The sequence below is a fragment of the Alnus glutinosa genome, chromosome 7 (assembly GCF_958979055.1).
Source record: "Alnus glutinosa chromosome 7, dhAlnGlut1.1, whole genome shotgun sequence".
Classification (NCBI taxonomy): domain Eukaryota; kingdom Viridiplantae; phylum Streptophyta; class Magnoliopsida; order Fagales; family Betulaceae; genus Alnus; species Alnus glutinosa.
Genome location: NC_084892.1, coordinates 4331003 through 4403091, shown reverse-complemented (window position 1 = coordinate 4403091; position 72089 = coordinate 4331003). Strand labels below are relative to the sequence as shown.

General features: G+C 35.0%; 4 protein-coding genes, 2 long non-coding RNA genes and 2 pseudogenes across 7 annotated transcripts; 2 read left to right on the top strand and 6 right to left on the bottom strand.

The window, feature by feature from the left end:
- Window positions 1–21564: 21564 nt before the first annotated feature.
- LOC133872678 (uncharacterized) lies at window positions 21565–30206 on the bottom strand (annotated as a pseudogene).
- A 2678-nt stretch (window positions 30207–32884) lies between these two features.
- Window positions 32885–34719, bottom strand: LOC133874268 (UPF0481 protein At3g47200-like). Its single transcript, XM_062312149.1, has one exon. The coding sequence runs from the start codon at window positions 34523–34525 to the stop codon at window positions 33131–33133; it is 1395 nt and encodes a 464-aa protein (XP_062168133.1). The 5' UTR covers window positions 34526–34719; the 3' UTR covers window positions 32885–33130.
- Window positions 34720–36638: 1919 nt separating this feature from the next.
- LOC133873823 (uncharacterized) lies at window positions 36639–39149 on the bottom strand. Of its 2 annotated transcripts, XR_009901162.1 has the most exons (4): window positions 38969–39149; window positions 38827–38892; window positions 38192–38248; window positions 36639–36914 (listed from the first exon to the last, which is right to left on the bottom strand). It is a non-coding gene; the product is annotated as an uncharacterized LOC133873823 (long non-coding RNA). The 2 variants fall into 2 exon arrangements; XR_009901163.1 differs by lacking the exon at window positions 38827–38892.
- Window positions 39150–42379: 3230 nt separating this feature from the next.
- LOC133873006 (pyrroline-5-carboxylate reductase) lies at window positions 42380–46520 on the bottom strand. Its single transcript, XM_062310709.1, has 7 exons — window positions 46136–46520; window positions 45995–46043; window positions 45770–45861; window positions 45583–45655; window positions 44046–44166; window positions 43734–43839; window positions 42380–42678 (listed from the first exon to the last, which is right to left on the bottom strand). Exons 1-7 carry the CDS (start codon window positions 46331–46333, stop codon window positions 42490–42492), a joined length of 828 nt encoding a protein of 275 aa, XP_062166693.1. The 5' UTR covers window positions 46334–46520; the 3' UTR covers window positions 42380–42489.
- Window positions 46521–51526: 5006 nt separating this feature from the next.
- Window positions 51527–53885, top strand: LOC133873473 (uncharacterized). Its single transcript, XR_009901127.1, has 2 exons — window positions 51527–51982; window positions 53437–53885. It is a non-coding gene; the product is annotated as an uncharacterized LOC133873473 (long non-coding RNA).
- A 272-nt stretch (window positions 53886–54157) lies between these two features.
- On the bottom strand, window positions 54158–56834 carry LOC133872677 (protein MICRORCHIDIA 4-like; annotated as a pseudogene).
- A 589-nt stretch (window positions 56835–57423) lies between these two features.
- On the top strand, window positions 57424–60957 carry LOC133873010 (uncharacterized). Its single transcript, XM_062310714.1, has 2 exons — window positions 57424–57635; window positions 60136–60957. Exons 1-2 carry the CDS (start codon window positions 57486–57488, stop codon window positions 60778–60780), a joined length of 795 nt encoding a protein of 264 aa, XP_062166698.1. The 5' UTR covers window positions 57424–57485; the 3' UTR covers window positions 60781–60957.
- A 766-nt stretch (window positions 60958–61723) lies between these two features.
- On the bottom strand, window positions 61724–63023 carry LOC133872676 (uncharacterized). Its single transcript, XM_062310253.1, has 2 exons — window positions 62586–63023; window positions 61724–62335 (listed from the first exon to the last, which is right to left on the bottom strand). The coding sequence occupies exons 1-2, from the start codon at window positions 63021–63023 to the stop codon at window positions 61724–61726; spliced, it is 1050 nt and encodes a 349-aa protein (XP_062166237.1).
- Between the last annotated feature and the right edge of the window lie 9066 nt (window positions 63024–72089).

Genomic DNA, 72089 nt, shown 5'->3' with positions numbered 1-72089 from the left:
AAGAGGACGTGATTTAGCAACTGCATGATTTCAGCGTGATACAGTAGTGAAATATATACTGGTCAAGCACGGAACATTGAGCATGTAGTATAGAGCATACATATCAGAGTAACAGTATCAGCACATTGAGGCAGTATCGACAGCACATTGAGGCGTCCATATCATGTATAGCATTGTTTAATGAGTGATGTTTTTATGTTATGAGTAGTTTTACTAGACGTATTGGTATGCATAAGAGTCTTTATGAAAAAGATCTTATGTATATTTCTATCGGATAGTCATGTGTTAAGGTCATACATTGAACTTGAAAGTACATGGATACATGACTACCCAGGCGCGAGTAATGGCATGTCTATGAGTAAGAAGGTTGACTGTTCTTGTTCTTCAGGAAAGACGTATTAGCATGATTGAGTTCAACTCTAGTGCTCTCATGATCTACTGGCGTCAAGGCACGAAGCTGGAATACGATTAGAGATGGTGTTGCGAGTGTTTTGTTGAAGGATGTTATCCTAGTATGGAAAAGTAAGATACCATGTTCTTTGCTTAAGATCTATGTGTATACGTGATATCTGTGATGGAGTGATCATGTGCACATATGTCTGAGCGACCGGTGAAAAGTATTATTATAGAGTGGTCTATATGTAGAATATTCCAAGCGGTAGATTGGAACTTCTACATATGTTCACAGCTATATAATATGTTTTAAATGTTTTCTAAATAGTCGGTGTTTGCTGCATTAGCTATTGGTAAATTGTGGCTAATATAGTGCTCGCACAACTAAAAATAAAATAAGAGTTGGTTCTTTGTGAAAACTCAGTCAGTCTTATACCACTGAGGTCTTAGTATGTTTCATGCTAAGGCGGTGAACTCATTCTTTCACCTATGTGGATGTGGATACCACCACAACCGTGTAGATGATATTCTTGTGGTTGCAGGTACTCTTGAGGTGGATGATGATCCGGTAGCTCACTACTTGGGATACTACGATTGAAGCCCGTAGCGACAGTCGTAGTGGGATAGGACTGAGGTGTCCTCATTTTGGGTACTTTTGTATATGGCTTGTGACGTGTGTGTCACACATTATTTTGTATAAACCATTCTTTTGTATTAGTAATATGTAATTAAACTTTAAACAGATAGATTTGTGTTATGGCTCACTTATGTATAGATAACAGGTTCATTTATAGTTATGCTTTTTCCACTATATGTATTGGTATCATGATTTATTCCGCTGTAGATGTAACTCTGTATATCAGGTACATGTTATGGGACATGTGTCTATGTTGGCTGAGCGACGCTTAGTCGTGCCACTGCGATGACTCGTTTATGTTTGTATAATAAAAAAAAAAAAAAAAAAAAAAAAAAAAAAAAAAAACGGGTCGTCACAGTACGATGTACAAGCGGTTATAACCGGCGGTTATTGGCTAAAACCGCAACCGCTAACCGCCTAGCGGTTATTTTCATTTTACCAACCGCAACCGCTAACCGCCTTGGCGGAGGCGGTTATTTTTATAACCGCCGATTAACGGTTATAACCGGCGGTTTGAAACCGCTTTCGAATTCCGGTTTTGGGCCGGGTTTAGACCGGTTTTGGGTCGGGTTAAAATCAGTTTTGGGCTATTTTTACACCTGTTTTGGGCCATTTTTTGTACAGATTTTTTGGGCCTTTTTTTGTGCCTATTTTTTGGGCCATTTTTTGTACAGATTTTTTAAGAAAAAAATTTAATACTTTTTGGGCCTTTTGTCCTTTGTTACAAAATTACTAATCCAAACATATTCTAAATTCCAAAACCAAACAAATCCAAATAATCAAATACTCAAAGACATTACAAATCCAAAATAACCAAATTCAAAAGCAAAAAATTACAAATCCAAATAACCACATAGGCACATACTCTAAATTCTAAAACCAAACAAATCCAAATAAACAAAACAAATACTCCAAGACATTACAAATCCAAAATAACCACATAGGCACATACTCCAAATTCTAAAACCAAACAAATCCAAATAAACAAATACTCCAAGACATTACAAATCCAAAATAACCACATAGGCACATACTCCAAATTCCAAACCAAACAAATCCAAATAACCAAATAGTCCAAGACATTACAAATCCAAAATTCAAAAATTACAAATCCACATAGTCACCGTCCAAGGATGCTTCGTTCCTTGATTGAGCGCCATCTACAAAAGAAGAAGCTTTAGTTAATTGAAAAGTAACTAAGTAAGTTTCAAAAATAATAATTGTACAAATGAAAAGTTACAACTAATTTACAAACATTTACCTTCTTCATCAAAGCTTTCCACAAATTCCTCCAACTCCCGAATGTCAATTGGAGTATTCCTTATCCAATTGGAGTATTCCTTTTTGGTTCTCAATCATAAATAACAGATAATACCATAAATCTAAACAACCATCCAGAACTTTAATCCATTCGCAATCGTTTACAAAATTCATTATTTACATATAACACCAGCAGTGGCAGATGTGAAATTAATTGTGTATTATTATTATCTCTACTATTACTGCATAATTAAGTCCATCTTTCCCATGTAAATGTAATGGGAGGTGAAAGTAGTTGGTTGGAAGGGCAAATAAGCTCAAGCCCACACGCTACCTCCCATTCCAACATTCAAATCCCAGCAACTCTAACAGTCAAAAGTAAAACAACCATTAATTTTTCTCTTCTTCTAATTTTTGTGAACCACCCTTGATCACTAGAGATCGAATCAAACATGTTAAATGTGAAAGATGGACTTACATCTGCTTAGATTCGATTTCTTAGGTTTACAAATTTTAGTTCACTTACATATTTGTGTGGACTACTCAAACAAATACTAAAATCCACCAAAATTAATTCACAGGTAGATAATGGCCTGTGATTGTTTGTGCAAGAGACAGGCTATCAAATACTGAAACAGTGATGGGCTGGCTATAAGAAACAGAAACAGAAAAAACTAAATAGACAAAAATAGATGCTCGTAACCCAATTGAAAGAAACAGAAAAAACTAAATAGACAAAAATGATAATAATAAAGAGATGAACATCTAGTATAATATGGAAGTCCTGAGACTCTGACCATCCAAAAACTACTCAACAAACCAGATCTATACGACAGTGATGACACTACCAGAGGAGAGGAAATCCAAAAAGAAAAATAATAATAATAATAAAAAAACACAGAATAAAGATATTTGTGCATGAGTCTACAAGGATTTCATTTCACTAGTTCTATATCCATATGCTCAATGGAAAAGAGAAACTCCCAAGCTGATAGACAACAGAGTTAAACAACTAATTATAGCACTGACATTGAAAAATTCAGGCATTCTGATGTCACATTTTGACCATTCAAGATTTAGACTACATAATTTCCTCTATCTTGTCAGATTCCAGTAGAGTTGCTATATACAGTTTTTTTTTTTTATCATTAAATTAAATCTACAAATATATTTATTCACAACAAAAGGAAAAAGGACTATCTAGTATCTACCAAAACTGAGAGAAACTTACAGTGTAGTGGCGGCGGAGACGACCGGAAGCGGAGACGAGCGGCGGCTGAGACGAGAGCGCAGAGACGAGAGGGCAGAGGGCAGAGACGAGAGAGACGAGAGGGCAGAGACGAGAGAGACGAGAGGGCAGAGGGCAGAGACGAGAGAGACGAGAGGGCAGAGACGAGAGAGACGAGAGGGCAGACTGCAGAGAGCCAGAGACGGCGTCGGCGAGAGGAAAATGAAATGGAAAGTTGGAAACCTAAACCTAAACCTCAGAAAATATGGTTTATATATATTACCAAAACGGCGTCGTTTTGGGCATTCAGCAATGCCCAAAACGACGCCTCTCAGGTCAGTTTTTTTTTTTTTTTTTTTTTTTAAATATATATATATATAAGCGGTTATCGGTTATTTATAACCGCTTTTAAAACCCTATAACCGCTAACCGCCTCCGCTAGGCGGTTAGCGGTTATTTATAACCGCTTTTAAAAGCGGTTAGCGGTTATAAGCGGTTAACGGTTAGCGGTTTTAAGCGGTTAGCGGTTTTAAAGCGGTTATAACCGCCCCGTTTGAACACCCCTACTATATATAGCTATAAACCATAACCTAAAAGTATATATATATATATAACCCTAAGTGTATGTACTATATATAGCCATAAACCATAATACTAAGTGTATGTACTATATATAGTCATAAACCCTAATTCTAAGTGTATGTTCTATATATAGCCATAAACTCTAACCTTAAGTGTATGTACTATATATAGACATAAACCCTAACCCTAAGTGTATGTACTATATATAATCATAAACCCTAACCCTAAGTGTATATACTATATATAGCCATAAACTCTAACCTTAAGTGTATGTACTATGTAAGGGACTAAACCATAAGTATACTATTTATATATAGAAGGGAACCTTAAAAATAAGTACAGTTACTATATAAAGCCATAAACCTTAAGGTAAATTAAGGTACACACAAGTCATTATAAATATATATAGTTTCTAAACTGTTTACATGCATGCATATATTATGCATACATGTATATAGTCTTAATTATAAGTTCTTAACTTATATATATATATATATATTATTGTGTGTGTGTATATATATGTATATAGTACAACATGCAAATTAGTACTAAATTGCTAAAGTATAAAATAAGACAAAACTCATTTGTAATACGTCTATAAATGTAAATGCTAATCTTAATTAGGGTTAGAGTTTACTTATAAGTATATCATATATAAGGAACTAAACACGTACACCCTAAATATGTACGTGTCATTATGCATCTATATAGTTAAAAAACTAAAGTTTTTTTTCTCCTTTTTTTTTCCAAAAAAAAACCTAAATACAATGATTTATATGCATATTGTATAAAATGAGTCATTATGCATGTATATAGAAATATTATTATGCATAGTGTACAAAACCTTAATTACGTTTTTTTTTAATATATATTTGATTTAAAACAGTTGGCCACATGTATTTATTACACGTGTCCAAGTGGACACGTGTAATAATTACACGTGGCCAAATGGACGCGTGTATGAAATACATGCATCCATTACAAAACCTTAATTACATTTTTTTAATTAATATATATTTGATAAAAACAGTTGGACACGTGTATTTAATATACATGCCAAAACTGACGCGTGTATTAAATACACGTGTCTATATGTGACCGATCCACAAATAGCCACGTCCTCATGTATACACGTGGCTATTTTGACGCATGGCTACAGTGACCCCTACTGTACACACGCAGCAAATTGTCATAATTTTTGTAGTGAAATTCTGGTCTCAAATTTAAGAGACACCATATATTTTATGACATTCTTCAACATTCTTTTCTCTATGTTATGATTTTGCAATTTTCTTAAGATCTTCAAATGCATTATTTGTGCATATAATGTATTTTGCATGACACCAACTTGTATTGCCCAATGAAAACTGCAGTTCGGTCCAACAACTAGCTTGCGCCATACATTTGACACGATCCTACATAATACACGAACAACCTTGTCCTCAATATTAATTTGACAACAAACATCTGTAAATTTAACGATTAAATCTTGATGAGTTTGGCTTTTCTGCTGCCAATGATACAAGTTTTATTTCTGGCAGACTGACGATAGTGTTTGCTCTAAGGAAATCAGAAATCCATACTTCATTTCCAACTAAGAGCTGTCAAAGTAGCTACATTTAATGGTCTATTGTTAATATCTAATTATTTATATATTTTGGTGATTTGGAGTGAGCTTAAAAGTATCTTGCCAAGAGATCAATCAACTCCTAGTTCCTGTAAAAGCATCAGCAAACTATGTGACTAATTGAATAAGAACATAATGCCGGTATAAATGTACTTGCAGTTTGAGAAGCTAGACCCAGTACAAGTTCTCGTGGTAGACCTGCAGCCACTCCTCCATCAGCCAAAGCTTCTATGGCTAAGTATATATATGTTGGGCCACTGCCACTGAACATTTTCAGGAAAAAGAATCTACGTTAAAATAAATTGCAGCTAGCTAATCTCTGTCTCTGCAAATACATATACATAATTTGTGCTCGCTTGATGAACCCAAGAACCTGTTTAAATAAAAATGGCTAAAACCATCGAATATAAGTTTTGTGCGGCAAGGTATTAAACAATATGGTTCTTATGCATTCACAGATGCCATATACCTCAGACCAGTGATTGCATCAAACAATTTCTCATCGGCTCTCCACATCTTGCCAACTGATCCAAATAATTTAGCAATTAGGTCTCCATATTCTTTTGTTGCAGATCCTCCCAAGCTCATAACTACCAAATGCAAGCAGATTAGAGACCCTTCCATTTTGATGTTTTTCACAAAAGTAGATGCAAAAGAAAGTAATGCAAACAAGAACGATAAGATTTGAAGAGTAGAAAGATTTGTGTGACAGAGGAAATGGTGTTGTTATGAACCATGTTCAACCTCTTGATAAAATGTTCAAGTTAGAAAAGAGTTACGAAGTAAATTTTACATGTTATTATATATTTTAGTAACGCGTCAAATAATTATTACGTTACTGTAATCACTCACGGATAAAATTTTACAGGTTAGTATTTCCTTCTTTTTTTGTTGTGTCAACTAAATTATATGTACATGCATTAAACTTTTAAATATAAAATGTATTTCATAATTATTTGAAATACCTAAAATATGTAATTTTATTTATATAATATAAATCTAACGATCTCCCAATATTTCAAATAATTTTGAAAATTTGTAAAAGAAAATGATCTTTTGTACATTTTTTTTTTTTTTTTGTGAAAATAAGTTGCTTCAACAAATTTGTCTTTTAAACTTGAACCTTCACTTAGTGTAAATATATCAAAAAACTATGTCGCAAGGTGATCAATGAACAAATCTTGAATGGACAAATCTAGCAATTAGACTAATCAAATATATCACAAGTGTTTATTTTATGATTCTCCAAGTGTGTCACCTAGCCTGCATTTTTATGGCCCTCTGCAATGTCCCAGTTTTATGAAAACTCTAGGTATGGGTCACGTCAATACCATAGAAAGCGGCCACGCTTTTACTCTCACATAAATAAGTTCATCTAAGGTTATTCTGTTTCATCTCGACCATTTTATCTATGAACTTTATTCTCTTCAAAGATGAATCCTCTTCTTTCTCTAATTATAAGCAAGCATGTAGGCGGCTAAGGTAGCGAGTAAATGTGATCGAAGGCATCATGGCAACCAAAACCTTCAATTAAGAACTTTACTTCTTTTTTTATTCCTAAAAACTTTAGAAGATCTTGATCCCAAGAACTTAAGATCTCTATGCTCATACAAGCTTGCAATCAAATGCAGCCTTTCATACGTACATATTGTAGTTCAAAGATGCCTGTGGCTGTTTTGATAATGACCTCTCCTCTAACCTCTTCACCATTTTGTTTTGCTTTTGCTTTTGCTTTTGCTTTTGCTTTGCTTACATAAGAATTAATGGGGCTTCTTTTTGTTGGAATCCATTTTTCACTTTGCAGCACTTTTATTGGTTGTAACTTCATCCGCTAGAAATAGAAGTACTGATCACTAACTATTTTGAATCTATTAGTTAACCATTTTAGATATGTTCAAGATAAGTAAACAACTTGGTTTATATTTAATTACCATTTTAGATATGCTTCAGGTATGACATCCCACATCGCCTGAAAATGGGGATGTGCTTATATATATAAACGCACCCTTCATGACACAATGTGTTTTAAAGCCGTGATGACCATGAACCTATCAGAACTCCGCAGTTAAGCGTGCTTCTGCGAGAGTAGTTGTGACGTTCCACATCGCCTTGGATTGAGGATGTGCTTATATGTATAAATGCACCCTTTATGACACAATGCGTTTTAAAGCCATGATTGTCATAAACCTATCAGAACTCCGCAGTTAAGCTTGCTTCTGCGAGAGCAATCTCAAGATCCTGAGAAGTTTGGTTTTGGGAGCCAAAGGCGGACAATATTGTGTCATTAGGGGTGGGTCGTTACACATGGTATCAGAGCCATTGCCCAGCCTGAAATGGTGAGAGTGTGTACAAGTCCATGAGGGTCACCAGCGGGGACGCTAAGCCCCAAGAGGGGGTGATTGTGACGTCCCACATCGCTTGGGAATGAGGATGTGCTTATATGTATAAATGCACTCTTTATGACACAACACGTTTTAAAGCTATGATGGTCATAAACCTATTAGAACTCCGCAGTTAAGCGTGCTTCTGCGAGAGCAATCCCAGAATGGGTGACCTCCTGGGAAGTCTGGTTCAGAGGAGCCGAAAGCGGACAATATTGTGTCATTGGGGGTGAGTTGTTACAAATGGTATCAGAGTCATTGCCCAGCCTGAGATTGTGGGAGCATGCACAAGCCCATGAGGGTTAACAGCAGACACTCGCTGGGACGCCAAGAATTTGGTGATCCCATGAGGGTCGCCAGCGGAGACACTGGGTCCCAAGAGGGGGTGATTTTGACGTCCCACATCGCCTGGGAATGGGGATATGCTTATATGTTTAAACACACCATTCATGACACAACACGTTTTAAAGCCGTGATGGCCATGAACATATCATAACTCCACAGTTAAGCATGCTTCTGCAAGAGTAGTACCAGGATGGGTAACCTCCTAGGAAGTCTGGTTCGAAGGAGCCAAATGTGATGTCCCGAGTATTATTTGCTATTTTAGGAATAAAACTTAATGTGATAAACAACTAAAATTAATTAGACGACTGGAAAATATAATAAGACACGCAAAAAGTATTTTATGAATCAAAGAAATAAATTGTATAAGAGGAAAATGTGAGAGAATGAATGGGAAATGGAATAAATGTGAAAAATGAATTAAATAAGTGAAATTAATGTGGCGCATCTGGACGGTTCATAAGGCTCGTCCGGACGGTACCTTATCATCACGTGGCAGATGCCTCAGAATGCCATTTTCTTCTCGGCAGCTCAAATTTCTTCCGTATTTTCTACAGTTTTTCACCTAGAAACCGTGATATCTTGAAATCCGGCCGTCCAACCTAGAAACCGTGATATCTTGACCAAACGTTTTGAGATATTTTCGTTAAATTTGTGTTTTGGAGATTTTGGTTAAATCTTGCAAATATGAGTTTAATTTAGTGTTTTCTTTAGGTAATGGGTTACTTGGAACTTGCTGAGGCTACTCAAACCACGGGTTTTGGTTTGGTGAATTTGGTGAGTTTCCTTAAACCCTAACTTTTAAGTATTTAGTTTTAATTGAGTTTTTACGTGATTAACCCTTAACAAATGTTATTAGGTTAAAGGTATTGTGTTTGGAGTGGTGTTTAAAAGAAGATTGTTAAATCGTGTTAATTAGTTAGTAATTATTGTAAAAGATTAGTGAACATAATTTTAAGGTTGAAGTTATTTTGAATATGGTAGTAAATTATGAGACTAGGTTAATGAAAATAATTTATGGGTTAGTAGAAGTTAATAATTTGGAATTAGTATTATTTAAGTTTAAGTTAATATCAAAGATTTATGGGTAGACGTTTGGAAACCCTTAAAAATATTATGAGTTTTCTAACTGTTAGCATTGAGCAATTCAATTGCTAGTGTCAAATTAATTAGAGTGCTAAATGATGAAATGTGTTATTCCACAGTGACGCATTGCATGGTGATATCTAGGAAACCTAGTGCATAATATCCGCACAACCAGGTGAGTATTCTATTCACTGAGAATATATATATATATATATATATTGTTTATGAAACCGAACTGACCATATGATGAATTATATGTTTTGAGATAATTTGACTAGTTTCAATTACGTTTAAACTATATCAATGATGTTTAAGAAATGATGCAAGAGTGAAATGTGTTGAATTGATTTAAACTGTTTGAGTATGTGCTGCGATTTTGATTTAAATTATGCAAAGTTTTTTAAGAACATGTCATGTTGAAACTGTTTATGTTTTATGAAGAAACTATGTTTTGAATAATTTAAAGTATTTGATAAAATGTTAGAGTTGTTTAGTTTTAAAGGAACATGATTTAGTAACAGCATGATTTTATTGAAGCATATCAGTATCAGCAACATAACAGTATCAGCAGCATATCAGAATTAGCAGCATATTAGTATCAGTAGCATATCAGAATCAGCAGCATAACAATATCAGCAGCATATCAGAATTAGCAGCATATCAGTATCAGTAGCCCCAGTTCATGCATATCATGTATAACATTGTTTTATGAGGGATGTTTTTATGTTATGAGTAGCTTTTACTAAACGTGTTGGTATGCATAAGTATCTTAAATGGAAAGCGCTTATGTATATTTATCTCAGATGGTTGCACGATTTAAATGCTATAACTTGAAAGTATATGGATTCATGATTGCCCAGGTGCGAGTAATGACATGTCTATGAGTAAGAAGGTCGATTGTTATTGTTCTTCAGGAAAGACGTGTTAGCATAATTGAGTTCAACTCTAGTGCTCATATGATCTACTGACGTTCAAGGCATGAAACTGAAATGCGATTAGAGATGGTGTTGCGAGTATTTTGTTGAAGGATGATATCGTAGTATGGAAGAGTAAGAGGCCATACATTGAACTTGAAAGTACATAGACTCAGGATTGCCCAGGTGCGAGTGATGTCATATCTAAAAGTAAGAAGGTTGACTGTTATTGTTCTTCAGGAAAGACGTGTTAGCATAATTGAGTTTAGTACTAGTGCTCATATGATCTAATGATGTTCAAGGCACGAAGCTGAAATACGATTAGGGATGGTGTTGCAAGCATTTTGTTGAAGGATGATATCCTAGTATGGAAGAGTAAGATGTAATGTTTTATTGCTTAAGACGTACGTGCTGACAGGATATCTGTGATGGAGTGATCGTGTGCACATATGTCTAAGCCACCATTGAAAAGTATTATTATAGAGGGGTCTATATGTCGAAACTTCCAAGCAGTAGATTGGAACTTCTACATATATTCACAGCCATATAGTATGTTTTAAATTTTTTCTGGATAGTCGGTGTTTGCTGCATTAGCTATTGGTAAATTGTGGCTAATATAGTGCTTGCATGACTAAAAAAATAAAAGAAATGTTGGTTCTTTGTGAAAACTCAGTTAGTTTTATATCACTGAGGTCTTAGTATGAGGTATACTGAGGCGGTGAGCTCATTCCTTCACCTATGCGGATGTGGATACCACCACAACCATGTAGATGAGGTTTATTGGTTGCAGGTATAGCGGATGTAGATGATGACCAGTTTGCTTAGTGTGTGGGTTGCTATTATTGGAGCATATAGGATCAAATGTCCATTGGAATAACATGCGGTCATGTCGATGAGCTTAATAGGATCAAGTGTCCATGTCGCAAGTGTGAGAATCATTATTATAAGCTTATAGACATGGTGGAAGATGATTTGTTCATTAATGGAAATGATATGAATTACACCCAATGGGTATTTCATGGGGAAGAAGACCCGTTTCGTATAAATGAGTATGTCAATCATAATGATGATAATGCAAGTTCGGAGGATATTGATGAGGTTGAACAAATGTTAAATGACATCGGTATGGGGGGCATTTTCAGGTGCTAATGCAAGTGAATCCTCTACTACTCCAGGTCCAACAACCAATGATTACGAACCGAGAACTTTTGACCAAGTGTTGGAAGATGCCTGACGTGAACTTTATCCAGGCTGTAAGAAGTTTTCAAAGCTCTCTTTCACTGTGAATCTACTTCATATAAAGACACTTTGTAATATGAGTAACAAGGCGTTTGATATGGTGATTGACTTGATAAAGAGGGCTCTCCTAGATAGAGAGACATTACCAAGATCATATTATGAAGCAAACCGGTTGAGGCAAGACTTGGGTTTTAGTTATGAGAGGATACATGCATGTAAGAATGATTGCGTACTTTTTTGGAAGAATCACGCTGATAAAGAAGAATGCCCAACATGCAAAACTTCAAGATGGGCAACGATCAAAGGTAAATGTAAGAAAATTTCACATAAGGTCTTACGGTATTTCCAAATTAAACCGAGATTGCAACGGTTGTTTATGTCGATAGATATTGCCAAAGATATGAGGTGGCACAAAGATGGGTGTCAAAATGATGGAAATCTAAGACATCCAGCTGATTCAATTTTGTGGAAAGAGTTTGATAAAGAACATGTTCAGTTTGCTCAGGACTCCCGCAACGTGCAACTTGGTTTAGCAAGTGGTTTCAACCCATTTGGTAATATGAGTACATCATATAGCATATGGCCAGTAGTACTTGTGTCGTATAATTTACCTCCGTGGAGGTGTATGAAAGATCCATATATGATAATGTCCTTACTTATCCCTGGACCTAAGGCACCTAGAAATGATATTGATGTGTATTTGCAACCGTTAGTGAACGATTTGCAAGAATTATGGACTGAAGGCGTTCCTACGTATGATGCGTCGACACATGAGAATTTTAAGTTGCATGCAACATTATTATGGACTATAAACAATTTTCCTGCATATGGAAACTTGTCTGGGTGGTCTACTAAGGGAAAACTTGCGTGTCCAGTATGTAACAAGGATACAATGTTTAAAAGGTTGAAGTTTGGATTTAAGACGTGCTACATGGGTCATCGTCGGTTCTTACCTCAAGGGCATATATGGCGCAAAAAATATCTCTCTTTGACGGTACTGAAGAGCATAGAATGAAGCCTAATGAATTATTTGGAGATCAATTGTTACACCAACTAAATAACTTAACAAATGTGATATTTGGAAAAGATGAGAATGGAAAATCAAGAAAGAAAAAGCACAAAGAAAATGAGTTGAATTGGACGAAGAAGAGTATTTTTTTTTTTTAATTTGCCTTATTGGTCAACATTGAAACTGAGACACATAGGCATGTATACGAGCCGAGCTCGGGCGAGTAGTGGTTGCTCAAGCTCGGCTCGTTCAGAATTTTCATGAGCTCGAGCTCGGCTCGAGCTCGTGACGAGTATTGAAAACTGAGCTCGGCTCGGCTCGCCAAGAGTAAATTCTTGTCCGAGCTCGAGCTCGAGCTCGATTTTTTGACGAGCCGAGTACCTTATTGGGCACTCGGCTCGCCCGGCTTGTAAGAAAAAATTTCTTTGTAACCTAAACCAAGCTAAGCGAACAAAAGCCTCAAAATCTCAACATAAATCAAGCCTGAGAAAATCCTACAGAATTAAGATTCTTGAGAAATGGGTTTGTTTATTTTCCCAAATGGAAATTTACAGAACCAAAAACAAAAACAAAAAGAAAATCCAAAACCAGCAACGTCTTGGCCATCATAGATGCCACAGTGAACGGTGCAAAAAGTGCCACAGGCTATGATGCCCTTGATGATGAGCTTGGAGGGGTCAATCTCCCACTCGTGCCCGGTGACAGTGGGCGTTGCTTCTTCTTCTTGTTCTCTGTTCTTGTTCTTCTCCATAGTCCATGCCCTGCTCAAATGCCTCTGAAGCTGCTCGTCCCCTCTTCAGATCTATCTGATCCGGGCAGCGGGCAAAAGAGGAATGAAAATGAGCAAGAAGAAAAGAAATGGGAGAGAAGAGAGAGTGAGAGAAATAAGAGCACAGGATTTCAAAAAATAAAAAGAAAAAGAAGGAAAGAAAGAAATAAGAGCAAAGGTGCGTACTGCTGCGTTCAAGTTTCAACTTGGAAAAAAGGAAAAGCTGAAAACTGAAAGGCCATGATGCTGTGACTCTGCCAGAGTGCCAGTGATGCACGTCACGCACGCAATTCCCCAAACAGGAAATAATCTTGTACACGCAACTTCTGTTTGATCAGTTACAGCAGCGCAAATCAGACAAATCCTGGGTGTTTATGTAAAATAGCTATTGGATGATTCAATAACAGTCGTTGAATTTGATGAATAAACGTGCGTGCAAAACATTGAATAAATTTCATTATTAGTTGTGCTCAACAGCTAGAATGCATTAACCATATCCAACGGCTGAAATTGATTAACCAATAAATCTAATGGTCATTTTTAATTAATTGATATAATAACTCAAAGTTTCAAAAACAATTAAAAAAATGGGAAATAGTATAAATATCCCTCAAATTACTACCTAATGGTCAATGTACCTCTAAATTACTAATTGTGTTAATATTTTTTCCTCAAATTATCAAAAAAAAAAAATGTCAATGTGTCTCCTGATACCAACAAAAAGATAAAAATAACCCTAAATTTTTTTAAATAAGACAAAAATGTCTTCATAAATTAAAAAAAATAAAAAATAAAAAAATAAAAACTCTTTTTTTAAAAAAAAAATAAATAAAAAAGAAAACTAAAAAATAAATGAAAATTATAAAAACATTTAAAAAAAACGAAAAAAGAAAAAAGAAACCAGTTTTTTAATAAATTGAAAAGGGAAAAATGCACCGCTGGTCCCTGTGGTATGCCATAATTATTTTTTACTCTCTATGGTTGAAAAAGTTCCTGGGAGGTCCTTGTGGTATGTCATAATTACATTTTACTCCTTGGCATCAAATTCTGTTAAAATTTTTAACAGATTCCGTCAAATGCCACGTCAGCGACACGTGTCGCCATCTTATTGGTAACACGTGTCCATCTTAATAAATAAATAAAAATTTATTAAAAAATAAATAAAAATACTTATTTTTTTAAAAAAAATTAAAATTCAAAAAAACAAAAAACAAAAAATGGAAAGGGGGTGGCCCAGCCACGCCCAAAGGGGTGGCCAGGCCACCCCCAGCCAATGGGGGTGGCGGCGAATCTTCTAGGGGTGGCCCGATGGCCACCCCCAATGGCCTGGGGGTGGCCACGCGCCACCCCTGGCCACTGGGGGTGGCCGCGCGCCACCCCCATTGGCTGGGGGTGGCCTGGCCACTCCTTTGGGGGTGGCTGGGCCACCCCCTTTCCATTTTTTGTTTTTTCTTTTTTTTTTTTTGAATTTTTTTTTTTTGAATTTTTTTTTTTTTTTTTTAAATAAGTATTTTTATTTATTTTTTAATAAATTTTTATTTTTTTATTAAGATGGACACGTGTCACCAATAAAGATGGCGACACGTGTCACTGACGTGGCATTTGACGGAATCTGTTAAAAATTTTAACAGAATTTGACGCCAGGGAGTAAAATGTAATTATGACATACCACAAGGACCTCTCAGGAACGTTTTCAACCATAGGGAGTAAACAATAATTATGGCATACCACAGGGACCAGCGGTACATTTTTCCCAATTGAAAAAACAAAAAAATAACATTGTTTAAAAAAAAAAACAAACGAAAAATTAACTGAAAATTTGTTTTTTTAAAAAAAAATAAGCAAAAGAAAAAAGAAAAAAGAAGAAGAAGAAGAGGAGGAAAACAGTTTTTAATTTTTTTATTATAAATTTTTGTTATTTTATTTTATTTTTTAATTTTTTTTTAGGTTCTTATTTTATTTTAATAATTTTATGAATGATATTTTTGTCATTAGGGGGCATTAACATTTTTTGGTAGTTTAGGAGAGAATATTGACACAATTAGTAGTTTGGGGGGTACATTGACAATGAGATGGTAGTTTGAGAGGGTTATGTGTACTTTTTTCAAAAAAATATTCTACATTTCTACTGACTCTCTCGCGCACGTTTTCTCATTCATGCAGTAATGTCAATAACTTATAACTTTATAAATTATAAGCCTATATTTATAAGCTAATTAAAAATTTAAGAAATTATTATTTATACTTTAAATAATTAATTCTAACTTATAAGTTACATATTGATATAATTATACATTTATACTTAATTAGTTAATTTGTTAAATGTTAATCATAAATACATAATTAGTAATTACACATTTACACAAATTACACTTAATCATAATTCATTAATTTATAAGCTAAGAGTAAAAGCCTACAAATTATTAATTATATTTAGACTAGTGCATTAATAATAATAATAATAATCATACTTAATCATTATTTTATACTTAAGCTAAAAGTATCAAGTATGTATCAAAATTATCTAAGTAATTACCTAAATAACTAAATACTTAATCCGTTAATCATTAATCATTATAATGTATATTAATTACTTTGTGTGAATTGTATACTCAAGGGCGGAGCCACACTTTGGCCAGGCCCAAAAATAAAATAAAATAAAATAAAAAATACAATTTTTACCCCTATTTTTTTAAAAAAAAATATTGTAGTTTTGGCCCCCCCAAATTATTTTTTTTCAATTTGGCCCCCCCAAAGCCAAAGAGCTGGCTCCGCCCCTATGTATACTTATGAGTTATGACTTATGTAGTTATGTGACTATGTCATGATATGAAAATTATGAATCATACTTAATTAATTACTTATCATAACTTCCTTAGTATCTAATAATAACATTTATAGGATATAATATAACTAGATAAGCATTATCATTATAATTAAGATACATAGGAGATAGGACCATAGGATTATTAGATTCTATAATAAGTATACATCGTGCCATATGACATGAGATTTAATATCATATAAATTGTTAGATTATACTTAAATTAAATCAAATGAATTGTTAGATCATATCACATAACTATTGTTGTTAGATCATAGTACATTGTTATAACTTGGATCACACTTAATTATACAATGATACAAAAAGTATTGTTGATATGATTATTATATTATACATTGTGCCATATGACATGAGAATTAATATCATATAAATTGTTAGATCATACTTAAATTAAATTAAATGAATTGTTAGATCATATCACTTAACTACTGTTGTTAGATCATAGTAAATTGTTAAAACTTGGATCACACTTAATTATACAATGATACAAAATAAGTATTGTTGATACGATTATTACATTATACATTCTGTCATATGACATGAGATTTAATATCATATAAATTGTTAGATCATACTTAAATTAAATCAAATGAATTGTTAGATCATATCACTTAACTACTGTTGTTAGATCATAGTACATTGTTAAAACTTGGATCACACTTAATTATACAATGATGCAAAATAAGTATTGTTGATACGATTATTACATTATACATTGTGCCATATGACATGAGATTTAATATCATATAAATTGTTAGATCATACTTAAATTTAATCAAATAATTTGTTAAATCGCATCACCTATTGTTATTAGATCATAGTACATTGTTAGAACTTAGATCACATTTAATTATACAATAATACAAAATAATTATTGTTGTTATGATTATTACATAGTATAATAAAGATATAATGCGTCATATCACATACTGGTCCGTTTGAGTGTTAAATCTGAATATTATTCGAATTCACTACGCAAATTACGAGGTTTGACTTTGTGAGATAAAATTTTCAAAATTTAAAAATTATTGAAAAAATTGAATAAAATATGATTTATTTTTGAAAAAAAAAAAGAATATTATTCGAAACAAACACACCATTTTAAACTGTTAGATCACATGCATTTCATGTAAATTATAGTGATAATACATATGATCGTATAATCTAATAATATGAATTATAATGATTATACTTAATTTGTAATTATAAGAAACACGTTGATTTTAATGTTAATCACTTGAGTTGCGATTATACCAATTACATTGTTATTGTATATTAATTATTTGAATAATGTGATTAAGTATCAAGATTTTCATTAAATTATATCATTAACAATTTATTGTTAATTCAACAATCATTAGATACTTAATTATTAGACTTAGAGTCTTAGTCTCTTAGATGATGTAAGATATAAACATCTTAATTATCTTTTATCATTAAATTATATATTATATAGATACTTATAGATATAATTAATAATTATATATTGTATAGCTTAATTAATATGTTTACTTATATAAAAAAAAAGGTGATATACTAAATAAGTTATTTTTATCAATATATATATATATGCATATATTTATTAATAAATATGTATATCAATAAATATATACGAGTCGAGCTAATAAGCGAGCCGAGCCTTTTTACGAGTATGTTCGCGAACTTTAAATGAGCGAGCCGGGTTTTATACGGGTATGTATCGTTTAATAATCGAGTATAGTTTCGTGTCCACGAGTAGCTCATTTAATAACCGAGTCGCGCACGAGCCGAGCCTTATCGAGCCGAGCTCAAGCGAGCTCACGGGTAGCTTTGCTTCGTTTACATCCCTAGAGACACAATTTAGATGTCATGCATATTGAAAAGAACATATGTGATAGTGTCTTAGGTACACTACTGAATACTAATGGAAAAACGAAGGACACTTTCAAGGCACGACAGGATTTGTGTGCGATGGGCATACGTAAAGATTTGCACTTACAACCAAACGGCACATCCACATCAATGCCACATGCAAATTTTACCTTGTCAAAGGCTGAGAAGACAAGTTTCTTAGATTAGTTGAAAGGTGTGAAGTTCCCTGATGGGCATGCATCTAACATTAGTCGGTGTGTGAACGTCAAAGAAAGTAAGATTTCGGGAATGAAAAGCCATGATTGTCACATCTTCTTTCAACGATTAGTTCCTGTTGCAATTCGTCCATATTTATCAAATGAAATACGTACAACATTGATTGAGTTGAGTTTCTTTTTTAAGGAATTATGTTCATGAACATTGAGATTAGATGTCTTGAAGCGAATGAAGGATGATATCCTTGTAATTTTATGCAAGCTGGAAAAGATATTTCCACCTGCTTTTTTTTAATATAATGATACATGTAGCTATTCATTTACCCCGAGAGGCTGAGCTTACAGGACCAGTACAATTCCGTTGGATGTATCCAATTGAAAGATGTCTTGGTAAATATAAGCAATTTGTGCGGAATAGAGCACATCCAGAAGGGTTAATTGCCGAGGGATATTTATCAGTTGAATGTTTGACATTCTGCTCCATGTATCTTCGTGGGATTGAGACAAAATGGACTCTTGAAGAACGGAATAGTGAGGGGTGGCAGGTGAGAAAGAGTAAAGGCTCTAGATCTTTTATTAGTCATCGCCATAGTAAGGTAATAATTTTATACTATTACATTATTTTAATAATTATATTTAGAGCATATGTTAATCATGTGTCTATTATGTGCAGAAGAGACAAACTGGAGTAGAACCTAAGGTAATTGACTTTTATAAGACCTCTCACACAAAGAAAGATGGGTCATTTGTGACTCCGCTATGTGAAGAACGATACGTAAGTAATTGAAATATAATTTTTCCATTATATAATTGAATTGCGTAAAATATTTAATTTAAGTTTATGTTGCTTGTGCAGAATTTGATGCAAGACATGTTGGTTGACGGAGAAGTTGTCTTAAATGAAGATGAAATATTTACACAAGTTCTTGGTGGGAAACGTTCTAGCCATGTTAGAGGGATGGGAAAATATGTCATACCTACCCCATCTTCTTCACATTCCCGATATGGCACCCAAGTCAGCCTTGAGTTAAAGGAAACAAAGCTCGAAGTGGCCAAGTTGTCAGATCAATTATTGGAAAAAGAAAGAAAAAGAGATCAACAAATAGAAGAAATACAAAATGAGTCAAATTGACGTATCAATGAGATTCAAAAAGAAGCAAACCGACATGTTGAGGAGATTCAGAAAGAATCAAAGCGCCAATATGATCTTCTAGTGTCACGTATTTTAAGTAAAATGGTTGTGTGTCAAATATGTTTTATTATGCTTTAATTAAACAACAACAGCTAATTTCTGACAGTTGACACCTTTGTTTGTTTTTCTATATGTTATAGGAGCACAAGGTCATAATTTTGCCCAATTTGATGGGGAAGGTTAAAGAGATTCGATTCGAAAACTTCAAATCTTTTATGCTATAGAGTATGATATGTTTCATTCGAACTTTATATTTGGAATTAAGTGTCATAGCTTGTATATTTAGATGTTTTATTTGAATGAGAAGATAAAAGGTATTAAAAAATGAGCAGCTTGTGTTTTCACTTCAGATGCATTATTTCTTGAAATCTACTTTATGGTCAGTTATGCTCTTCATAAAATAGTTTCGTATCCATGTCCTTGCTTGATCTACTTTGAGAGATTAAGGGCCTAGTTGATTTTAGCACATGGTCTATTAATTGTATTGTTTCTTGGTACAATTTGGTATGTGTTTATTATTTGACTTAGGTGCGTATCCTTTTACACTTCGAATTTCTATTGGTTTCATAAGTTTAGAAAATGACTCTTTAAGTAGTTTAATTCTGTAGCATTCAACTGTTGGATTTGGTGCGTTGAACATGCTTTAGTGTTCCAATATATTTTTGAATGAGGATCTCAATGTTTGCTTACTGAAATATAGTTTTTATTTTTATTTACAGTGTAGTGTTATATTTCTGTTTGAGCTTCAGTTTGCTGATAGCGATTATTTATTTGTTCTTTTGTCAGGGGAATCTACCATCGCTGACACTCTTGTGACTTATGTTAAATTATAGTTGCATTAGTTAAATTTTGGATACACTTAATGCTTTATCAGATTTTTGGATGCACCAAATGTTCTAGATGTAATTTGATGAGGAAGACTTAGTTTTTCAATACTTAATGTTTTATCATATTTCGTTTTGAGGATGATTGTTATGCTTAAACAATTTGATAGTCGGGATTGCATTTTAGTAATTTCTTGTTTATTTTATTTTTTATTTTTAACAAATATAGATGTTTTTCTTAAAGATGTGAGCCAAAGGCAAACCAAAATTCTATTTTTGGTTTGTTATCTTTTATGCATAGAAATAAATGCAATTTAGATCATTCATACAAAACATTAAAATATTAATTGGCCAAAAATAAATGTAATTGGCACAATTTTTTATTAAAAAAATTATTTATCATTAGTGATGACTTACGCAATCATTAATTAATATGCAAAATATCATTAGCAACGACACAATGTCGTCGCTGTTGTGTGCACATTAGTGACGACACAATGTCATCGCTATTGTGTGCACATTAGCGACGACACAATGTCGTCTCTGTTGTGTGCACCATTAGCGACGACACAATATCATCACTAATGTGTACATCATTAGCGACGACATTGTATCTTGGGAGGCATTTTTAGCAACCATTATTTGTAATAATAGCAACGATAACAGTTGCCACTAATAGTCATTATCAGCGACGAAATAAAAAGTCGTAGCTATTAAGTCTTTAAAGAAGATGTTTTAACGACCATTTTTGCGACGACCAAAGTCATTGCTAATAGTCAATAGCAACCACTTTAAGGGTTGTAGCGACGACTTAAGGTTGTCGCTAAAGACCATTTTTCTTGTAGTGATAATTATTTTCATTTTAAACGCATTACACGAAATTGATTAGAATGTACAATCACCCAAACTTGAATAAATAAAAAAAAAAATAAAAAAAAAAAAAAAAAAAAAAAAAAAACCCAAATACAATTCAAACAAATAAATAAAATACAATGATGTGATCTTGGGATGACCTATATATATATATATATGTAGAACACTTTGGAAACAACCGACCTAATTAGGCACACAAACCATGTGAGTTTAGCTAAGTAGATATATGGTAGATGCAATTGGAATTAAAGAACAGAAAAAAATTAATTCTTGTAAGTACGTGTGTGTGTGTATATATATATACACGTATCTTTTCTTTCGCGTTGAGTTTCATGGTGATTTCTTGCAGAAGTCATCGCAGGGGCCAGGGGGAGAGTCGACTGCTTACCAAGTCTGAGTGGCGGTTAGACCAAGTCCCAATAACACACCAAGGAAAGCAATTACAGTCCAGGGGTTGCTGAAATTATCATGAATGACTTGAGCCATCCATGTCATTCAACTGTTTTCGTAGTAGCCCTGAATCTAGGACTTGACATCCTTATATGTTTCGGAGTTAGGCACCAAGTTGGTGCCTATCTCATTGAAGAGGTCAACCACTTCTTGATCGCTGCCGAGAAAGTTGTGGAGTACGCGTGCCTTCCGCATATCTTTGTCGTCGTTGGGTTCATCGATGAGTGAATCTAGGAAGGATATATAAGAGGTGATGCTGCAGTTGTTTTTGAAATCCAGACACATTCCGTAAGCTATCAAGTTCATGAACTTGGGGCTCGTTGAATCATCCATTGTAATTGGAAGAAGCCAAAGGTATCGGGGTAGAAACCGAATCGTCTACTGAAACTTATGTTTCTCAAGTAACTATTTTTGCTACATTTCAGCTGGATTCATGCTGCTTTAAGCTCCTGCACGTTGCGATACAATTGCCAATCTGGGTCCTCTTGTTTCTTTCTACACATCTTTCTACAGAATTTGTGGCAAACACCCAAGAGTCTTGTCCATGGACATCTACGTGTCTTTCCAGAGGATGGGTTGGGTATGGAGGATTGCGGAGGATCCAAGAGTTTTGTTCGCAAAAGGTCAAGAAGATGGGTGGGCTCTATTTGTATTGGTTTCGGCTGCGAATCATGAGAGCTTTTTCCTTTGTTAACGTTTTGTTGTGGCTCTGTTTTCTGATAAGTAAAGTTTCGAATGAAACTTTCAATCGATTTTCTCAACTCGTCTTCCTTCCCGCTCAAGCTCATCAATAACTTGAGGAAACGATAGGGAACTTGATTCTCTAGCAAGAACAAATCTTGTTGAGCAAAGGCTACGCTGTCGTTTTTTACATTCAACTTTTTAAACTTGTCATTTGCAGTAAGAGCTAGCAGGAAGAGCAGCACATAATATATACTGTAGTATTGCCCAGCCGTCCACGAACAACATCCAGGTGAGGGACTCATCATCATACTTCGTCATCTCCTTCTCCTCAAAGCATTCCCTGAGTTCCTTAATTTCCTTCTTAATCTTCTCGTATAAACAATTTATATTCTCATCTAATTTATTTTCATTGTTACCGTTGCAACCTTGGAAGAACTCATATGCCAATATAAGCTTGTACTTCTCTCCTAGTTGTTACTTTGGCTTGCCATGATGGATAGGACCGAGTGATGCCACTCTTGGTTCAAAGTACTTAATGAAATGCTTGTGATCTTGCAGCTATAATTTAACCTTTTGCATTTTTGCCTCTTTCACCGCTTTCATTTGGGCTCTTACCCCCCTTAATGTTTTAACTCTTTCCTCCCTAGTTGTGGCATGATAAAAATCATTTGAGATAACTGTTGTGTTATTCTCAATCGGTAATAGATTGGAAGAACTTTGTATGTCAAGGAGTGAAAAAAAAAAGGGGGTTGTTTGTATTGTGATGAAAAAAAATAAAAATAAAGGTTGTTTGTATTGTGATGTAAGGCATGAAAAGAAAGGTCCTCAAGGTGTAGTTCAATTGGCTGGAGATCACGCCTCATGAAGCGGAGGTCACTAATTCGAATCCCCCCTCCTCCTCTTGGATGGACCTGTCAAAAAAAAGGCATGAAAAGAAAGAAAATATATATATATATATATATATATATATATAAAATAAAGGTTCGTGTTTCAAGGTGGAAAAAAAAAAAAAAAAAAAAAACCCAAGATGCATTGGTGTGGCCCATGTAGACCATTTTAGGCCCATAGTTGGCCCGGTTCCGACCAAAGTCGCCGATGCCAAAATTTCGGTCAAAGTAATCGATGCCGACCAAAGTTGTCGAAGTCAAAGTTCGTCATAACAACTGATGTTCTAATTCAAGCCATAGTAACCATTCTTCAGCTATTTGATGTTCAAAATCAACGATTGCTAATATACCGTTCATCTTGCGGGAGCATGTTAAATGATAGAAATCATTTGAGATAACTGTTGATTTGTATTCCATAAATCAATGGATTATTCAAACCACATGTAAAGCTCTATAAATAGAGCCTTGTACTCAAATCAAATATGAAGAAAATATGTAGCCTGTAAGATTTTAATGTATGGATGAATGCATGCCATAAACCAAACAACCTTAATCTCCGTATCTTTTATCTCTTTCTTTCATTTCTTTATTTAATTATCAGTTTCTATATACCTGGTAGTGGCAGGCTGGTCGGCTTCTAATTTGACGATCTTCCTCGAGTGAAGCTCGATCTCCTCAATGGAAACAATATGCTAAGGCTCCATTTCGGTTGTAGCAAGTTTGCTCGCAACAAGCTAGGCAATTAAATATGGTGATATGGCTGTCGTCCTAGCATTTAATTCATATATATATATATACTTGATAGCAGAGACGGAGGAAAGGGGGGGCCGGTAGGGGCCATGCCCCCCCCCCCCCCCCACCCCAAATTTTTAGGAAAAAAAAAATTATATGGTTGAAAAAACAAAAAATTCTAAAAACAAGTATATTTTTAGTCATTGGCCCCTTAACAATATAAACAAAATGAAAATAGTAAACCATGTTTGATTCCCAAGAAAATGAGGAACAAAAAACTATTGAACTCTCAAAATCAAAAAAGAAGAAAAAAAAAAAAAAAAAAAAAAAAAAAAACCCCAAATGCTAACCATCTGAGCGCGTGTTTTGGGTGCGTGCTGGCAGTGATTACTGACCGTCAGATCCAAGACCTACCATTCTTGGACGTGCTAAGGTGGCAGGAGATCACGTTGTTTGTGCCTGTGGGAGGGTTCAAGGAACTGAAACGTGTCTTGGGCTGCATGTATGGAGATCGACTCGAGCAAATGAGCAAATTTGGTGTGAAGGTGAGTCAGCACTTTGTGTGGAACGAGGTGCCACAGCCGTTGGATTAGTTTCATACGGTGACGTATGAGTTGTGGCTGAGACGGCATACTATCAGATACCCTTGGAGAGAATGGGATTAGGGAACCCAGAAGTCTTGGGCGGACGATGGACTCCCTTTTAGGATGTTGTATAGATTTTGTTGACTTGGTTAGTCAAACTTGGATGGTGGACCACGAAAATTGGATTGTGGTAAATCATGCTATTTTTTTTAAGTAATTTCCTGATACATGATCTCCTACAATTTTTTAAAATCAAATTATGTAAATTTATCATTAAATAAAAACTTTTTACTTTATATTAAAAATCTGAGATGTTAATAATGAAAAATTTTACATATTAAAAATTTGAGATGTTAATAATGAAAATTGAGTATATTTTTATCAGGTTTTTACACTTTATGTTGTATAAAAAGCTTTAAGTAAAAAACTGTCTTTTGATTTAGTAAAAAAAAAAACGGCTATTCAAAAGTGAAGAAAAAATATTTTGGACTGATTATTTTTTTTATTCTCTCTAACATGTCACTAGGGGCAAATTTAAGGAGGGCCGGTATAAGCCATGGTCTCCCTCAATTCCCCAAAAAAGAAAAAAATTAAAAGGTAAAAGTAAAAAACAAATTAGCCTATTGCCCCTTAAAAAAAAAAAAAAAAAAAAAAATTGGCCCTTGACCCTTAGCCATGCCTATAAAAGTTTTTGGCTCCGTCCCTACTTGATAGTACTAGGAAACTTAAGCATGGGAAACATGTATAGGACTGTCGCTTTTATTCCAATATTTAAGTTGGGAATTAAGGATGGACACTTTTATTGAGAATCACTTTATGTATCTTAATTTATCCAACGACCAAGATTGGTATCAAGTAAAAGGTAATTTCATGGAACCCATCTTTGCTTTTTTATCCTAATCTACTAATATATATATACTTCATGCTTTGAGGCTTTGAGCCCTTAAACAAAAAGAATTACATGTGATGACGTGGATTGCAGACTCGGTCGGAAACATTGAAGTTAGAAGTGTGTAAATGTAATTTCAACATTGGTTGTAGAAAATACAAAACAATGGATTGCAGACTCGGTCGATCAATATTAACAAAAAGAATAAAGGTTGAAGAAAGACTACAAGAAATCCTCCCATTTGATAGACACTAATTCGTGCATGCTAAACCTGATATTCAAGAATTGGCTTGGCCAAGAACAGCTTATGACAATTAACAAGCCGAAAAATGTATCTATTATCATCTTTTTTTCTAAAGAAATGAGAAAACATGTTACATGATGTGTGTCGTGCTTCAAACAATAAGATCAAGGAATCTATGTGAATGTGATACACGTGAAAAAGTATTCCATAACGTACAACAAGTCTAGTATAAACTTTTTTGGGACAACTTTACAAAAAGTATCAAATTATATCGCATTTTAACAGAATGGTACTGAACTATCAAACCTCTCGAACCTAGGATTTTAACTATCAAAATGAGTCTCAAAAGAGCATTCAGCCTGATTTCCGCGTTAAATCCTCACAGAAGACTTTCACGTGATTATTTTAACCCGTTCTACTCGTATTGCCCTTCAACTCTTTCAAAAAAACTAAAAACAAAAGCCATAAACCATGCCACCTTCAACCTCCACATCAACGTTGTTGAATCTCCTCCATCCGTCTCATCTAAGTCCATACGTCGTCAACAGTATCTGCCAAACTAGACCCACCCAAAGGACGCTTGCGTCCACATCGTCTGTAACAACCAAGGAAGTTGAAGGAACAATGGGAAAAATACAGTGATGATGATCATCAAAGAAGGAAAGGAAAATGAGAGAGAGAGAGAGAGAGAGAGAGAGAGAGAGAGAGAGAGAGAGAGAGAGAGAGAGAGAGAGAGAGAGAGAGAGAGAGATTAGAGAGAGAGAGAGAGAGAGAGAGATTTGCAGAGCAGGATTGGAAGAAAAACGCACTCCCCCTAAGAGCAGCTCTCGCCCTCCCCACTACTCGAATTGTGTAGTAGCTGTAATTGATTTTTCGTACGTAGTATTTTCCAGCATATAAGTTCAACTCTGGTCGTTCTCGCATGACAGGGTATACATTGGGTCGCCGCAGTGTTCTGGATTGCCTTCTAATCAAAAGAGATAGCTAATGTTACTGATAGTGCCGCAGGAAGGAGGACAATGATGACTACCCTCGGTACTGCAAGTTTGATTAACTAAATGTTGAAGCTTTGAATGAAGAAGATGTTGGGTGGTCCCTCCTACGTGGGGGACCAACCCAGGCCAAAGAAACAGGGGAGACAGCCCCTGTTTCTGTTGGCAGTAAGTTGGCAGCAAGCAAGTCACGCACAATGCGTGACTTGCGACCAAAGAAGAAGAAAAAAAAAAATAAGAAAAAAAAAATAAAGGCTTGCAGTTTTTTCAAGCCTAAAACAGAGAGGGAAACACTTGGTTTTTGAAACAGAAGCTCGAGCAAACAGTGTGAGGGAGGAGAGAAAAATAGTGTTTTACACATACCTATTTCCGTCAGAAATTAGAGGGTCATTTATGGTTCGATCTTGATGAAATTTCAATATGTTGTTCCTGACGACGAGGGCTACGCATTGACTGGTGTCGATCGTTGGACTTCCTCTCCAGTTGCTCGGTTGTTCATCCCCACTTGGTGAGACCTTTCTTTGTTGTTGTTGGAATCCACTTTTATAGTGATGAATTTATGTTTTAATCCAAGAATGTATGTATTCTTGATGTGGTGATAACCTCTAGATATTGTTCTAGAGAAGACAATTTGTAAGCCCATTATTGTTGATAGTGGAAGTCTTAACTGGACTAGGTCCCGTGGTTTTTTCCTTCACACCGGAGGGTTTTCCACGTAAAAATATTGGTGTCTTGCTTGTGGTGATTGCTGGATTTATTTTTCTGCATTGTCTTTGGATGAGTTGATATTTTGGTGCTAGCTAGTTTGACTATTTAATTTGCACACAAAGAGGGGTAGATAATTTCCGCTGTGATTTTGTTATTGACATTCACCCCAACAGAAGACCGGGTTGATCCATGCATACAGCGTGTTGATAAACTGGAAAAATTATTTGAGGAACTTAGCAGCAAACCTGCTGGAATTGCTTTTGAAAAGGAATGGATGATTATGGTTGGTGGAAGAGTTGAACATAACCCATTCTCTTACACTCTGTTTTATGAAGCTAAAACAGAGGAAGCTGAAAATTACAGTCAGATTTTTGGACACGACATCTTTGGCTTTGAGCTAGTTCTTTTGGCATTTATCCTAAGTTATAGTCAAATTTTTGGACTCTCTCACACTCTGTATGCGACTTCAAACGGCTCTCGCCTTTAATTTTCACTCGCGCCTCTCTCGAGTACACAGAGACAAAGAAAATATGATGTTTGCCAATACCGGTACGGTTTCCTATGTCACAATGATTTTGGAGCATTGGATTACAATTGCAGCGTTGCCTCTGATGATGTTTGTGACACCGTAGATTTCACAATCTATGAAGAATTGGCGATGCGCTAATGCAGATATGCTCGATGTTGTACTGCCAATTATTTTGCAGTTGAAGAAGGCTGCACTGTTAGACTGGATTTTAACAGCCGCCATGGAATTTCCTCTACTTTTATCTGGGTTCTGCTGCATGTCACCTTGGAGTTATTGATGGAGCACTCGGCAAAACGACAGTGACTGTGAGGAAGGTGAAAACAAAGGTGAATGCTAGCTGCGGAGACACGTGTCCCAGAGGGGGCGTCAGGACCACGCATCATTTTTCGTTCACTAAACCAGTTTCGTCTGCCGGTCTCCTCCTGGCCTGTTCGTCTCTTTAACATCGTCATGCATGTCGGTTCTTCCACTCCTCAAAGGACCATTCAGAGCTTTTCTCCGAGTTGATGATGATGACAACAATCTGCATGTGTGAGTGGAGAGTGTGTCCAGCTTGAGGAGTTGTCTTTACATGCATGAAAGTGAGAGGCAAAACGGGCAAATGACATTAAAAAAGTCACGTAACTGTACTTCTGTGAGAATTTAGTACTGAAATCAGACAAAATGTCTTTTTGGGACTCATTTTGATAGTTAAAACCCCGAGTTTGAGAGGTTTGCTAGTTCAGTACCCTTCCGTCAAAACGCGGTATAATCCGATACCTTTTGTGAAGTTATTCCAACTTTTTTTCTTTTTCCCGACAAAACTGTAGTTATTTTATGATTTTATATATCATTGAGTCAAGCCAAGTACAAAGCAATGAAATCATACTTTCGTAAAAATGCATGCATGGGTTCTAATCTATGGTTTAATGGTTCCAATATTCTAGAACTACACTTTTTTGAGGTACATGTCTTCTCCTGAAAAAGGTGAAAAGATAATATATTATGCCTTTTGTTCTTCACACAATTGGAGTTAAACGTCGTTCTAGATATTAATTTATACGCATTGAACTAAAATTTGTTTATTTTTTAAGTGTGCAGAACATACAATAGTGATTTTTTTTCTTTTCTAATCCTAAAAACTTAATTAAGAAGATCTTGATCCCAAGAACTTAAAACTTACGTTTTAATCTGGGGTAGAAACGTCGTCTAGTAAAACTTACGTTTCTCAAGTAACTATTAATTGTTTCCACGTTTCAATTGGATTCCTGCTGCTTTAAGCTCCTTCACGTTGCCATACCATCTACGTGTCTTTCCAGATGATTGCTAAGGACCCAAGAGTCTTGTTCTCCAAAGGTCGAGAAGATGGGTCGGGTCTCTTTCTCCTTGTTTTTGCTACTCTGTTTGCTGATAATAATTATCGTTGTGAAATAAAATTTCAATCAATTTACACAACTTGCCTTGCTTCCCGCTCAACCTCATCAATAACTTGAGTAGACGATAAGGGACTTGGTTCTCCAGCAAGAGTAAATCCTGTTGAGCAAAGGCTACGCAGTCGTTTTTTATATTCAACTCTTTGAACTTATTATTTGCACAACAGAATGTGTACTATAGTATTGTGCAGCCATCCATGAACAACATCCAGGTGAGAGCCTCATCATCGTACTTGTTCATCACCTCCTCCTCAAAGCAATTTCTCATATTCTTGATTTTCTCTCAGCCTCCTCATATAAAAGATTTATGCTCTTCTCGCAACCTTGAACGAACTTTCTTGCCAATCTAAGTTTGTACTTCTCTCCAAGCTAGTACTTTGGGTTCAGGGGTAGAGGCACTTATAGGCTTGGGGACCTTGGCCCCTCCAAGCTTCAAACTTTTCCCCAAAAAAAAAAAAATAATCATTTTTTTTTTTTTTTGCAATTTGCCCCCCCCCACACCCCCCCCCCCCCCCCCCCCCCCCCCCCCCAAACCAAATAGCAAAAGCTGGCTCCAACCCTGTTTAGGTTGCCATGATGGATAGAATCGAGTGATGCCACTATTAGCTCAAAGTTTTTAACGAAATGTTTGCAATCTCGCAGCAAGAATATAACCTTTTGTATTTTTGCCTCTTCCACCGCTCCCATTTGGTCTCCTTCCTCCATTAAAATTCTAAACCTTTCCTCCATGGTAATGGCGGGCTGGTGGTGGCCGCTTCTTCCTTGGCTAGCATCTACTCTTGAAATCTTCTTCGAGTCAAGCTTGTCAATGGAAACAATATGCTCCATTCTCGTCGTAGCAAGTTTGCACCCAACAAGACAAGAAAAATTATTGAATAGAGGGAAAATCGTAGCTACCAAATCCGTTGGACACTTAAAATAGCACATTTAATACCTTTCCTAACCAACAAACTCAACTTAATTGACATGCACCTTAAATAGCATATATATTAATCCATCCTAAAATTGAAAGATGTAAATCTTTCAATTAAATGCACATGCATTAAACCTTTAAATATAAAATATATTTCATAATTTTTTGAAATAATCAAAATAAATAATTTTATTTATTTACTTTAAAAAAACAAAAATCTAACGATCTCCCAATATTTCAAATAATTTTGAAAATTAGAACTAAACGAAAATCTTTGGTGCATTTTTTGTGAAAATAAGTCGCTTTCAACAAATTTGTCTTTTAAACCTAAACCTCCACTTATGTTTCATTTGTTTCGGCGTAAAATGGTTTTTAAAAATTGATTTCGGCATTTTTCGATGTTTGGTAGGGACAAAAATAATAGTCAACTGAAAAATAATTTCTGTTTGACAAAAAATGCTTAACAAATTTCAAAAAATAATTTACGATTTTTAAAAACGTAAATCATTTTTCATAGATGGCAGACGCAATCGACCATCTTTTAAATGACACAGTCGATCTTTATGTTCAAGCAGTAGACTGTCGCCGGATTCCGACAAGCCAGATTCCGGCACCGGTCGGTGCAAAAATGTAAAAAATTATGCCAAAATCCAGCAACATCCAACGATCGTCGCTAGATAGTCTAGTCGAAATCTGGCCAGACCGGTCGGATCCGTTCGTTTTCACTCTCACATAGGTAAATTCATCTAAGGTGATCCTGTTTCATCTCGACAATTTTATCTATGAACTCCAATCTCTTCAATGATGAAGGATGTACATGCCATAATTCATAAGAGTCAACACTTTTTGGGAGGCTAACTTGAGCACGAAGGTTCTTTATCATCAATCACATCGTAAGTCTTAAAAACACAATTCTATCCTTCGAAAAATTTTCTAACTCAATCATGTGAAGGATCATTCATCTTTATGTCTCTCACATACAGCTAGAATGTGATATATAGGGGTGGACCCAATATATATAAATACAACTTTGCTTTACTTTCTTCTCTTTTTTTCTTTTTTTTTTTAATCAGAATTTGGTTAGGATTTGATTAATTAAAATCAAATTTTGTACGTAACAAAATTGAACTTCACTCTGATTCACCTTTCTAGAATAAAATCAAATATAATAAACTTTAGGTTGATGACATGAAGACATATATCATTAACGCTCAAAGAGAAAACAAGCTAGGGGTAATTAACCCCATTTAATTAAGGACTAGTCCCATGATTTTCTCTTACGTACGACAGCACAATGCGTAATATTAACTATTAAGCTTAATTGACGTACAACAATGTTTATGATGATTTTATAAATAATTGCCTTGTCCCTACATATTTTACAAGATGCATGGAGTTGCTTGAGAGATTAGTGTTGGTATATATATTGCAGTTCAAAGATGCCTGTGTGGCTGTTTTGGTAATTATTGACCTGACCTCTAATTAACCTCTTCTTCACCTTTTTGCTTTTAATTGTTTATGTATTAATTAATGGCTCGATCTTCTTTTTCTTGGAATCCATTTTTCACTTTGCAGCACTTTTTATTGGCCGTAACTTCACCCGCCAGGAACAGAACTGATCTCTAACTGGTTTGAATCGATTACTTATAACCATTTTAGATATGTACAAGAAAAGTAACAAACTTAGTTGGTTTACTTTTACCATTGAAGTTGCAACGGGAGCACCTTAATTATACTGTAACCTCCTTATCCTGTCCGAATTTTAGTGATATTCAAGCAGCTTAGTTTTAGAGAATTCCGATCGAAACCTAATTAAGTTATTCCCTAAATTATTTTATCAAACTTCAATCAATTCTTTTTAATGGGACCAAACCAGCATATCTAATTCAAAGATGAAAATGATAACTATTCCTGTTTGACGAATTGACCATTATTCAGGTATGAGTTGGAAATAATCAGTTGTAAAGCCATAGCTATAGCTAGCTAGTATAAACAATAAGCTATAGCTATAGCTAGTTTAGATGTCTAAGTTATGTGTTGAGTAAATCCAATGAATGGGCATTGGTAATTGTTAGGGGTGAGGATCACTGGGGATCGAGTCCACTAATAATTAGATAGAAATTTTGGTTTGCAAGAAATTCTAATATACTGCCAAGTGTCATTTTTTTTAAGCAACTTAACGTGACAAACGTATGTTAACTCGCCCAAACCTAACACACGTCAATGATCTTGAAATCTATGATCGATTATGGTTTAAGTCTTTGAGAGATGAAGATTATGATTAGAAGAAAAGACTTAGAAGAGAAAGAGATACTGGTTTGGGTGAGTTAACAGACGTTTGTCATGTTAAGTTGTTTAAAAAAATTCTTGTAAGAGGTACATGGTAAAGGACACTTGGCAATATATTAGATAGGTTTGTACAAGTTTCCTATTTGCAAGAAATTTCTATCATTTTTTCTCAATGTGAAACAGCACACAGCAGAAATAATACCCGACTCATAATTATTTTCATTTAATTTCAAGCACAATACACGAAACTAGCATAAAAGCACCAAAACCAAAGTAGACAAATTAATTCAATCACCCTTATTTGATATAAACTTGAATAAAAACACCAAAACCAAAGTTAACGAATCAATACAATATTGTAGAACTCTCAAGGTTCTTTTATTCTTGCAATTTCAAACAGCCGTCTAAGGGATGCATGCATGGTAGATGCACTTAATTGGAATGAACAGCAAATAAATTATTAGTACGTACGTACCTTTTCTCTAGCTAGTGTTGAGTTTCATGGCGATTTCTTGCAGAAGTCATCGCAAGGGCTAGGGGGAGATCGAGTCTACTGTCGAACTGCGTACCAAGTCTGAATGACAGTTAGAGCAAGTCCCACTAACACGCCCAAAAAACCAAGGACAGTCCAGGGGGCGCTGAAACGATCGTGAAAGAATTGAGCCATCCAGGTCATGCAATTGTCTTCGTAGTAGCCCTGAATCTGGAACTTGACATCCTTATACGTTTCGGAGTTAGGCACCAAGTCGGTGCCTATATCATTGAAGAGGTCAGCCACTTCTTGATCGCTTCCGAGGCAGTTGCGGAGTACGTGTGCCTTCCTCATATCTTTGACATCGCTGGCTTCATCGATGAGTGAATCTAGGAAGGATACATAAGAGGTGATGCCAAAGTCGTTGTGGAAATCGAGACACATTTCGTAAGCTATCAAGTTCATGAACTGGGGGCCCGTTGAGTCATCCACTGTAATAGGAGGAAGCCAAAGGTATCCGGGGTAGAAATCGAACAGTCTAGTAAAACTTATGTTTCTCAAGTAATTACGGCCACTACGTTTCAATTGGATTCCTACTGCTTTAAGCTCTTGCACGTTGCGATACGATTGCCAATCTTGGGAGTCCTCTTGACGTATCTTCCTACACGGCCGTTTACGTGTCTTTCCAGGGGATTGCAAAGGACCTAAGAGTCTTGTTCTCAGAAGGTCGAGAAGATGGGTCGGGTCTCTTTCTTCTTGTTTTTTCTGCTCCCATTGCAAATAACTAACGTTTCGAATGTAACTTTCAATTGATTCACTCAACTGGGCTTCCTTCCCGCTCAACCTCATCAATATCTTGAGGAGACGATAGGGAACCTGGTTCTCCAGCAAGAACAAATCCTGTTGAGCAAAGGTTACACTATCGTTTTTTATATTCAGCTTTTCGAACTTGTTATTTGCAGCACAGAATATGTACTGTAGTATTGCGCAGCCGTCCACAAACAACATCCAAGCGAGAGACTCATCATCATACTCCGTCGTCACCTCCTCCTCGAAGCATTTCCTTAGTGTGTTGATTTTCTTCTTAATCTTCTCGTATAAACAATTTATATACTCGTAATTATTTTCATTGTCGCTGTTGCAATCTTGGACGAAGTCAAACGCCAATATCTGCTTGTACTTCTCTCCCAGATGGTACTTTGGCTTGCCATGATGGATAGGACCGAGTGATGCCACTTTTGGCTCAAAGTACTTAACGAGCTTGTGATCTTGCAACAAGAATATAACCTTTTGTATTTTTGCCTCTTTCGCCGCTTCCATTTCGGCTCTTGCCCCCATTAATGTTTTAATCCTTTCCTCCCTGATAGTGGCAGGCCGGTCGTGGCTGCTGCTTCCTTCTCCGGCTACCATTTTGACAATCTTCCTTGAGTGAAGCTCGATCTCATCAATGGAAACAATATGCTGAGGCTCCATTCCTGTCGTAGCAAATTTGCACGCAACAAGGCAATTAAATCTGGTGATATGACTGTCGTCCTAGTACTTGGAAACTTTAGCACGGGAAACACAGGACTGTTGCTTTTATTCGAATGTTTAAGTTGATAATTAAGTATAGACACTTTTATTATTGATAATGACTTTATGCATCTTACTTTATCCATCGAGCAAGATTAGTATCATATACAACGTAATTTCAGGGAACTGATCTTTGCTTTTATCCTAATCTACTAATATACCTAGTTGGCATCATCTTTTCCCAGAAAAGAAGAGGTGTATTGAACGATACCTCATGCTTTGAGGTTTTGAGCCCTTAAACGAGAATTACATGTGATAACAGACGTTACTCAATATTCATAAAGGCATGGCTTTAAAACTAGCATTAGATGGGAGGAAACAAGAGGTATCCAATGGGAAGTGAGCCCCTCTAAAGCAAGCTTGGCTATTGATGTAAAAACATTATTAATGTGCCAGTAATAAACTTTATATGTGCAAACATGTAAAGTTTTGCTTGAGGAATTTAGGATCTTTGAACCATTTTCATATATCAAGTCAGGAATCAAATGTACACACTTTTGTTAAGAAGTAACTTGTTTTATGACTCTTTAAGTTTGATGAAGTTGTGTGATAGATAAGCAGGAAGCAAACTGTTTTTTCACCTTTCTCTAAAGCAAGCTAAAACATTAATAAGCCGCAAAATGTATACAGCCATAAGCCAGTTGCAATGATTAGGTAATTTACTACCTTTTCTTTTTTCCTATTCCAAGCAGTCTGTGTATCCAGTTGTTCTAGCAGACATTTTTTTTGGGAGTAAAAGTAGTCTAGCTTGCAGGCCTATGTTATATATTTGGTTACATATCCAATTCTGACTTTTTTTTTTTTTTTTTTTTAGTATTCTTGATAACGTAGTATTCTGCTGCAGTTGATGAAAGAGAGTATTAACAGTACAACACATGTAAGCTAATTCTGGTCTCAAATTTAAGAGTACACCATATATTTTTATGACATTCTTCAACATTCTTTTCTCTAGTTATGAGTTTGCAATTTTCTTGAGATCTTCAAATGCACTATTTGTGCATATAATGTATTTTACATGACACCAACTTGTATCGCCCAATGAAAACTGCACTTCGGCCCAACAACTTGCGCCATACATTTGACACGATCCTGCATGATACACGAACAACCTTGTCCTCAATGTTAATTTGACAACAAACATCTGTAAATTCAACAATTAAATCTTGATGAGTTTGGCTTTCTGGCAGACTGACGACAGTATTTGCTCTAAGGAAATCAGAAATCCATACTTCACTTCCAACTAAGAGCTGTCAAAGTTACTACATTTAATGGTCTATTGTTAATATCTAATTATTTATATATTTTGGTGATTTGGCGTGAGCTTAAAAGTATCTTGCCAAGTGATCAATCAACTCCTAGTTCCTGTAAAAGCATCAGCAAACTACATGACTAATTGAATAAGAACATAATACCGGTATCAATGTACTTACAGTTTGAGAAGCTAGACCCAGTGCAAATTTATCTTTTAAACTTGAACCTTTACTTAGAGTAAATATATCAAAAAACTATGTCGCAAGGTGATCAATGAGCAAATCTTGAATGGACAAATCTAGCAACTAGACTAGTCACGCATATCACATGCGTTTATTTATTGATTCTCCAAGTGTTTCACTTAGCCTGCATTTTTATGGCCCTATGCAATGTCACAGTTTTTTGAAAGCTCTATGTAGGTCAATACCATAGAAAGCCGCCACGCTTTTACTCGCACATTGGTAAGTTCATCTAAGATTATTCTGTTTCATCTCGACCATTTTATCTATGAACTTCAATCTCTTCAAAAATGAATCCTCTTCTTTCTCTAATTATAAGCAAGCATGCATGTAGGCGGCTAAGGTAGCGAGTAAATGCGATCGAAGGCATCATGGCTGTGAAGACCCATTTTTATTTTTATTTTTAAAACATACATAAATGGATCTTCACAGTGGCACGACTACTTGTCGCTCAGCCAGCATAACGTACACGTTCCATAACATGTACCTGATATTCAGAGTTACATCTAACACAGCGGAACACATATTAAAAGCGGAAATACATCTAATACATGCCAGTTAATTACAACAACAAGAGCCATTTACAAGTCTATCTATTTAAAGCTTATAAAACATATTATACTAATTACATATCAAAATACATGCTCAACAAATACGTAAACCCCGTAGGACACGAGCCATAAATAAAATACCCAAAATACGGACTACCCAAGAGTCCATAACTTATGACTGTCGCGATGTGCTCCAATCATAGCATCTCATTCGCTAGGTAGACGAGTCAATATCTATATCCGCAGAACCTGTAACCAAAGCATCAATGTATGTACGGTTGCGGGGGTCGCCGCATCCATACAGGTAGAATTATGAGCCCACCGCCTTAGCATAAATAATTACACTAAGACCTCAGAGGTATACTATTCACTGAGTTTTCGCAAAGAACCAACTTTTCCTTTTTAATCTCGCGTACACTATAACAGCTACCAATTTATAAACTTTTGTTTGAAAATCCCCATAGCTGATTTAGCAAACACAGACTAATAGAAAACATTTAAAGCATACTATGTAGCTGCGAACACATATAGAAGTTCCAATCATACCACCTTGGAAACAACTACATCTCTTCACACCTACTATAAAACTATGGTATTTTGTGACTCAAATGTACAAAGAAACAGCATTGCCAAATGTGATAACTTCGTGTCAAAAGACACTTACATTACCCAATCCAGTAGCGTAAAATCTAGGTACATCAAGCATAAAACAATGGTGGCTCAAATGTACAAAGAAACAGCATTACCAGATGTGATAACTTCATGTCAAAAGACACTTACATTACCCAATCCAGTAGCGTGAAGTCTAGGTACATCAAGCATAAAACAATGGCATCTTACTTAGCAATACAAAGAAACAGCATTGCCAGATGTGATAACTTCATGTCAAAAGACACTTACATTACCCAATCCAGTAGCGTAAAGTCTAGGTATACTAAAGATCGATGCATTCAAATCATGCAAATAAAAATATACATAACATAAAAACAGTACACACCGACACACTATGCTATATGTATGCATATGCCAAAGTAACAGGGATCGTATCCCAAAGTAACAGGAACAGAGACCATATCCCAAAGTACAGGGACCGTATCCCAAAGAATAGGAACATGGACCGTATCCCAAAAAACAGGGACCGTATCCCATATTAACTTCGAGTCCGTAACTCCAAGGAACAGGGACCGTATCCCAAAGAACAGGGACCGTATCCCAAAGTTTGTGCCATTAAGCACGCAATGCATCATGTCCCGATTTTATAACTCACACTAAAAATCTCAACCATTTACAATGCAACCTAGTCTACAAAAAATCTCCAACCATATCCAACAGTCTCACCATTTATTCACACTCCACGTATCATATACATACTTCAAAATATCATCATAATTTCAATATATTCAAAAGTACTCAAATCATCCAAAACAGATATATTAAACATACAGTTGGTTCATATTCATAAAGCATATATATTTTGCAATTCATTAATATGAAAATAATAGTTTCTCAGTGAGTAGAATACTCACCTTGGTTGCGCGGATATTAAGCACTAGGTCTCCTAGACACCACCATGCATTGCATTACTGTAACAACAATATATTGCACATTATTGACAACTAATATTTGACTCACATTTAGCTCTTAAATTGCTTAAGAGCTAACCCATAGAAAACCCATAATATTTTTAGGGTTCCCAAATATTTACCCATAATCCTAGACACTAACTAAACTCAATTAATACTAACCCAAAGTATTCACTAAAGGATGGATGTTAAAAACACCATTTAATTATTTACTCATAATATTAATTACTAGCCCATAATTATTTTCACTAGCAATTTTATAATAATATTACCCCTAAAATTATATTTACTTATCTCTAAATTATTTCTCACTAATATTTTCTCAATATCATTAACTCTAATATAATGCTCATTAATCTTTTTACATTAATTATTATCATACTAACATAATTTAACTATCTAAATTTTAATTACTTAAAACCCCCAAATTAATTTAACTCATCAAATTAGGGTTTTCAAAATTAACCTATAATTTATAAAATACTAACTTAATCACAACAAATATTAGTCTCACTAACATAGACACTAATATATTTAAAATAACATTAATCCCTAAATTAAGAATTAAATGAACTTACCCAAAAATTTATCCAAATATTACCCTGTGTTTGGAGAATCTTTACAAGCTCCAAATAACACAAAGCCTAAAGAAAATATTATATCAAACTCATATTTTGCTAGATTTAACAAAAATCACAAAATATGAATTTAACTATTTACCTCAAAACGATCGGTAGAAACGTAGATCGGGCTTCGTAGATCACGTTACCGAAGATGGATTGAAGATTGGACCGTTGGATCTTCGTAGATAAGAAAAAATGAGAAAATTTTCTTTTGAAACCAACATAGATGGAGGCTACTGCCTCTTTGGGAAAAAGAAAAGGCCGTTTGGCCTTTTTTCTAAAACAAGGCGCACAGTTATTTTGGTAGGTGGCCCTTCCTTTTAATGAACGTGCGCCCCACACCTTCATCATTTTTTTTTTTTTGTTATTCCTTCTCTCTTGTTTTCACTTTTCTTTTTTCTTTTTTTCTTTTTTTTTTTTTATTTGACCGGTTCTTCTTTCTTTTCTATTTTTTTTTCTATTTTTTTTTTATTTTCTTATTTCCATTATAAATTCTTTAATTCTTTAATTCTTTCCTTTTGCATTTTATTTTTCATTTCTAATTTCTTTTCTATTATTTCTATTTTCGTTATTTGAACTTTGACAACATTCTTTTGTATTTTATTTTCTTGAATACCATTTACATGTCCATAAGATAAAAACAAAACACTTTGTTTTATTTTACCACGCTAAATAAACTTGTTTTTATTTAATCCTGTTAATCTTATTTTATGAAGTTTGGTCTTTTAAAAATATTATCTTGCATTTTAAATATACATAATTAAGTTTAATCAATTATTTACTCAAATTTATACTTTAATTATTAAATAATTTCTCGGACATTATAATGGCAACCAAAACCTTCAATCTTGATCATAATTTTAAGAACTTTACTTCTTTTTTTATTCCTAAAAACTTTAGAAGATCTTGATCCCAAGAACTTAAGATTTCTATTATCATACAAGCTTGCAATCAAATGCAGCCTTTGATACGTACATATTGTAGTTCAAAGATGCCTGTGGCTGTTTTGACAATGACCTCTCATCTAACCTCTTCACCGTTTTCTTTTGCTTACATAAGAATTAATGGGGCTTCTTTTTGTTGGAATCCATTTTTCACTTTGCAGCCCTTTTTATTGGCTGTAACTTCATCCGCAAGAAACAGAAGTACTGATCGCTAACTAATTCTGAATCTATTAGTTAACCATTTTAGATATGTTCAAGAGAAGTAACCAACTTGGTTTGTATTTAATTACCATTTTAGATATACTTCAGAGTAATTCAAATATATTTTAATAGGAGTGTACGAGCAGTTGCAGTTAACGGTTATTACTTCTAACCGCCAAACCCAACCGCCTTAGGCGGATAGTGGTTATTGAAACTCATATCCACACCGCATAACTACTTTTTAGAAATTGACCTTTTGGGTCTATTTTAGTGTTTTGAGTCTTCCTTGATCAAGCCTCTTTTTATGGCTTATTTTAGATGATTTTTGGGTCTTTTTAAATAATTAGAAAGCTTCAAAATGTTAAAAAGCTCGAGAATATTATTATTAATAATAAATAAAGACCAATTCCATTAAATTCAAAATGAAAATCCTATATATATCAAATGCATGCACCAAAACAACGTCGTTTTGTATATTATATATGGTTATTAACCGCATCCGCCTACCCCTAAAACTGTTAACCGCTCCTCTTAGGTGGTTAGACGTTGTTTCACAACCGGCTACAAAATTAGTTTTGGAATAACGGCTATTAGACGGTTAATAACCACCCACTTGTACACCATTAACTATACTCTAACATGTTCTTCTATTATCTAGTTTGTGTTTGTCCTCTTGAGATGTCTTTAGAGCGAAGTTGAGGGAGGAGGAATTGAGGATCCCCTTAAATTAGGATGCGATTACGTAGCTAAGTAGTCACAAATTTCACTCAATGTACGTGGTACGTGGCCATAATCGATTATCACAAACTGATTTAATTAACCAGCTAGTATAAAAATATTTTCTAAATCAAAGACCAAAATTCTCTAAAATCATTAATAAAGCTTCTCAAAATGGGACCAGAGTGTTACTTATAATTACAATTATCTAAATTGTGGCAGGTAAAATAATTTGCTTCCCTTTTATCATCACTGAAGATCATTACGCTTATAAATACTTCTAGGACTCGTTCCTTGGCTACTAGCACAACAAACAAGGGCATACGTACAGTTTAAAAGCTTTTTTTTTTTAAGTAATTACTAATACTGATTACTGAAGTACCGCATTTGTGATCCAGAAATTAGATCGTTTGCGCTGTTGTGTACACTAAATCTTATGTTTGACATGTCATCATAGGCTAATTAAAACTAGAGCTCATTATGTAGCATAAAAAAACAACCGAAGACAAAGGGATCAGGAACAGAGAGAATCAAATCATAATTATTTTCATTTCAAACGCATTACACGAAATTAATTAGAATGTACGTACAATCACCCAAACTTGCTTAGAAAAACCAAATACAAGTCAAACAAATAAATAAAATACAATGATGTGGTCTTGGGATGACCTATATATATATATATATATATATATATATATATATATATATATATATATATATGTAGAACTCTTAAGCTTCTTTTATTTGGAAACAACCGACCTAATTAGGCACACAAACCATGCGAGTTTAGCTAAGTAGATATATGGTAGATGCAATTGGAATTAAAGAACAGCAAATGCTGATGCTCCATTCCGGTCGTAGCAAGTTTGCACGCAACAAGGCAATTAAATCTGGTGATAAGGCTGTCGTCCTAGTACTTGGAAACTTTAGCACGGGAAACACAGGACTGTTACTTTTATTCGAATGTTAAGTTGGGAATTAAGTATAGACACTTTTATTATTAATAATGACTTTATGCATCTTACTTTATCCATCGAGCAAGATTAGTATCATATACAACGTAATTTCATGGAACTGATCTTTGCTTTTATCCTAATCTACTAATATACCTAGTTGGCATCATCTTTTCCCAGAAGAGGAGAGGTGTATTGAACGATACCTCATGCTTTGAGGCTTTGAGCCCTTAAACGAGAAGAATTACATGTGATAACAGACGTTACTCAATATTAATCAAGGCATTGCTTTAAAACTAGCATTAGATCATTCTTCTATAACTCGTGGTCCATCCAACCGAAGATGGGAGGAAACAGGAGGTTTCCAATGGGAAGTGAGCCCCTCTAAAGCAAGCTAATTGGTTATTGATGTAAAAACATTATTGTTCAAGTAGTAAACATTATACATGCAAACATGTAAAGTTTTTTGCTTGAGGAATTTAGGATCTTTGAACCATTTTCATATATCAAGTCAGGAATCAAATGTGCACATGCACTTTTGTTAACAAGTAACTTGTTTTATGACTCTTTTTAAGTTTGATGAAGTTGTGCGATCGATAAGCAGGAAGCAAACTGTTTTTTCACCTTTCTATAAAGCAAGCTAAACCATTAATTAGCCGAAAAATGTATACAGCCATAAGCCACAAAAAGAAGGGCCAGGAGCTCACCTATTCAAAGTTAAAGCAAATAAATAAAATAGAAAGGCAGATTCCAATGTCCTAACAGCATTACTAGTGTTGACAAAGAATAAATTGATATGGCTAGCTTTGGGACAGTTCTCGGCTGCGCTTAGCAGCAGCAATAACAGCGTTCATCAAAGTTCCACGGAATCCACCTTTCTCCAACTCATGAATACCAGCAATTGTAGTCCCACCAGGGGATGCAACATCATCTTTAAGCTTACCCGGATGCTCCCCAGTTTTAGTGACCATCGATGCTGCTCCTAATACCTGCAAAAGAAACATCAATTAAAATTCACTTGCCCCACAACCAAAGGGCACACTGCTAATGTTTAGAGGGGCATATACAAGTAAAAGCCAGCAAATCTACTCTACTTTGAGCCTTCCCCTCGCCACTCCCCCCAAAAAAATTACATATGTATAAATAAATGAAATCCTTTATTCTAGATGTTTGAACATTTCGCAATAGGCACTTGCAATGATTAGGTAATTTACTATTCTTTTTTCCTATTCCAAGCAGTCTGTGTAATCCAGTTGTTCTAGCAGACATTTTTTTGGGGAGTAAATGTAGTCTAGCTTTCAGGCCTATGTTATATATTTGGTTACAAATCAAATTCTAAATAATTCTTTGTTTTTATAGTATTCTTGATAACGTAGTAATCTGCTGCAGTTGATGAAAGAGAGTAGTAACAGTGTAACACATGTAAGATACTTCACGTAAGCTAATTCTGGTCTCAAACTTAAGAGTACACCATATATATATATTTTTGATAAGTAAAGAGTACACCATATATTTTATGACATTCTTCAACATTCTTTTCTCTTGTTATGAGTTTGCAATTTTCTTGAGATCTTCAAATGCATTATTTGTGCATATAATGTATTTTACATGACACCAACTTGTATCGCCCAATGAAAACTGCAGTTCGGCCCAACAACTTGCGCCATACATTTGACACGATCCTACATAATACACGAACAACCTTGTCCTAAATATTAATTTGACAACAAACATCTGTAAATTCAACAATTAAATCTTGATGAGTTTGGCTTTTCTGCTGCTAATGATACAAGTTTTATTTCTGGCAGACTGACAATAGTATTTGCTCTAAGGAAATCCATACTTCACTTCCAGCTAAGAGCTGTCAAAGTTACTACATTTAATGATCTATTGTTAATATCTAGTTATTTATATATTTTGGTGATTTGGAGTGAGCTTAAAAGTATCTTGCCAAGAGATCAATCAACTCCTAGTTCCTGTAAAAGCATCAGCAAACTAAATGACTAATTGAATGAGAACATAATGCCAGTATAAATGTACTTACAGTTTGAGAAGCTAGACCCAGTGCAAGTTCTCGTGGTAGACCTGCAGCCACTCCTCCATCAGCCAAAGCTTCTATGGCTAAGTATATATATGCTGGGCCACTGCCACTGAACATTTTCAGGAAAAAGAATCTACGTTAAAATAAATTGCAGCCGGCTAATCTCTGTCTCTGCAAATACAAATACATAATTTGTGCTCGCTTGATCAACCCAGGAACTTTTTTAAATAAAACTGGCTAAAACCATTGAATATAAGTTTTGTGTGGCAAGGTATTAAACAGTATGGCTCTTATGCATTCACAGATGCCATATACCTCAGACCAGTGATTGCATCAAACAATTTCTCATCGGCTCTCCACATCTTGCCAACTGATCCAAATAATTTAGCAATTAGGTCTCCATCTTCTTTTGTTGCAGATCCTCCCAAGCTCATAACTACCAAATGCAAGCAGATTAGAGACCCTTCCATTTTGATGTTTTTCACAAAAGTAGATGCAAAAGAAAGTAATGCAAACAAGAACTACAAGATTTGAAGAGTAGAAAGATTCGTGTGACAGAGGAAATGGTGTTCTTATGATCCATGTTCAACCTCTTGATAAAATGTGCAAACAAAAGGTGTTGCAGTGCGTGAGATTAGGTCCTTAGCTTTATCTCTATTCAGGATACAACAGGTGATGCCTGGGACTGGTGGAGAATTTGCAGTTTCGAGAGGAAAATCTCATCGCCATGGGAGTAGTGTGGATAGGGAGGCAGTACCACTTTATATTGTGTGGACAGCTTGGTAGAAGAGAAATAACGGTACATTTAATGATACAGAGCTTAGTGGAACCTTGATAAATTCTTTTCTGTACAATTACTGTACAACTGGTTGTGGTTTCCGAGATTCTATTACTCTTGTCATCAGCTAAGAGATTCAATGCTTTCACCTTCTACAGTAATTATATATATATATATATATATATATATATATATATATGAACAAATCTACTGTATTACAGTAATTAGCCCTTCCTCAACCTTTTTCATGTTTTTTTTTTCTTTTTTCATTCATGCTGTTACTAAGACCACATGTTGCACATATTTTGTAAACCTGTGCAAAGCAAATATTTGAAGTCTCCGTGTCAGGAAATTATTCCAAAGGTAACTAGATGTTTCAAACAAGGGAAAGGCATTGCTTGCCCTCATAATCTTTGAAAGATAACTTGTATATGAGAAACTAATGCCCTCATATTATTTGAAAGTGACACACAACGTGGCCTTCTAACTAATTACAATGAACTATAAGAATCGACCTCATATAGCAAATATCATTCATAATATACATATTATTACTCTCTATGGGCCAAGAAATGAGTACACTATTATATCCCCCTGCTCGCACATAAACTTTGAGAACAGATGATATTAACAAATGCACCCATCACGATGAGCTGCAGTGATTTCCAGGTCATAAACTTCAATACTAACAAATCCATACACAATTTAAACAGGGAAAAAGAAAATTCACTATGAAGTTAGGGAATATGAATTCGCTATGAGTATACTCAATTTCCCACATTTGTCATATGAGGCCCCTAACAAAATGCATTGCTATTTTTTTTTTATGATTTACAGGAGGCAGAATTCTAGCTTAAAAGCCAAAGGAAGGATGATTAACGAACAGGGTAAAATCAGTCATCCCAGCAAAGTTGCGGGTGCATTTGGTATTGAGTAACCTTAAACAAAAGTCAGGAAAAAAAAATTACAACTTGGTAAAACAAGAAGTATGATTTAACATGATAAATTTTGCAAGATGGAGGTGATGAAAATTATACATTAAACAAAAAATAAATATAAAAAATAAAATTATACCACTTGCTGCCTCGCCTACAGCTGATGGAGTATTTGGCATTACCCTAATAAATCGGCTTTGACCAGCCCATTCCTGAATGAAACAGATCACTTCAATGAAGTATGTAGAGTTTGAAAATTAAGAACTCAAACGTATGGTAAAAGAGTGAAATTTTCATTTAGTAAGAAAGCACTCTGTTTCACAAACCTCCAGATCTTTCAATTTGATTCCAGCAGCAACCGAAACCAGAAGCTTCTTTTCCGAAAGCAGTGGCTTCAACTGCAAGACTACATCTTTGACTGCAAAAACAGAAAAATGTGGAAATGATTATGCAATAGAGAAACTCACAACAACAGCATCTACGAAAATATTATCCATAAACGTCTAAATTTGGTTTTGATTCCTATTACTAAGAATTTAATGAAATTATACCAACTTGAGGTTTTACGGAGAAAATGACCACATCACTATCTTCAACCACCTGTCAGCATGAGAAAATAGGAATCGAATTCCAGTCTAAGAGCAGAAAAGAAAACGAAAAAGAGAGCGCGGAGGGGAAGGGATGGATGATACGTCGTCGTTGCGGGGGAGAACGGTGACACCGAAGGACTGGAAGGCGTTGCGGCGGTCGGCGTTGGAGTGGGACGTACGGATACGGGAAGGAGGCAACACGCCGGATCGGACCACTCCTCTGGAGATGCTCTCCGCCAATTTTCCCGCCCCGATAAACCCTAGCTTGTACGTCTCGCTCGGAATGGGAGCCATTTCCATTGTACGACGTCGTCGGCACCGCACGGTCTACACCACGACTTGAGAGAGGACTGAGGAGGGAATTGTTCCTTTGAAATGCCTCTTTTGGTAGACCTGTTTCCTTCAAAAGGGTCCGAAATCCGAATCCTCCAAGGCTCCAACTGACCCAGGAATCAGGAGGATCGGGTTAGCAAGTCCTTCGGTTTGGACCCCAAAAAAAACGAAATGTGATTCAAAAGATTAGGGCTCTCTTTTATTAAAAAAAAAAAAAAAAAAAAAAAAAACATAAGTTATCTTCGATAAGAAAGGATTAGCATTTTTAATCAAAAAAGAAGAAGAAGAAAGGATTAGCATCATTAGGTAGTTGATTTTATATTTATCTCTTAGCACACTTATTTTATATTGACTACGTTTTAAGTGCATTCTCATGTTAGTCACTTAAAATAAATAAAAATCATTCAAACTACTTTACATGAGTGACTGTAATAAATAAATATGAACATACTCATTTCATACTTAACATGGCATATTTTAAGTGCATTCTGATATTAGTCATGTTAAAAATAAATAAATAAAAAAATAAAAATCACTTAAAACACTTTATATGAGTGAATGTAATAAATAAATGTGAATAATAGTATTACTCTTTTACTTTAAGACAATCTTGATTCATTTGTTTTTTTTTTAAAGAATAAAAAAATCTCGATTGTCCATAAGGTTAAGTTCCTCGAAGTAAGATATTGTTTATTTTTTTTGAGTTAAATACATTTTTACCCTTTGGGTTTTAACAACTTCATTTTTTTCGTCTATCAATTTTCACTTTCGATCACATGATGTATCTTATTTATAGGCATATGCCCAAATACTACTTATACCATCTGTCGTCAATAAAACTAACGAAATTCTACGTTAAATGAATTGAAACTTGACACGTGTTATATACCTTAATAAAAAAATAAAAAAATAAACGTAAAAATCAAGAAAAATAATTAAAAAAACAAAACAAAACACATAAAACTTTAAAAAAAAAAAAAAAAAACACTAAAGAGGTGGTTGGGGGTGGTTTCCGCCACCTCTAATGGGTCAAATCCCTACATTTTTATTTTTATTTTGTCCTTTTAGCCCCTTGGGAATGGTTTCAGTCACCCCTAATGAGAACACTTACCTTTTTTTTTTTTTTTTTTTTTTTTTGAGGTGGCCGAAACCACTCATATGGCCTATAGGGGTGATCGAGCGACCCCCAAAACTAACTAACTGTAGGGGTAGCCGAAACCTTCATTAAGCCAATTAGGGATGACACAGCCACCCTCAAAGGGCTAAAAAGACAAATAAAATAAAATGTAGGGATTTTGGCTCATTGATGGTGGTTCAGCCACCCCCAAGACTAACTAAATGTAGGGGGTGGCCGAAACCAACCACAAGCCAATTAGAGGTGACACAGCCACCCCAAGGGGCTATAGAGACAAATAAAATAAAATAAAATGTAAGAATTTTTGTTTATTGATGGTGGTTCAGCCACCCCATACCGACTATAGGGGTGACCGAAACCACCCCCAAGTCTTACGGGGGTGGCCGTGGCACCCCCAAGGCTATTGGGAGTGGTTTTGAACCCCCATTTTACCATTTGGAGGTGATCAAGCCACCCTCTAAGCCCTGGGAGGTGGCTTAGCCACTAGGGTGAAAGCTCAAAGCCGGTTGGCCAAAATCACCAACCGACTCCGATAACTGGGTTTGTAACAACCAGTGGTTAACTAGCAGTTATCGGTTGGTACCCGGTTATTCGGATTGGGTACTAAAATTTAAAAAAAAATTGAATGTTTGGGCCTATTTTGAGTATTGAACCTTTTTTTTTTTTTTTTTGGCTTCTGTTAAACATTTTTAGCCATTAAAAATAATAATAATAATAATTAAAAATAAAAAACATTTTAGTCTATTTTGGCCCAATATGATAGCCACAGGCAGCACTAAACCGATGAAAGATCCTCTGCAGACTGCAATAATCATGCCAAGTATATACAGCGGGCGAAAAAAAAAGTGTTGGGCCCAAATAATTTTCAATTTTTTTTTTTTTAAGTAAATCAAGTTAATAATATTGCTCTTCATTGTAATCTTGCCAAAATGTTGACTTCATGGATAACTACATAAATATATGTATGTAAAAGTAAAACTGTGACAACTCAATCTTCCAAGTTCCAAGCATGAAGAAAAAGGCAGAATTCAGGTGACGTTACATTAGCATTAGTCCGAGTAGAGTAATACCCACTAGTGGTGCCATCGCTGTCAATAGTTTCTGCCCTCAATGTCACTTTCACATTCTGGTGCCCCTGGGCCCTGGCTTGAATACAAACAAAACATGCCCCATGCCAGGGCTGCTAAACAACCAATCCTGCACATCCCACAACACTTGCAACGAGTTCTTGTTTACCAATACAGTCTTGTTAACTGTATCATATTTATTATCTCTGTAGGAATTTAGGGTTTATATTTCAGAATTGTAAAGGAAATTGAGATGAAAACAGAATAAAATGATGAATTGATGAAGAAATTAATCGGTAATGTATTTGTATTGAATTGAACAAAAGGATAGAATTTGACGATTCGAGATGTCCGGTCTCCAGAGCATTCGAGGTGCTCAGCCTCCAAGTTTACCACAGTAAACAATTTACTAATATCATTTTCATAATCCTCCATTAGTTTATTAGGCCTTATATAGACATAGCCCTTATCTAAAGACTATTAATTGGATTGGGCTAAGCCCATTTAACCCACTGCTAATAACCCAGCTCATACACTACTAATATACCTGTTACATTAACCCAAGGCTAATTTAGTAATTTAGTAATTTTAATTCTTTAAATTTTAATATATATATATATATATATATATATATATGTGTGTGTGTGTGTGTGTGTGTGTGTGTGTGTGTGTGTGTGTGTGTGTTAAAATCCATAACCGGCGCTAGTGCCAGTTATTGTTTGGTACCCGGTTATAACAGGCCGAATTTACACCATTGTTAGCCACTCCCCATCAGCCAAAATGGGGGTGCCTTTGGGCTGTTTATTATTATTATTATTATTATTATTATTATTATTATTAGTTTTAATTTTAATTTTTTGTTTTTTTAATTATTTTTTTCTTGATTTTTACATTTAAGTTATATATATATATATATATATATATTAATAAGGTATATGACACGTGTCAAATTTTGATTAGTTTGACATCAAATTTCGTTAATTTTCTTGATGGAAGATGGACGGAGGTAATATTTGGGTATATGTCTATAAGCGATGTACCTCATGTGATCGAAAGTGAAACTGAGAAGGAAAAAAATAAACTTGTTAAAATCCATGAGGCAAAAAGGTATTTAACCCTTATTTTATTTTATTTTTCTAATTTTCAAGATACCCCTTTTATTACTTGCCATTTCACGACTAATTAGAGTATTTTTAATAACCTCATCAAATTTTACTAATCAAAATAGCTAAAAACTACTTTTTCTCTAATTTAGCCATCCACTCTTTAAAAATACATCTAGCAGCTTCACTATTTTAGCTATTCACTATCACTATTCAATTTAAATAATATTTTTCAAAATGGAGGCAGTGTGTGATGCATTATTGATAAATTAAAAAATAAAAAAGGAAAAGATAGAATTTTAATAGTATTTTATTAATTTGGTGAGGGAACAATGCAGACCGTCCACTCACCATATTTTTTTCACCAATTTCAAGGCTGCTAGGAGTCATGTTGTACATTTTCACCAAATTGATTCAGTAAAATAGCCAAACAACTATATTAGTGAAGATACCAATAATGCTCTTACTCAATTCGTAACATGTACACATAATGAAATGGAATTAGAGCCAATTGTGACGAAAAATTGGTCACGTGCCATGCACGTGATGACTTTGGCCAAATTCTCCCCATTGTATTCTTGTGGGGATAGAAAAAAAAAATTAATTTTTCTTTTTTTGAAAAAGAAAGAAAAAAATGGAAAAAACCTCCTACTCTAGGGTGGCTCCAAAGGTGGCGCCAGCCTCCTTTAGGGTGGCTTACTACCACCCCAACTGATGGAGGTGTCCACACGGCCACCCCATGGGTCGGGGGTGGCACTAGCCTCGAAATCCACTCTCACCTTTGAATTATTTTTTATAACGCAATAAGCGATATGTAATTTAGGTCAACCACAAAAATTGATTCTAAATTTATCTCAAAAATTAATTTGTTAAGTTTTAAATTTTTATGTATTTAAATTTTAAATTTATTCATATTTTTTGAAGAAAAAAAAAATGTGACATGTGTCATTATTCTATTGGTGATTACATGTGAAACGCTAATGGAATCCATAAACTGTTTTGACGGAATTTGACTGCAAAGACTAAATTGTTATTTTTGCCTATTTCAAAGACTTTTGAATTATTAATTTTTTTTGTTCCACTATGAGCGATTTTTATTTTTGGCTAACCACAAAGAATGATTTTACATTTATCCTTAATTTTTTTTTTTTTAAAAAAAATAATTAGATTTTATTTTTTTTTTTAAAAAAAAGTATTTTTCTACTGACTAATAAATCCAAAAGATAATTTTAGTTTTTTAATAGATAAAATAAGAGTATTTTTAAAATATTTTAATCAAATTTAATTTTCAATATAAAATAATGGTCAAAACAAAGAGAGCTAAATTATATCATATAGATAATTTACAAAGACAAATTACATCACATATCAGTTCGTGACTTTTATAAAGCTGTTAAGCCGTTAATATTTAACCAAAGACAATTTTGATTACATATTAACTTCCCTTTTATGACGTAGCTGATGATTAGTACTGTGGTAGTCAACAACGTGGCGTAGACGTTGTTGTGATTACCTACCCTCTTGCTTCGTCATCCATGGCGATTAACGTGTCTATGGGTAGTGATTGGGGGAGGCCACCAGCTCCCTCCCCCTTCAATAATATTAAAAAACCAACTTTCAATGCAAAAGAAGAAATAAAATAATATAAAAAATAAAAAGCGCATTGAAAGTTGATTTTTTAATATTATTGAGGGAGGGAGCCGGTCATTGGCCTCCTCCCAATCACTACCCTCTTCATAGCTAGATGAGTAATGATAGGCAGGGGCCATGTTGCCGGCCCCTGCCCGGCCCTTTCCTACGTGGAAAGGGCCATTTCACTTTTATAGTTTTTTTTTATTTATTTTTTTGAAAAAAAAAAAAAAATTCAAAATTCAAAATTTCACCAAAACAAATTCAAAACCCCTAGTTTTATCATTTCTGTTTCGCGAGCTTCCCCCCAAATTCTCCCTCTCTCTCTCCATCTACCCCAAAATCTTCCCCACCGTCGACCACCACGCACGACCCGCCACCGTTCGGAGCTCCGTCGTTCTTCCAGTTCCGGCGACCAATTTCGCACGAGCACCGTCGACCACTGCCTACTTCCATCTCCATCTCCATCTCCGGCCACTAGGTACTGCCAGGCGCCATCTCCGACGACCCATACCCAACCACCGCCTGTCTTCTAGTTCCAGCTACTGTGACCCAGCTCCGCCACCGTCGACCACCACGCACGACCCACCTCGTCGTTCTCCATCTTCGGCCAAAACCCAACCACTGGCCGTCTTCCAGTTCCGGCCCTCTTCCATCTCCTTCAAGTCTAGGTCCCCGTCAGGTATTAAAGCAAACACCTTTCCTTCATTTTTTTCCTCTCTCGGTATACTGAGTAATTAGGCTTGTTTGGTTGTCAAATATTGGTTTTCACCTTTGTGTGCCTTTGTTGCTCCTGCCTTTCTTCAGTTTCGTCCACTCCTATATCTTTCGCTTGCTTGAAGAAGAATGGTGCAATTCAGTATATAACTTTGTTATTTGTTAAAGATCTAAGGAAACCCAAAGAGAAGAACATATTCTTATAGTAAATAATTAATGAGAAGTTGTCTATACAGTATACACCCAAAATAAAAAGAAATGAAAAAAAAAAAAAAAAAAAAAAACAGATATACAACTTTGAAATCCATCACATGATGTAACCATTTAAAGTGTCCATCATATTCAAGTTAAAGATTGGATACTATGTAATATTCAAGTTAGTTTTAGCCAACTTTCTTTCATATTGAACATACATTAAAGACTTAGCCTGTTTGGTCTAATTACATTCATCTCCTTCTTGGTATGTTTGCTTTACTCCCTAAAACTGACTCCTTATCAACCAAACAGGCTAAGTCTTTAATTACATTCATCTCATACATGAACTTCACTTTTGAACTATACTGTTCATGTGGAAGAGTAGGGATTTAATTAACCAGTGCGTTCTTGGACATTGTGTTATAAATAGATGGTTGGTGTGCTTGTAAGGTTTCTTTGAAACTATTTTGCTCAATGGCTAGTTTTGTTGGTGTGCAATTTGCTGTTGGACTGTTTTTTCGTATTGGCAGTTTCTTCCTTGTGTTATGTTGGGTTGTGGTTTTCTCTGTGTTGTTGGCCTAACTTGAATGTTTTGTAGCTATCTAGCTTTTTGGTTGTGTTGCTTTCTTTATCTGAGGGACGTTTAGGGAGCTGTTTGCTTTGCTTCCCCTATATTTCTATTGTATTTTTTGGGTTTGTTTACTCATCCAAAAAACAAAAATTGATTTTATTGGACTAGTAAGGAAAAATTACGCATCCTTTATTTGATAGCAAAACTTTCATTGTTGTTAATAATTTTCTATATATATATATATATGACTGAATTGAAGTTCCCGTATGGTTTTGATAAAAATGCATATTTGGCAATTAGCATATTAATTGACTGCAACATTATGATTTGAAATATGAAATAAAATTGTTTCTCATTCAATTGATCAGAAAGGTAACTTGCAGATGATCGATGCCCATGAAAACTGTTATTTTCATTTATGAACGCACTGATTATGTCAACTATGATATGTATAGTTCAAGAGTGAAGTTCATTTTCATTTAGAAATATATTTCTTGCCATTTTCATTGATTTGAACTCTTTAATTAAGCATTTCAACTTTGAACACTTTTCCACATGGGTCCTAATTTCCTTTTAGTTTTTTATTTTCTAATTTTTATTTGTAAAAATTGATTTTTTGTTATTTTCACTTACATATTGTTCAATTCTGTCAGAGTTCAACAGAAGGGGTAGTTCAAGATTTGGAGAAAAGATGGGCTCAAGTTCAGGATAAGGTGTTGAAGCTGCAGTAATCTAAGATTTGGAGAAAAGATGGGGTTGTGAACCTAAGAATTTTGGACATGCAGTGATCTCCTGCATGCAGCAACCTACTAGGGGCATACCTAATAATAACCATCTTGCTTAGTTTTTTTTCCAATTTATTTGCCTTTACGCCTTTTATAGTGCTATAAAAACTATGCCAGTAGACTTTTTGCTTAGTTTTCATGAGATTTAATAGTTGAGAATTCATGTATTAGTCCTATCAAGAGTATAACACACTTTCAAGGTAGCAGCTTATAGATGGCTGCGTTTGTTGCTATGTATTTGCAGCCTTTTGCCCTCCGATTGTTGCTACTTTGTAGTTTGACCATTACATGATGGCTGTCTCTCAGTCTTTCACGAATGAGTTGAAATGTTGATATGTTTCCTACCAATTGTAGTTTCACAACAACAGAATTCCATGAATGAGTTGAAATTACTTGTAAAACGCTTATTTGATATTTACATTTTAGGTATGGTGAGAACAAGATTCAATAAGATTGAAGAGATTCAATAAGATTGTGGTTAAAATCTTGCTTGAAGAATTACTCCTGTAATGGTTTCATTAAATACAAAATCCAACAGGACCCATAAAACACAAAGTAGGTTCTTCTCAAGAAGTTCCTAATGATATGTCACATTTAAGGATGAGTGCAAACCCTATAAAATAGACTTAGTTTGAGTTAATTACAAAAGTCAAGGCTGGTGGCAGCTTCAACCCTTCTTGCCTTCTAGCTCCTTGAGCTTCTTAAGCAGCTCACAGTGGACTTCGGTTTAGAACCCCCACTTGGCGAACCACTTCCATTCTGATTTGTGCGGGAATTACATTTCTCTTTGCAAGATGCTAAAGATTCTTTGTCTGGAGAAACACTTGAATGTCGCCTTGCAGCATATAACCAATTTCCTGGCAGTTTGAGCCCCTAAGAAAAATACTTCTGATCAGAATTAAGTTGTTCATTGCCTCGGATTTTCTGAATACAAATAGCTGAAGAAACACACTAGTATTTCCTTTGGATTTTAATTAATCTCTGCTCGAGTCTCGAAAGCACTATTGTACGCTCAAAGCCCTGTTTGTCATGAGCTGGTTCAACAAAATTAGCTTCCAATACACCTGTTGCATAAAGAGGACAGAACAAAGAGTAAAGTTGAGTAAGTAATGACATTAAAACTTGTCAACAAATGCGAAAAAACAATAATAGATTGAAACAATACCAATGACTCCGCGACCATCGCTACCTGCAGGATTCCAGACCCTCCAGAATGGCTGATAAAAAAATAATTTTGCATGTCAAAGAAGACAACAAAAGAGAATGTAATGGACAAAAGAACACTCATAAAGCGCAATGACTTTGTAGCTCTAGTCTCAACCATGATAGCTGGATTCAATCATGGGAAAAATACATTTTCTGTAATATGTAATGGACAGAAGAACAAGAAAAACAAACCTTAATTAATCGGTTTTTATGATAAATATTGAACCCCCGAATATCAATATGAGATTTGGCATCCTTTACAAACCCAATTGTCCCTAGGGCAACCATCTGTTTACAGCATTAAGACAAAAACAGGTTATAGTAAAATGGAAGGCATGCAGGCAACTATGCTAAATCAAGTACATGAATGAATCTTAAAAATAACATTACATTTGAATCTTTTTGAAGATGCAGGGGTTTGTATGTTATCTCCTTTGCTAACATCATGTCATTCACTATGTTATGATGTTGAACATCTTTCCCACGCAAAATAATTCTGAACTTCGGTGGAAGTCTGAGATAGAGAATTGATGCGTAACTCTGGCAAAGATGAAATCCAGAAATATTGTCACTAACCATAGAAGTCATGCAAGGACTTGTACTGATAACTTCTTAAGCAAGTAAAAAATATTGCAGTTAACTAATTAATCATTACTGAAACAAAATACAGTAATAAGTTATGTTTAGTACAATATTCAGGCTAGAAACTGAAAAGCAGAAACTGTAGTTATTAGAATTTAAAACTCCAAGTTATAGTAGATTAAAGTATCCATAGTAGATTAAAGAATCCATGTGAGTGGAATAAAGACCAGATGAGAATTTAGAAGAAATTTTATTCAGTGGGGGCATTACCAATGAGTAGACAATGATGTTTCATATTAATTAAACTCAAGTGAGAAATTTATACATACCCTTAATGAGTGTCGATAAGTTAAGAAGTGTCTAGAGTTTGGATATTGTTTTGACATTTGTATGCTCTTCTCATCTTGGTTGACTCCTCTAAGTTGAATGTCCTATCACATTGAAAATTATAAATAATCAGCCTAATCAAAAATTGCTTGAACCATGCACCAAGAAAAATCCCAAGATGAAAGTAAGAGTGATAAAAACTTACATGTTGATCGGTGTCAAAATCAAGTTTAAGATTTCCTTCATCATCCTCCCAAAAGGTTGTATATAATTATTCGTGTCCCATGATCTTTCAGGGAATTGAACTACATGAAACAAAGAATGATAAATAATGATAAAATGAGAAATGTCATTATACATATCCTTTTGAAATAAATCTCCTAGTCTTTTCCTTTTTCTTATACATATCCTTCTCCCTTTGGTAAAAAAAAAAAACAAAGAACAATGGATAAAATTGAAAAAACCAAAAGAAGACTTACCTGCTTAAGAAGATCCTCTTCACTTGCATAAGGTGACCACTTCACCATGGTTGCTAAATTTCTATTCCAGTCATGCAGAGAAGATCGCGTCATCTTGTTCCACTCTGTTCCTCTTTTCCCAAAGTCAATCTTGTCGAAGCGGAGCCGAACCGGGGATGGAGAACCCCAGTGGTTGGGTTTTGGCCGGAGATGGAGAACCAACAGTGGAGTCGCGGGCTTGTGATTGATCCACGGTGGGGTTGAGGAGAGGAGAGGAGATGGAGAGAGGGAGGAAGGGAGGGAGGGAAAGATTTGGGGGGAAATGGTTTTGGGGACCAAAAAAATGGATACAGACGGTGGGGGACCTCGTTGGCGGTCGCTCTGTCGGAGATGAAAGACAGCCGGAGATCCAGACCGACGGTGGCGGGTCGTGCGTGGTGGTCGACGGTGGAAAGATTTTGGGGTAGATGGAGAGAGGGAGGGAGAATTTGGGAGGAAGCTCGTGAAACAGAAATGAGAAAACTGGGGGTTTTGAATTGGTTTTGATGAAATTTTGAATTTTGAATTTTTTTTTTTTTTTTTTTACCAAAAAAAAAAAAACTATAAAAGTGAAATGGCCCTTTCCACGTAGGAAAGGGCCAGGCATGGGCCGGCAACATGGCCCCTGCCTATCATTACTCTCGCTAGAGGCATGAAATTTTTTTTTGACCCTAATGCGAGATTGCAAAAGGCATCGCAGCCCGCCAACCCCATATTGTTCGAATAATTCTACGAGTCATAATTATATTTGTTTTGTTTCACTTTAATAGTAATGTAATTTTTAAAATTATTATTTAATCAAAATTTATTAATAATTAATTACAAATCGAATAATTTTAAAAGTTATTATTTAGTCATTTTTATGTCCTTGAAAAAATAATGTTACTTTTAAAATTAATATTGTGCATATAATTAATTAGTATTAAATTTTGACTAAATAATAATTTTAAAAGTTATATTATTTTTAAAGGAATAAAAAAATACTAAAAAAATAACTTCTAAAATTATTTATTATAATTGCAATAATAATTTTAAAAAATACATCATTATTATTAAGAAAATATGGAATTAAGCATATTATTCACCACAACAAGTCAACAATAGGTACGAAATTTTGGTAAAAAATTATTCTACCATTATCTGATAGGAAATTACGGTGAAGCTTCGGCCTGACTTTCATTAGCAAAGTGGGTCTGATTCACCTCTTCTATTATTATCTTCAATTTTTTCAGTCTATAAATGGTCGGCTGGTAGCCTAAATGGATCAAACCTGAAAACTAGAGAGAGAGAGAGAGAGAGAGAGAGATGGCAGAGCTGTTCCTTAAGCAGGCGGAGAATTACGCGGAGGGTCGGCCTAGTTACCCTCCAGAATTGTTTGAATTCATTGCTTCCAAGACACCCTCTCAAGACCTTGCGTGGGACGTCGGCACCGGGAACGGTCAGGCTGCTCGATCGGTGAGTTTCAACTTCCCTTTCCTCCTCCTTCAAATTGCAACATTTTGTTGTACACGGTAATTGAACTCTCACTCCACATTTTACCTCATTTTCGTCAAAATATTAATTAAATCATGCCCAAAGTTTTAACGTATAGGTTTTACATGATCTACTTTGCATTTTTTTTGAGCCAGATTCAACCAGCCCAAACTGCTCTGAGAAATTTTTGATCAACCTTTGCATGATAAAGAAAGTAATGCATTTACCAATAGGACATCATTGGTATGGAATTTGGACTCCTATTAGTATTAGGCCACAGGGATATATATATATATATATACGAAGTTTAACATGCAGTCCCAAATCATGCAGACCCCAAAATTTGAAATTATATTGGGAAAGTAATGATAACTTAATAGAACAAATATATTTTGCCTAAGAGAGTGATTAGACTCATTGAGCAAAAATTTGACAGATTTTTGTGAAATGTGAATGGGCTTAATTCAGCAAAAACTAAGGTTGCTGGGATTTTATGTGTGCCTGACGATGAGGGTGGATTGGGTTTGAAGACTTTGGTTTATTGGAATAGGGCAACCATTCTTAGACACATCTGGTCTCTTTTTGCAAGAACATGGTCTCTTTGGGTTGGTTTGGTAAATTCAAATATGATTAAAGGAAGATGTTTTTGGCTTCTCAAAGTTCCTCAAGATTCTTCTTGGAGTTGGAGAAAATTACTTAAGCTCCGTGAGTTAGCTAAACATTTTCGGAAGTTCCAAGTTGGAAATTGTTCCTCCATTTCTTTGTGGTTGGAAGCATGGTATCTGGATGGTATCCTCTTTGATAAATACGGATTTAGGGTCATCTATGACTCTAGGAGTAAAATAGATGCAAAATTGTCAAGTGTGATTAAGGATGTGAATTGGAATTGGCTGCCGGCTAGGTTGAAGAGTTGGTTGTCATTCAAAGCCGATTGACTCTTGTAAAGTTTGGTGTGCAAGATCCTCCCTGGCTGCTTGCAAAGAATCTGAAGTTCTCTAATTGTAGAGATACTTGAGAGGCTATGAGGGTGAAATTGCCTAAGGTTGATTTGGTATTCTTTTGCTATCCCTAGAAACTCATTTTTCTTGTGGTTGGCTTTCCGTGACAGCGTCTCCACAGGGGATAGGTCTTGGAAATGGGGTGTGATGGGTAATGTGAAGTGCTTATTTTGTAGGAACATGATTGAATTTAGGGATCATTTGTTCATTGAATGTAGGCTGAGTAAAACGATTTGGAGAGAAGTGATGAAAAAAATGTACTTCTAAGTTCCTTTTTTCTGGCTGGGATGAGGTTGTGAGAGAAGGTTTGAAGGCTTGGAAGGGAAAAAGTCTCTTTAGTATTGTGTGCAAACTACTAGCTTGGGATGCTACTGTTTACAGTATTTGGAAACAAAGAAACATTGTAAATTTTGGCAATCGAATGAGTTCTGAAGATCAGATTTTACAACATATTTGTTGGGAGGTGAGCACTCGGAGTATGACAAAGGGAAGTTTAAGTCTTTTGAAGTTAATGAAAAGATTTGTGATAATTGGGGTATCTCTTTGAGTGTCCTGACTTAGTGGTTGCCTGTTTGGATGGGTTTGTTTGTGGTTGGGGCTGTTGCTGGTTTGGTGCTACCTGTGGTGTTTGTGCTTGTTCCAGTCTTTCATGTCTGGTTGGAGAAGCTTTTGGATTTGCTGTTTTGTTTTGTTTTGTTTTGTGGTGTTTTTCTGTTGTATTTTGCCTGTGAGGTTCGGTTGAGCTAGTCTCTGTGTATAGGAGGGTTTGTTTTGTTGTTTGTATGCTGGGGTTTTTTTGCGTTGCTGGAGAGAATTTTGTAGTCGTCGTGTTGAATGAAAATGTTATTCAAAGAGGGGGCTGCAGGGCCCATTTTCCTAGGCAGCCAAGGGTGCAGACTTGGGGGCATAACTAGAATTTTGCGTGGAAGGCAAAATAAAAATAGAAATGCTAGTGGTACTAAATCTTTTACCGATAAATTGGTACCAAGATGATGTGGAGCTTATTAATTGGAGATAATCAAAACAATTAATAAAAATAAATGCTACGGGTACCAATGAGTAAGTTCCACATCATTTTGGTACTCATCTCTTAGTTAAAGATTTGGTACCTCTAGCATTTTTCGAACAAAAAAATAAAACACACTTTTCTTTTTTAGGGATGGGAGGTGGAGGGTAAAAAGTTGATTTTGAAGGAATTTGTCTAGGTTTTCGACTGCTCCCAAGCTCCAATGTGGTTCCACCCTTGGCGGACCTACTTGCCCAAGTAGCATAGGGCAGGGTGCAGGGTTCATCTACTCAGGGCAAGTGAGTTTCGCATCTCTTACTTACAGGGTTGTCCATGTTAATTACGTGCAATTTGAACAACTAATTGTAAAGATACCAATCCATAAAGTAAATGCCTCCATCTATACCTTGGTATAAAGTGCTGTCATTGCTAGTTGGTATCGACTAGAGACATCTAATTCCATTTTAACCATTTGCAGCTAGCTGGGATCTACAAGAATGTGATAGCCACAGATACAAGCCCAACACAGCTCTCATTGGCGCCAAGGCTACCCAATATAAGATACCAACACACCCCTCCCACCATGTCTATAGCCGAGGTTGAAAGCAATGTTGCTCCTGAATCAAGCATCGATGTTGTGACTATTGCCGTGGCCCTCCACTGGTTCGACCTCCCTAATTTCTACCAGCAAGTGAAATGGGTACTCAAAAAACCTGGTGGTGTCGTAGCTGCATGGACCTACTTCACCCCAGAAGTTAATGACTCGGTTGACGCAGTCCTCCAACGCTATTACAACAATGCTGCGGAACCCTATTGTGAACCTGCAGTTAAATTAGCGAAGGACAAGTATAGAAGCATCCATTTTCCATTTGAGCCAGTGGATGGAGTTGATCACACTGGGCCATTTCAGTTTGCAACTGAAAAATTGATGGATTTAGATAATTATTTTACTTACTTAAGATCGTGGTCAGCGTATCAAACAGCGAAGGAGAAGGGTGTGGAGCTTTTGAGCGATGATATGGTTGAGCAATTTAAGCGTGCTTGGAGTACTGAAGATGGACAAGACAAGAAGGTTGTAAAGTTTCCTTTTAGTTTAAGGATTGGAAGGGTGGGGAATTTGTAAAATCAAAAGACTAGCTTAGAGCCATTGTGGCTCATTTTATAGGGAATTGAACTAAACCATTTGGTTTCAAAGGATTGATGGAACCATCTCCTTGGTCAATGATTCTGGAAGCAATATATATCAATTGTGTTTGTCACATTGCCATTTTATATAATGGAATTCTGCTATTGAACGCTATTGATTAGAAGTTTAACTTTGGATACCGAATATCATTTATCAAACACCTGTTGTGCATCCTGTGTGGTGAGAAAGAGAGTAGTAAACCATTATTTTATATGGCTTCAAAGCCATAATCGACGAACATCCCACCTTCCCCTACAATGGCGTCTAAGCAAGATATGTTTTTTTTTATTAGAACATATAAACATATTATACTCAACTAATATGCGCAACGGAAATAAATAAAACAGGATTTAGGCTTACTTCTAGTCATCTTTGCTCAAGCATTTCTATGAATATCTGAAGAACAAAAATATATTATTTGAGTGATCTTCTAATATGGTAAATATCGTATTGTTCCTCCTATCAAGGAAACAATATTATTAATTGATTTTAAATCAATTAAACGATTCCATTACGGTAATCTAAATTAATAGAAATTACCATAACCATAATACCATATATTATATTAAAATAAATATAATAAACACCGTTTATGTGGCATATAGGCAGGGGCGGAGCCAAGAATTAGTTGGTGGGGGGGCTGAACCTAAATATGTGCGCCCGCTTGTAAAATAAAAGAAAACAAGTCTTAAACAGTTAAACTTAACTTCATAATAAATCATAAGTTATAACTGTATACAAAAGTTACATGTCTATAAAATCATATTTAAAAATAACTGTTCTTTCGAATACAAAAGTGTTCTAGTTTGCTATAGACATGTACAAAAAAAAAAAAAAAAAAAAAATCAAAAAAGAACTTCATATCTCATTCGAATTGTGCTCAACGTTGACGGTTTTTCATGGAATAAAACTCATCCATTATCACCTCTGTCATGAAATCCTTAAGAATTTCTTTCTCGATATAAACTACCAAATTATCTGCTAGAAACTCATCTTCCATTCTACTACGTAATTTAGTTTTTACAAGTTTCATGGCAAAAAATGCTCGTTTAGTAGTAGCGGTAGAAACAGGAAAAGTCAACACTAGGCGAATCAACTTGTCAATCAAATTATAAATCTTCGATTTTCCTGAAATTGCTAATCCTCTGCACAACTCAGATAAAGTGAACATATTCTGAAAATCTGAATGTTTTGGCACATCAAGCTTATAATGATCCAATTGAAATCTCAAAATGATTTTCTCTTGCTCAATAAAATCTTGAGGATAGAATTTCTTAACTAAGCTGCATATATCATTGATCTTAAATGATTTGTATGCATCTTGAGGGCTTAAAGCGGCACTAAGACGAAGAAGTTCCACTGCATGCTCACTAAATCTATTATCTATTTCTTGCAATTGAAAGTCTATTGCAGTAATAAATACATCAATTCTAAAATGATGCTCCATTGTCATGGAAGATTCTTCATTTTGGCGACATGATCTACTCGAGCTCTAGTGTAACGAGCATTCATATCAAGAACATCAATTTCATTTTTTTCACAAAATGATTTAACAGTATCAAGGAAATGCTCTCACTTTTCATTTCTCAAATTTTGAAGAAGTGATTTTGTAGTTGAAACCACTTTCACGGTATTTAAAATGTCTTGAGAATTTTGTTGCAAAGCTTGACAAAAACAATTAGTAAATCCCATAATCTCTTTCATCTAATGCAATATCAAAACAAATTCAAATATGTTAATACCATATAAGCCGCTTCAGCATCACTGCGTTGAGAATAGTTGGTTCCCTCCTTTGAGATAATGTCGAGAACTGAACAAGTAGCATGAAACATTCTTATCAAGCTACAAACAGAATCAAAATGAGAAGACCATCGAGTATCTCCAGGTCGTTGCAAAGTACCAATTTGGTTTGCCCCCCTTCCAGTCTCAATTTCATTAGAAGCAATCATACTTTCAATCTCAGCAACTTGAGCAGATTGCAATTCATCATTGCGTTTTGAAGAACCAACAACAATGTTGATGACAAAATTCAAATTCTCAAAGAATTGATGAACAGATTTTGCTTCTCTAAACGCTGCAACCAAAGCTAATTGTAGCTTATGAGCAAAGCAATGCACATAATATGCATATGGACATTCTCTAAGAAATGAAGCTTGTAGCCCATTCCATTCACCACGCATATTATTACCTCCATCATATCCCTAACCTTAAATATTCTGAATTTTGAGGTCGTTACAAGAAGTGACATCACATATCTTCTTTTTTAAAGTTAATGCAGTAGTATCTTTGACATGGACAATATGAAAGAATCTCTCTCGAATAAAACCATCTTTATCAACAAATCTCAAAATGATTGTCATTTGCTCCATTTTTTACTCATCTCGAACTTCATCAACAAGAATGCAAAATTTAGCATCCCCAATTTCTTTGCGAATCACATCTTATACTTTAGTTGCAAAGATATGCAAAATTTCTTTTTGAATTTGGAGTGATGTATATTTGGCATTCCGTGGAGCATTTGTCAACACAACTCTATCAACTTTATCATTAAAATTTGCTAAAAACTTTATCAATTCAATGAAGTTTACCTTGATTTTTTTAGTCGGAGCTTTCATCATGACCTTTAAATGCACACGTTTGGAATGCTAGCCATCAAACACTATCTATTGAGGTTTTGAGCCGCAATCGATTATTCTCTATTTCTTGTGATAACTGTTTTTCAATCAACTTGCCAATATGCCATGAATAATTTTTTAAATCTTCACAACATTTCACAACAATTTTATGTGGTGAATTTGGATCTGTCCCCATATGCCCTATTAAAGGACAATTCATTCCATCGTTCACATTTTTCCAATTCTTAAAACCTTTCACTGTAAATGCATCTGATCCTGGGCGGCTTGTTGATTTCTTAGCAAAAATGTAACATGGATGACAAAAGATAGTATCCTTTGATTCCGAATACTCCAACTAAGTTGAGTATGTCTGAAACCAAGAAGCTTAAAATCGATGACGATGATTCTCCGGTCCTGAAACTGGATATTCTGTAGGTTTAAGAATAGGTTGACATGGGCCAGCTCTAAGATAAGCACGTTGCATTTTATCTTGTAAGTTTATAGGAAATTCCCATATTTGCAGACGTTTTCCTAGATCACGTTGCCAAGAGGTGGCATCAATTTCTTCGGGAAGGATTCTTGGACATTTGGAAGGCCGCTCATCAGTCACTGAAGCATTAAGATCCGTTGCTAACGGTCTATTTAAAGATGTATCACTATTAACCTCTGAATGATTCGCATATTTTTTTTTAAAGAATGAATCGATTGTTCCTTGTCTGCTCATTTGCTAAGCTGTAAGAAAAATTTATATATTAATAAATTAACCAAAAACTACCTAGAAATATAAGATATTTATTAGAATTTTTTTACTTATAATAGTTCTTATTAGCATTAACAACCAAAAAAGCAACGAAAAATTAACTAAATCAAAAAACCCATCAAATTAGAAGAAAAAAAAAATCAATAATCAAAGTAACTATAAAAAATCTTAATCTAGCCAAAATAGCAAACACAAAAAAATATAAACTACTTGACAAATAAACTAAGCACAATTAATATGGTACGAGAAAAATGAGTACCTTTCAGTGAATCAATGTTATCTTGAGCTTAAAGAGTTTCTTGAAAACAAATCAAAGACAATAATGTGCTAGCTGAATGCTGCAAATCAATAATAATAATAATAATAAATTAGAAAAATAAATTATGGAACACAATAAAAAAAAAAAAAGAAAAAGAAAAAAGGCATACTTAATTTTCTTTTTTTGTGTATTTATTTTGTAAGCTTCTTAAGAATTCTATCTAGACTAAATACTGAAAATAATAATAATAATAATAAAAACAAATATAAAATTTTTTTATCATTCAAAGATAAATATTAACAAAGCATATTTGATTAATTGATTATTTTCTTACATTAATCACATAATCATATTTGAAATTTTAATCATTTGATTCCTTTAAAAAAAAAAAAAAAATCTCATATCTAAAATCAAAACCTTCCAGAACTTCTAACATGTCTAGTGGTCTCTTTTGAAAAGAATGAATCTTTTCATCAAAAAAAAAAAAAAAAAAAAAACTTCCACCACATTTTTCAATTCTCTCCCGGTCTCCCCAGTCCCTTCGGTCACACCCATGGTCTGATAGTCCCACACATCAAAGCATTGAAGTCATTAAGTCAAAGTGGGTTTTTTAGTTTTTCTAATTTACACTTTCTAGGACCGTCTAAGCTTTATCCTTCTGGCTTCCACAAATGACAAATCTACAATATTCCTAATTTCATTTTCCTCATTTCCTCAATTTCATTTCTCCCCTCACACCTCCCTCAAAGTTTCAGACTCTCAAACACAACATTTCGTCATCTCACGCCTCTCTCAAACACAGCATAGAAAAAAAATAGCGTAGATACTAGAGCAGATAACTCACGTCTCAATGTCTCACAGTGATAGAAGACAGTGTCTCGAGGCTAGATGGACAGCCTGGACCGCGCGCTGGACGCTGGTGGTGGTGCGACGCAGCGTCGGGTGCGTGGAAGACGGTGGATGCACAGCCTCTCAAATCTCAGTTCTCTCCCCTCTGAGCCTCAGTATTTTCAAGACTGAACCACAACATTTTTTTTCTTTTTTTTGGGGTTTGGGTGATACTTGACAGAGAGTTAGTGAGGAAAATTTGAGGGAGTTGAAAACTGAAAATCAATTTGGTTTGCCCCCTTTTCTCTTGTGAAGTGTGAATTTTTTTGATTGACATTTCAGTGATTTCATATTTGCTGTGTGGAGAGGATTTGATTGTTGTCTCATGTCTGCGGCGTCTGTCAACATTATTTATTTATTTATTTCCCTAGGACCCTATCTGCTGCGTACTGCGTAGCTATTTTTTTTTTTCCTTGTTTTTGGTATGGTTTGCTGTTGTTGTTGGGTTTTTTTTTTTAATTATTATTATTATGAATTTTTTTTTTAAAAGATTTAAGTGCTTGAACTACAACACTGAGGCTTGAGGATAATTTTTTTTTTTTTTTTTTTAAGAAAAAAACATTAGGGGGGTTGAATTCATTTTTTGTAGGGGCCATTAATGCATTACTAATAATAATAAAAAAAATTAGAAGTCAATTTTTTTTGGGGGGGGAGGGGGGGCCATGGCCCCCCCCACCCTTCACCGTGCCTCCACCCCTGCATATAGGCCATATATGGAGATAATATCTCACATTCTCTCACTTGGCCTTTATGACACATGACCTTATGGTATTAGGTTTTGTAATTTGGCCAATCACTTATGGAATCCTCCCACTCAGATAAGAAATGTTTCACATGAATCATGGTGGTAAAACTATTATAAAATTAGGTCATTCCTTCTATATATCACAATGTAAAACACTCATCAAATGAATACTTTATGGATAGTAAAGCTTTATGAATGAACTTCCTATAAGTCATTCAGGTCCAAACTTTATTTATCCTCGTGGATAAAATAACAAATGTGCACAAAATCTTTATTATAATAACTTCATGTCTATAGACCAAAAGAGACAAAACAAGAAAAAAATGAATTAATGAGTCTAAATAATCCGCATGACTTTATACTTTCTTTACCGGTAAACTTTTAGTCATGGGATCTGCAATCATTAATTTAGTACTTATATGCTCAATAGACCCTTTATGTCTCTTAATGTTATCTCTTGTATTGAGATAATGGATGTCGATTTGCTTTTACTTCTACTCTTTATTCTTATAAAAGAAAATTATAGTAGAATTACCGCATAGTATCTTTATGGTCTAACTGTAAAATCGATAATGTTGAGACTTTTAACAAAATTACTCATCCATCATGCATGTGTACCAAATTCATAACACGCTAGAATTTTAGCTTTCTTGGTAGACGTAGCAACTATAGTCTGCATACTGCATCTCTAGGATCTATCCCTCAATAAAAAGATATATACCCTAAAGTAGACTTTCTACTATCTACACAATCAGCAAAACTCAAATTTGAACAACTAACCACCTCTAAATGGAAAGTGTATCTTTAGGTTAAGTTGTACTTCTTGGTTCCTTGAATATACCATAAGACTTTATTTGCAGCACTTTATTGACCCAGTATTCTTACTTTCAGTGTAATGGTTAAGTCTAGTGCAAGCATATGCTTGCATTAGGTTGCATAATGCAGATGTTTACAAAAAAACTTTTCATCTGCCCTTATTCCAATACATTTTGGGACATTAATCTTTGTTGAATTAGTTCCTCTTAATTGCTACTGAAGGTGTAAAATCCTTTATCCTAAATATTTCCAAAACTTTTTCAATGTAAGCCTTTCCGAGACAATGTTAATATTCTTTATGTCTATGTGAATCTCTATGTCAAAAGATATAAAAGGTTTCACCTAAATCTTTCATTTCAAAGTTTTGTGAAAGAAACTTCATGTAGCAAATGTAAATCACCATTTACAAAAATAATATCTACATATAGGACTAGAAAGATTACTGTACTCTCACTGACCTTAAGGTATATATACTAATTAACAAGGTTTTCAATAAATAATGAAGCAATAACCTTGTAAAAAGTATTTCATCGATGAGAGATCTGTCACAGCCCATAAATAGAATTCTTTAGCATCGTACCATAATGTGGAGTTATCCCCACTAATGGCTTGTGAAAACACACTTGGATCATCCTTAGATTCAACATCAAAGTCAGACTCTTGGAGGTATACAACATAATCTGTAGAGATTGCTGGTCTCCTTATTCTATAGGACTTTCTTAATTCCACTCCCTCTGCATTTTGCAATTGGAGAGTAGACTCATTCTGAACCTGTTCTGTATGAGTTGGTTGTTCTAGAACTGGTTGTGGCTCAGGAGGACCAAATTGATTTCCCTGTTCTTCATGAACCGGTTGTTCTAGGACTGATTGTGGCTCAGGATAATCAATCTGATTTTCCCTGAATACAATCAATCTTCATCTGTGATGAGGAGATTTGGCCAACTCTCGTGCTTCCACTAATTCTGTTATTTGTGGATTAGCACTCATACTAGGATCAGTATCCTCCAAAATTTTGCATTTATAGACTTAATAATCCTAGTACTATGAGAAGGACAGTAAAACCTGAATCATTTTGAGTTTACCGCATAGCCAACAAAATGACCGCTGGTTGTCCTTGGGTCTAATTTCCTTAGGCGAGGATTATAAATTCCTTCTTTAGCAAGGCAACCCCATATGCATAAATAATTTAAACTTGGCTTCCATCGAGTTTATAAAAGGTGTCTTAAGGACAACTTTAAATGGAATCCTGTTTAACATATACACAACGGTCTTCAAAGCTTTACTCTATAAGGGTAATAACAAATTAGTATTACTAATAATTTTGCTTTTGTGTGTACCTACCATAATATTCTTTGCCTATATCAGATCTTATGATCTTCATGTTGTTTCTCTTTTTCTTCCTTATAGGTATTGAAAGCATTCAATACCTCAGACTTATCATTTAGAAGATAGAGATACATAAACCTTATATAGCCATCACTAAAAGAGATAAGAATATCTCTGACCATTTAGGCAATGAGTATGAAAATGTCAACACCTTTCAATGTACATGATCTCAAGAATCTCAAAAGGCTCTCTTCGGCACCTTTAGTAGTCTTGTTGGTATGCTTTCCATTATACAAGTACCAAAGTTAGTAAATTACTGACTTTTATTTTCTGTATGAAGATATATTTCAATCTCCAAAGCCATAACAAGAGCATTTTTTAAATTCATATAGACTCCACTTTATGTCAACATCAATATACAGAAATAATTTTGTTTCAAAATTTGGGACATAGATCAATTTTAAATAGATTTTAAATAAACCCCCAACCAATATTCCACCAAAAATAAGAAAAATTTAAAGTTTAAAATAAAATTGAAATTTTTTAACAAACTAAACTAGAAAATAAATTTCTAAAAGATTATGGACTATAAAATATTTTGAGGTCAAAATATAACTGAATTTTAAAATTAACTTATAGATCTTAACAACCTTCAATTATAAACACGTGTTATTCGTTTTAAGAAGACTCTGCATTTGTGTTGACAACGTGGATTGTTAAACCATAATCAATCCACAACATATTTGAATGAGTCACTACAAGAGATTCACGACATATTAAATATATGAAATTATCTTTATTTTAAGTCATTTCTCATTCTTCTTGCAATCTTTCTTTATTTGCCCTTAATTTTTCTTATTGCATGAGAAATAAGTATCTTGATTGCCATAATACTTCATTGGCACCTTATTCTCATGCTTTAACTGATGGACATGATTGCATTTATTGGTCTTTTCCTAAATAATAATGTGAACGCTTTATGGATTCTCTCATATTCTTGAACACACATGGTTAGAAGTTTTTTTACTAACCATTTATCCTTATGTGTATTACAAGATAAAATTCTACACTTAGAAGAGAGAATTCAAAAAATGAAATAAACCACTAATGACTCAAAAAATCTCAACCTTTATGGACTTAAGCTAAACTATAATATCTTTCATTCCCATAATAGGATTAGAAACACTTAAATGAAAAGGAATATTAATTTTTTTCCAGTCAGAAAAAATATTACCATAAAGGATTGGAATATAAAACTACCAAAATGTAGAGTAATAAGAATAGCTGCAATGACCAAGAAAATAAAATAGGAAAACTTTAATGTTATGAAGTAACTTTATTTTAAATTAACCAATGCCAATTTAAATAGTAAATTTCAACCTACCTGTGGGCAAAGGCTGCATCACGCATGAAATTTACTATTTATTAATAAGACTAAAAACAAATTTAAATATTAATAAATAAAATTCTCCGTACCTGTGGGCAACCGAGAGAAATTTTACTTTTAATACTAAATTTGTTATCTTATTCTAATTAAGTCATAAAAATAAAAACTTCCCTGTGAGGATAAGTAATTAAATTTATAAATTAATTACAAGACGATATTAATTTTTCATATGAAGTTCATGTGTATGATCTTTATGTAATTATTATAAAATTGAGATGCTGTGGCTTTCCCAAAATCATAATAATCACACTGCAATTTATGAACATCTAATAAAATTCTTTATGATGTTCATTCCCTGATGTAATTATCATAAAAATAAGATGCTGTGGCTCTCCCAAAATTATTATGATAATTACGTGTGTGTAATCCTGATGTAATTATCATTAAAAATTAGGATGTTGTGGCTCTCCCAAAATTATTATGATAATTGCAACTTCATTAACATCTAACAACTTTATAGATGCCCCATAAATGGCCCCAAGAATATAACAAACAAATACCTAAATGGGGTAAACAGCATTTTTCAAGGTGCAACCAGGTGAGTTCCCACGAAAGTGAAGGGGGTCACTTGGACACACTTAAATCCCAAGACTTTCCTAGCTAGAACTTTTCTAGACATTGCAATATTGGATATGATTATAAACATACCAGCATATATGGTATTGTTAATTATTCTTAGGTCTAGGCATCAAGCAATTTATATTTAAATAATATAAATCAAACAATCAAATATATTTTCAATATCATGTATTAAAGAAACAATTGTTTTAATACACAACACTGTAAATCATAAGAGGAATAAAACTTTAATAAGAAAACATAAAACCATGTATAGCTGAATGGTTTGAAGCTTGTCACTTTATATGGACATGAAGGTCCCAAATTCTATCCTCATATAAGCCCAACCTTTTATTTTATTTAAAGGCTACTGTAATGGGCTGGCTCAACTGGGTTAACCCGCTTAATCGGGTCGGGTTAGACATTTAACCTAAAATTCGGGTCAGGTCGGGATTTTGGGTTTTTTGCATAGTGCTGGCCCAAATCAGGTCAGCCCACTTAAATGGGCCAAAATAGGCTTGGCAATTTTGACATGACCCGCGAACTCGGCATGAACATAACACAAAAAAATTGGGTTTGGGTTTGGCTTTATCGGGTTCGGGTCATAATCGGATCATTTATAATTATGTCTGGCGGGTCAACCCGCAGGTGACCCGCCAAACACGATTATGACCCAATTTATTTATTTATTTTAAACGTCACTTTTGCCAGTCTTTTGGTCCAAGGCAAAACCCTACTTGCGTAACCCGCATCACTTTATTTTTCAATGTTTTCACTTCACCATCTTCACGTCGCACGTCGCACGCCACATGCCTCCCTTCCTTAGCTCCTTTCACACTTTCAGTCTTCCACCATCACTTTTCTTTTTACTTCACTATCTTGACTCTTCACAGGCATAGCCGCACAGCCGCATAGCTTCACCTTCGGATAGGACGTACTCACGGGTTCACACTCATGGCTTCACGCGGCCTTCACTTTCGGGTTCACTGTTCACACTCATGGCTTCACGCCGTTTGAGGTTCAGCGAATCAGCGGCTTAGTGCTATGTCTTTTTAAGTTTTCGGTTTGCGAACTTGGGAGCCCTAGATTTGGCGCTTGTTGGTTGTGAAAACGGTTTCCCGTGTGATCTGGGTTTGCAAACCATGGTCGGATTGTGTTGTTTGGGTCTTTTCTTTTCTCCTAATCTCCTGTGACTGCAGTGCGGATTGAGGTTGTGGGGTGGGCACGGGTTCATCGGGTTCGTGTCGTGTAACCCGGTTCACAATTGGGTCGTGTCTGGGTTACAAGTTTTGACCTTATTATTAATTAGGTCGGGTTCGTGTTGAACCCGATTGTGCAATAGAGTCGACACGAACCCGACTTGCAAACCCGAATTGCCAAGCCTAGGCCAAAACTACATGGGTTTTAAAAACCCTACCCAAAAATAATAACCCTTGACCCGGAATCCTTTTATGGGTATGAAACCTTACCCGTATCCCAACCCGACCCGGATCAGATTAAAATTCCCTAGCCCGAAAAAGAATGCACATGCACCGTTTCTTCTTCTTCTTCTTTAGTTTTTTTTTTTCCCACCATGAACGCTGGCCGGATCTGCTACCGCCTTATGCACGGACACTGTGGGACGCTGCTTTAACAGCAACGGCGACCCTTCTGGGTAGCCGTTTACCCAGGAACCAGGTGGCCCTTATGGGCCACCAGTTCTAGTGATGGGAGAGGCCACTGCTCTTCCATTCCGAACGACGCCAGCCCTTATGGGTTGGTGCCTACTGCATGTGGCGAAAACCCGCTCAGCCTTATGCGGGTTTTCATGGCAACCCACGTCGAGAATCCAA

Coding starts and splice junctions, on each gene's coding strand:
- LOC133874268 (XM_062312149.1), bottom strand. CDS start 34,525: ATGGAGCCTCAGCATATTGTTTCCATTGATGAGATCGAGCTTCACTCA.
- LOC133873006 (XM_062310709.1), bottom strand. CDS start 46,333: ATGGAAATGGCTCCCATTCCGAGCGAGACGTACAAGCTAGGGTTTATC. Junction 45,656..45,769: donor TCAAATTGAAAGATCTGGAG/GTTTGTGAAACA, acceptor TGTTTCATTCAG/GAATGGGCTGGTCAAAGCCG. Junction 44,167..45,582: donor TGTAGGCGAGGCAGCAAGTG/GTATAATTTTAT, acceptor TGCATTTGGTAG/TTATGAGCTTGGGAGGATCT.
- LOC133873010 (XM_062310714.1), top strand. CDS start 57,486: ATGGCAGAGCTGTTCCTTAAGCAGGCGGAGAATTACGCGGAGGGTCGG. Junction 57,636..60,135: donor ACGGTCAGGCTGCTCGATCG/GTGAGTTTCAAC, acceptor AACCATTTGCAG/CTAGCTGGGATCTACAAGAA.
- LOC133872676 (XM_062310253.1), bottom strand. CDS start 63,023: ATGCGTGGTGAATGGAATGGGCTACAAGCTTCATTTCTTAGAGAATGT. Junction 62,336..62,585: donor ATGCTGAAGCGGCTTATATG/GTATTAACATAT, acceptor TCGTTACACTAG/AGCTCGAGTAGATCATGTCG.